The sequence below is a fragment of the Populus trichocarpa genome, chromosome 11 (assembly GCF_000002775.5).
Source record: "Populus trichocarpa isolate Nisqually-1 chromosome 11, P.trichocarpa_v4.1, whole genome shotgun sequence".
Lineage (NCBI taxonomy): Eukaryota > Viridiplantae > Streptophyta > Magnoliopsida > Malpighiales > Salicaceae > Populus > Populus trichocarpa.
The window spans coordinates 17,687,202-17,742,362 of record NC_037295.2 but is presented as its reverse complement, the minus strand read 5'-3'; the positions used below and the strand labels follow the sequence as shown (position 1 = coordinate 17,742,362).

Here is a 55,161-nt window from a genome sequence, read left to right as displayed (position 1 = left end):
AATCTAATAAAAATAAATTTATTTTTATTTTTTTAAAATAATATCATTTTAACTTACTAAAATGATATTGTTTTGGATTTACTTAAGCAACCCACCCAACTTATAACCGTGCCTCAGATTAAGTCATGAGTGAGGTTGAGTTTAGTACCTTCGGTCAAGAATGAGGATGCAAGTCATTTTCCTTTCTTAAAAACAGTATATAGGTTAGAGAGTAAATGTGAAAAGGAATAAATATTGAATAAGATGGAGTTCTAGATTCAAGGTGGAGTTCTAGTGTCAATTATTCATAGTTGATTCATTACTCTGATCCCAAAAATTGCTGGAGCTAATATGCTTAAGGATTTTAGACCCATTAGCCTTCTTGGATGTCATTACAAAATTATTTTCAAGATTCTTGCTAATAGTTTAAAGAGTGTCGTCCTTAAGGGGCGTAGCGTGATGACAAAGGGCTTGAGATCTGCACAGCAGGTCTCGAATTCGAGTCAGGGCGTGCACCTCTTGTAAGAACCTGGAACAGCCGGAGTTTTACTCGCTTATCTAGGCCATAAAATATGCTTTTCGAGGGTGGGTTTTCTCGAATCCAAAAAAAAGTTTAAAGAGTGTCCTGCCTGGACTTATTTGAGAATGTCAGAATGGTTTCATTAAGGGAAGACAAATATTAGACAGCGTTCTTATTGCTAATGAGTCATCAGTACTCTTTTGAACAAATATAAAAAGAAGGGTTTCCTGTTTAAGCTGGATTTCCATAAAGCATTTGATTTAGTTGTTCGAGAATATGTTGATGAAGTACTAGAAAAATCCAGACTTTGGTAGTCTTTTCTTCCTAATCCTTACCAGGCTTTGTGTGTTTGTTAAAGCATTATACTCAGATTTTCCTTATTGTGCAACTGATCTTCTGTTTTCTGTGATGGTTTGATTAAAAAGATAAACTGTTAGAAATCTCAGCTTCTTATTTTGTGGTCAGCTCTTTGAGCTTTCTACTGTTAAATGGAACGTTAATGGTTCCTTTTCTGGAAAACCTGGTCCAACACGTACAGGTGGAGTCTTACGCGACCACATGGGATTGGTTATGGGTGTGTTTTCTATTTCAGTTGGGATCAAAGACTCCAATGAAGCAGAGTTGATAGCGGTGGCAAAGGCATTAGAATTATCATCTTTGAGAGGTGATTTGTCCAACAAGAAAATTATTGTTGAGTCTGATTCTTCTAGTGTTGTAAGCTGGATGAGAAAACCATCCTCTAGGCCTTGGTATTTCCATGAGTTGTTCATCCTTGCTGCTCGTTTCTCTTTGACCTTGGGTGCTGTGTTTTCCTCTCATGTCCTGTGTGAGGCTAACCACTTTGCGGATGGCCTTGCTAAACAAGCATCCCATGGATGTGATCTAAAATATCCAGGGACTGTGTCTTATGGGACTTTCTATGTATCATGTCTTTTGCTATATAGCTTCAGTTTTCTGTTCTGAAAGGAGCTAGAGACGAGTATTAGAGTTTGTGTTAGGGAAATGATGTCTGCTGGTCATTCATTGGGCAAGTTTGTTGGCCTGGGTTCCTTCATTTCTTCCGTGTATCTGTTTTTCATGGTTGATGTGCTAATATCAAACAATTATTATGTTGAAAGACACTGTCATTTCCCTTTCGGCCTGTGTCCACCATATATACCTATACATTAATATTTTAGAGAAGAAATATCAATCCATCATCATATCTCCTTGTTTGATATTCCACCAATATCTATTAATGCTTGTAGATCTCATACTGACACAGCAATGGAGGTTTAGTTTTTCAACGAGGTAGATGCAAGAGAGTGGAGGTTGAGAAAGTGCGAGTTTATGTCATTTTTAGTGGAGGTGAAGATAGTTTGTTGGTGCGTGTTTATGTGAATTTCAGTGGAGGCGAGTTTCAATTAGGGCTTCACTTGGGAATTTTAGGTTAGGTTAGGGTTTAAGTTTCGAATTTTACTTCAATATTTATTTTAGGGTTTTTGTGTTTTTTTAAAAGGTGGGGCTTGAGTGTTTATTTCATTATTTAAGTCTTTTTTACTTTTTATGATCAACATTAAAATTCTTTTTTTTTTCTCAATTTTATTCCGCATGATAAAAGGTTATTTAATCAGATGCCTAACAAATTTTAGTCAAACTAACAACATAATTAATGAACATATTTATTTTTTTAATCCTAAAATCGAAAATTCAAGAGTTGATTTTGCGAAATTTATTATAGCAAGATAAATTTAACTAAAATCATCTAATAGAAAGGTATGTAATGATTTTTAAAATACGGCTGGACAAAAAATTAAACAAGTATTTGAAACATTAATTAGCTACAATATATTGAACTTGTTGGCTTATATATATATATATATATATATATATATATATATATATATATATATATATATATATATATATATATAATCCAACAAGTTATCATATGTCTTTTGTGATGATAACAAGCAGTGTTATTAATCCGGACCCGATCGATAGGTCGATCTGGTAGCTGGATCAAATCGAGTAAGATAAAAGACCAGTCAATATAACAACCCGACAAAACTCGGTCGATCCATGATCCGGCGAACCCGGACGAGACCCGATTTTTTTTTCAAATGTGGTTTTTCTCTTATACCCCTCTTTTTTTATATTTTTTTAATTAATTATTAACACTTTTTAAAGTTTACTATATAAATACTAGAAAAATATTTTATTTTTCAATGTGTAATTTGAAACTTTTTAATATAAGTACTTTATATTCCTAAGAAAAAAAATTATTCTTTCAATGTGCGATTTGAAGTCTTTTAATAAATATACTCCATGTTCACAAGAAAGAAGTTATTTTTTCAATATGGGATAACAAAAAATTTTTGTTTCAATACTTCAACTTAAAAGGATAATATAGTATTTTTTTAACGTGGGATAAAAAACTTTTTAAAATATTCTTTTAAACTTTATTATTTACAATATGTATAACCTATATTCACACGGATTATTTTTTAATTTTTTCATATAAAATATTAAAATTTTAAATATATATTTTTAATTTTTTTAAATTAATCCAAATTGATTTATAAAATTTAATACCCGACTTGGGTCACCTTCAGATTGGATTAGATAACTATGATAACAAGTTTAGCAGTTACTACACGCCAAAACATCATGGGTAAGAAGGTGCTATGTTGACATCAAATTGATAAAGACACAATACCGACATCAACTTTTTTTTATGTAATTGACATATTTATTACTTTATACTTAGTCTATTTTTTATAATATTTTTTTTATTTTTTTCTTTAAGTTTTTTTTTTTTTTTTGAAAAAAATACTATTTTTTATTCTTTACAATTAGAATATTTATCACCCGTTTCCATGCCCTGAAGGTCCACCATGCTTTCTTTCATAACGTGACGTGTGTTTGTGCGCCGTATTAAGCATGAGAGAGCACTTAACCCCACCACACAGTATATTTACTGACTTCCACCTTCGCCGAAAGCTAACCATCCACTAGCGTTAGAGAGTGTGATAAGGTTTTAGCTTTGCCCTCACGAGATGCCAAGAGAGAGTGTCTTTTTCTAACATACAGCTTGCCAGGAGAAAAAGAAGAAGATAAGACAGTTTTTATGAGCCGAAAAAAAATAATCTGAACAGTACCCATACTCAAGAAGATAAAAGGCCTTTGGATTAATATTGAAGGATTCTTTTTGAATGTTGAGAGAAGAGATGTTTTGATTCGAGAAATCAAAACAATCTCTGATTATTGATTTAATAGCACTTGAAATTAACAACCTTGTTATATTCTTAGTGAATTTCTAGTAGAAGTTTCAGAGATTTGTCAATTAAATCTCATGTTTTTACTATTATTTTTATGTTATTCTACATAGTAAATATAAATTTAATATTATAATATAGAAACAAGTGAAAGATTATTATAATTTTTTTTGGGGTCTTGGATTTGATTTTTCCTTTTCTTTATACATTTATTTTTTTTTAAAAATAAATTCATGAAAGTAATTAATAAAATATTACACAGTTGATAAACTTGAATTTTTATATATGTGCTTTGTGTATAATAAATTAACACTGTAAAACTACTTTCAACATATAAGAAGAAAGATCTTAGCTGCCATTTATAAAATTTATTGTAAGTCATAATTCAGAAAAACTGCTGGAAATTCTTATTGAGTAAAGCTACTATATGTCTCGAGCATCCCAACAGCAGGACCGGTGCAGAAAATGGAGTTAATCAGCACGAGCCTTGAACAAGTCTAATCGCTTAGCTGTTGAACACTTTACTCGCCACATGGATTCGTGGAATTCTCTGTAAGTGAAATCTTTATAGATTGCTGGATGATCCTTGCCTACCAGCTTCTTAGCAGGTCCTATCATAGCATCATCCGATGGATAGCAATAACTGGCAATGGATACACGCTCTTTCTCACAGTTCACTATAGCTTGATGAAGCAAACTCTTGTATCTGTAGTTACTAAGTGCCTGGAAACAAACAAAAGAGAAAAAAATTAGTCATTTCTGAATCAATCCATAATTTTTTTTTTCTAACCAGTTAAAGATAAGTTATATATCGTTCAAGAATGTTTTTATATTACTATATAGATGGAATGGTTAATTGATCACCTGCAGGATATCTCCAACATGAACAACAACGGCGTTTGGAAGAGGATTAACATTTATCCACTTGTCATCATTAATAACCTGAAGTCCAGGCACATCATCTTGCATCAGAATAGTGATTATAGTTGGATCAGTGTGAGTCCGAACTCCATAAGTAACATCAAGTTCTGATTCCTGGCAAGCTGGATAGTAATTAATGGACACATAATGTCCTTTCAATATCTTGTCTATGTAATCCCTTTCCAGGCCCAAGCTCTCTGATATGGCCTCGAGTATTGCTACCTCCACCTCTCTCACACTTGCACAATATTCTCCAACATTTTCCCTGTCAAAAATTATATTGTAAATTAATGAATACAGCACAAAATAAATAAAGAAAATGAGGTCTAGATAATTGTATTGATGTTAGAGCTTGTTTACCTGAAAGAAGGAGGATTTGAAGGCCATTGGCTCTTGTATTCTTCAACGGGATGCGAGTGGAATTTCAAGGATTGCCTCGAGACAAAGATATTCCGGGTCTTGTCTTGAAAGCCCGTGACCAGCCTGATGACACTGTTCGGGTCAGTAGAGCGAAATTTCAACCTTTCTTCATCCGGCAAGTGGAAGAACTCTCTTGCCGTGCCCAGCATGCTGTTGATCTTCATTTCTGGAATTCCATGGTTCTTCACCTGATGTTGTAGCATTGATTGTTAGAACTATAATTAATTTTAAATTTACAAAAGAGATTTTTACTTCATGAAGAATATATTACATATGATTTGCGAGCAGGGAAGCTCGATAAGCATGGCTGTGACTATTTAAAAAAAAAACAAATTCAACGCTGTTAATTACTTTTCTGTCCTTTTTACTGTCACTCAAGTTCTGGAGTTATATTGCATTTAGCAGCAGCAACAACAACAATTTTATCATCGATTTATTACAGAATTTAATGTAGAGAATAATCTAAGCACTTTGATTATGATTATGAAGAATGCATGCAACAACATAAATTTTGTACCGCAAAAAAGCCGTTTTTCTCGCATGCAAGGCCAATCTGTTTGATGATCTCAGATCGGTGAGGACCGAGAAGGGCTTCCATGTCGATGATAGGGGTAGAGCCATCAGCTGATACATCAACACCAGAGAGAGTTGGAACCTCTGAAAGGGGATCAGTGTAGGTGTACGGAGCTTTGTTGGCCCCAGTTGAAGCAAGGTGATCACCAGCTTGTGGCAATATAGTGGGAGCCATGATTAAACTTGAAATGCAGTGCCTGCCTTTAATTCGTGGCTTGTATATTTGATGATCTGATTCTGTTGGTATGCAGCTGTATGATTCCCTATTTATATGAAAAAAATTATGTAGCTGTGTGGTGGAAAGTTAAACTTGTCAATGGTCACAATCAGTGGCGTTGTCTGCCGGTGAAAGGACCCAGTAAACAGTCCTAATTCTTTTTTCCCAAAACAGAAGGTAAATCGTTAAGAAAAAAAAAAAGGAAGGCAGAACGAAGAATCAATGTCTAATTGCAGAAAAGGGCAGGAGGGAAAAAAAAACAGTTTACCTAGCTAATTAAAATCAAAATTAAATAAAATTTTAAAATTTCAATGAAGAATTGGAAGCTGAAATCACTTGATAAATCTCAAAAAATAATAATTATATTACAAGTGAGAGAGGGGTAGAAACCACCAAGATCTTATATAAAATAAATAAATGATACAAAATTAATATATAAAATTAAAAATAAATAATCTATCACTAGACTTAAATTATTTAAATAGAATCCAGTCTCAATTATGTTCATAATCAGTGGTGGTGCTAGTCCAAGTACTCAGTAAACAGTCTAACTATTACTTGGGATTCGTTTTGAAGATCATCACCATCAAAAAAGAAAAAGAAAAGAAAAGTTTTGAGCATCTTTTTGAAAAAGATAAAGCATGCCCATTCATCTAGAAGCAACACGTAAATAAATTATGTTGTCCACATTCTCAGGATCTTTAAATGCTGCTTTAGTACTGTGCCATTCTAGAATGACTTGCCAGCATCCTTCATGATTTGACCATTCGCTCTTAACATAATACAGAATTTCAACATTGATGATTTTGAAGCAGCTTGCTCTATATCCAAGTTGGAGCCAGAAATATTTTCCAATTGGAAAAATATTTCTCAATTTAATTAGCACTAAAATAAATTAAAACCCAAATCATGTATGTACTACAAGTGTGTTTACCATCTAGGTGGTGGCCCAGTGGTAAGAGTTTGGGATCAAGAGGTTTGCTCCATCTATGATCTTAGGTTCGAGCCATGTGGTTGCTCATATGATGGCTACTGGAGGCTTACATGATCGTCGTTAACTTCAGGGCCCGTGATATTAGTCTAGATATACGCAAGCTGACCCGGACAGCCACATTAAACTAAAAAAAAAATTAGCATATTTCATAGTACGTAATTTCATAATTAAAAAAATAAATAAATTGCTACATTTCATGCGATGAGAATCTAAGTATTGAATACGCAGAGAGATCAGCCTCTCCAAACTCTTCAGGTGATTTCATTATTTGACTATATGCTATTTGGATATTGCACAAAATTAGTTTAAGTTGACTCATCCGGAAATTAAATAATACAGAATTTCAACATTGATGGTTTTGAAACAGTTTAATCAAGTTGTGTTTTTCAATGATGATGAAATGATACAGTTTTGTGTCTCAACACAACGGTCCTATGAAGCTCCTTTTGGTGCCCACTTGGTAAAAAACACCTTTTTAATTGAATATAAATCAATGAAAAAAATATTAATTAAATCGTACCATATCAAATTTAAAACTTTAATTATTTTTTCAAAATTTATAAGTTTTAATTTAACATATGCATGAACCGAGAAATATGGTGGCGGATAAGATTGATTGAAACATGGAAAGTAGATCAAAGGGTCACGTTGCTCTACTCTAGAATAGTTTAATAATAATAACAATAATAATAATAATTCATGTTCATGCAGACCAAATAAAGGTGTGAGGATATAATTTAAAAGTTGTTGAAGGCAAAAGAATGTGGATTGGAAATTCAAGTCAAGAATCAAATATATGATTATTGTCAAAACTTTGATATTATATTAAAAAATCAGTTTAATTCATAAAACTTAATTGTTAGATGAAGTTCAATAAATAACTTTTTACATGGTTAATTATGAATTTTGTTTTTACTAAAATATTGTATTTTTAAATCTCATAGTCTCATTTAATTTAAGCATGGATTATAATTAAATCAAATGAGAGTATTTAATTTCCGGTGTTTGGTTATACCATAAAAAATAAGTTAGAAAATTACTTATTAATTTATTTATTTTTTCAAGTTTATTAAAAAAATAAGACCAAAACTGGTGGATGAAAAAGTTGAAGGATGATAAAATTAAAAAAAAATCTCAATTTTATAAATTATTTCAAATAAAACATATAATAATTAAAAGAATAAAGACCAAATTTCACATATAAAAAAGTTGAAGGATGATGAAATTAAAAAAATAATCTAATTTTATAAATTATTTTAAATAAAACAAATAATAATAAAAGAATAGAGACCAAATCAGATAAAAAAAAGTTAAAAGAGGGTGAAATTAATTTTTTTTTTAATTTCATCCATTAATTATTTCAAATAAACAAATAACAATCAAAATAATTTATACCAAATTTAATAGATAAAAAAGTTAAAAGATGATGAAATTGAAAAAAAAAATCCAATTTAATAAATTATTTTTAAAAAATAGGGATCAATTCTGATGGACAAAAAATTTCATTTAAAAAAAGAATAAGAGAAAAAAATAACAATAAAAAGAATGAGGAATAAAATTGATATAAAAATAAAATTAAATCAATTCTTAAGGATAAAATTGAAAAAAATAAGAATAAAAAATTACTTCAAAAAAAATATACAGCAACCAAAAGATTTAAAACTAAATTTGATATAATCAACAAATAATAGGATATTATTGAAATTTTTACAACTTTTAAAAAATGAATTTCACCCAAAAATAAAAAAAAATATATTTTTCTAGAAAACAAGCTAAATTATTATTTGACTGAAAAATATTATTTATTTTGTAACTTTTTTTAATATAAAATAAACAAGAGAAAATGTGATTTTTCCCCCCTATAAAACCACTTTCTACTAAACAAAATGTGGGCTAAGCAAACCTTTCAAGAATCAACCATGGCCTCATTATTTGACTGTCTGCTGTCGGATTAAAAGCAAAATGCGATGTCTTTGGTACAAATTATTCCAAGACATGCACTATTTTTCTTTTCTGTAAAAAAATGTTCAATTAAAATTAAAATTAAAATTAAATCTATTATTGAAATGATTTTAAACCTAGGAAGTGTCCAACACCCATCACAGTGGTTATGATGAATACAACTATTGGTTAAAAGATAGCCAGTTACCTTAAACTATTAGTTGACGTGTTATTAAATTAGTCTTTGAATAAAAAAAACTTATTTCAGTAATCAATTAAATTAAATTAAATTATTTGATTTGATTTAGTTCAACCATTAATTTTTAAAAGCTTAATAAAATTCACGAGGAAACAGATTTTGTATATGAAAGGTGTGCGTGATTGCCAAAAAATGGTATTTAATTAAAAAAATAAATATAATAAAGACATTATTTATTTATTTAATAGAAATAAAAAATAAATTAATAAATCCATGAATTTAAACCGTATCTTGACTTGATCATAAATTGACCTTGACTAGATTTAACTTTTTTTCAAAAATATGTTTAATAACTTTGACTTAATTTAATCAATAACCGATATAATGACGTGGGGAATGAAGGATTGAAAAAGTTGCCATATTAATCTAGAAACGTTACTTTATCTTTATTTACTGTTTATTTAGACCAAGTTCTCGAGAGCAAAGAATTGAATCATATTATTATTTCAATTCAAGCATCCAACGCATGTCCTTATATATTGAGAATGGCGTATAAATAAAATCTTAATTATATTTAAGTTTAATTGTTTTAAATATAAAAAATTATTCCTTAAATCTCATTTATCATCTTAAATTTTTAAGTTGAGATGATTTTTTTATAAAAGTTATTTTTTTATAAAAAAAACTTTTATTTTATATTGTTTATTTACAATTGGTTTTTTTAAAGAAGGAAAGAAAAAATTTTCTTCATACCATTAGAAAATGATATAGAATTATTTATCAAGTTTCATCTAAAGTTTTGAATTGAGATGAATTTTTTAATTATATTAAAAATAGATTATAGACATGTGTGTACACTATTAAGAAAAGCCCTCGCTTAGGTTTTATTTTTAAAGTAGTAAAAGATGAACACAAAAAATAAAAGGAAGGTGAGCTGAAAAGGCAAGAAGCAAACATGGAAAGTACAACAAAATGAAGAAATCTAAGCCGTTGGAGTTTCGACTTATCTTGATCCTTTTTTGACTGGTTTTAATTATTATTTAGTATTTGTGCATGCAGTTTGGATTTTCTTTTAGGCTGCTTGTCTTCTGTGTAATTTTGTTAAGATAATTACAGGTTTTTTTTATTATTTTATGTAAGAAAGAAGGGAACTTTGGAGAAAATAGAGCATCTAGTAAAAGCTAACTACGTGCAAAGCACGATGCATAAGGCAAGAGCAGACAATTTGGCCATCAGGAATCCTGTGTTCAATTTCCAGATGAGACCAGCAGAATTTCTAGCTCTAGAATTGCAATTTTAAAATTGAGCCTTGCACTAGATTATATGTTTGAATCTAATGTGTATTTGTCAATAAGGTCCCCAAAAGGCGTAGCGTGATGACAAAAGGCTTGAAATTTATATAGCAGGTCTCGAGTTCGAGTCAGGGCGTGCATCTCTTGTGAGAGCCTGGGACAGCCGGGGTTTTACTCGTTCATCTAAATCCACAAAATATACTTTCTGGAAGGTGGGTTTTTCTTCGAATCTAAAAAAAAAAAAAAAGAATATTCGTCAGTAAGACTTTCTCTTTACATTATTCAACCGTACAGAAATTCTGCTATTCAATTTCTCTAGCAGCAATACGTTCTCGAAGGTCATTGGGATAAGGACTAGGCATGCATGCATCACAAATTAATTACAATATTGTAGCATTTCAAGCTTGAGGATAATCCCTTCCCATGAATTACAATAGAAGTAGCTAGATATAAACAGGATGAATTAAGCTACGAAAACGATACAAGGCCCAACACTCAAAGGAATTAGTTTTTTTTTTTTTTTGAAATCAAGAATATATATAGAATAAAAAAAGAAAACATGAGCAGAATTTTGGCTACATAAATTGTAGCTTAAACATCAATCTAATTATAATAAAACAAAATAAAGAAACAAACAGTCTTATTAATAAAGCAACAATACAAAAATCAAACGAAATCAGAACTCAAATAGACCAAACTGAAATATATTCATGATTTCTATGCAGATAAAAAGAATTAAACTAGATACAAGACAAGGTAAAGGTTAAATGGAGCTCTATAAAATTAATATTTGACAAAATTTCGGATAGAATCATAAGTATCGTTATAAAAATACAAATAGAAATTTTTCGTTGGTAATGTAAATACCAATAGATTTTTGCCTTTTCTTGGTAAATATTCATTCAACTTAAGATTTTATATTCAAATATTATCACAGTTTTTATTATTAAAAAAAGTGATATATCTATATTTAATTAGTTGTATTTACGAAATGAAAATCACGTGATCGATCTCTTACCTATTGTATCTTTTATAAAAATAAAAAATAAATAAACAAAGATACCCTAAGATGACCGAATGATTTAGCAAGTATTCCTTTGTTGTCAAACACATCAAAATGGACTAAAATATTAGGGTATACAAATCAACGAATGGCTAGCCAAGTGATGTCCCACTTGATGACATGGAAGAAAGAAAGAGTTGGCAATCTATGATCCTAATTTCCACGTGGAGTTAGAAGAAATTAACAAAGTGGAGACTACTTTTTTAAAGCTATCTTGGTGTGAAATCGACAAAACACAAGAAAAAGCACAGACACAGCGTAAAGGGGAAAAGGCTTCAGTTAAAGATGCATGCTCACTTGTTGAACCATGCGTTGATGTTTATATTCATTCCATCTGATGAACACATCTAGAAAATTAATTTAGATAAATGGAATATTTCTTCCATGTAAAAGCTATACTTTTTTTGGTATAAAAATCACCAATTAATTTACTAATAAAAACATGTTGTAGGCTAGTGTCTCGTTGAAGATTTTAGATCCGTTGGTAATTCAGTCGGTGATTTAAATATCGATATATACACCAACAAAATAGACTTATCAGTGTTTAAAATAAGTGATGACCAACTTTTGTTGGCCTATCCATTATTAAATATGACCGACGGATCATCGACAAGCTAACCCCATTAATATTCTTCGGATTTAAAAGTGCTAAACTAATAAAATCCTCAACCCTTTTATAATAATCTTCCTTGTATAACTTCTGGAATGAATCTTAACACGTCTAAGAATGATTATCCATTACTTAGAAAACTTATATAGAATATTAATGAGAATATTTATTATTAATAATGTAATCATCAATTATTACATCAAAATGTGAACTAAATAAATCAAATAAACAACAAGTAATCGGTACCCGATTAAATATCTATCAGTTGCTCAATTCTGTTAGAGAATAATATAAATCATATCTCGAGACCTTATCTAACAACTTAAATTATTAGGTTGAATTGGTTCTTTGACAAGATATCAGAGTCTTGATAACCAAACGGTCACGAGTTCGAATCTCACCACTTTTATTCTCTTTTCTAATTAAAATCTAATTAATAGCACAAGGTAGTGTAGATATATGTAAGTTTCAAACCCAAAGAACTTTCATTTTAATGGAGGTATAACACAACTAAGTTACAAAATCAAATGCAATCTCACCAAATTACAAAGAAATTTAATGTTTATCTTTTGATATAGGATTTCATTTCTTGTTCAGGAAAAAGAAATAAATTATTTAACATTTCCTAGACATATTAATTAATATAGAAGAAGATAGGGTTTGTAAATTTCTTTTGATATATCAATATGCTTGAAAAACAAGGCTTTTATTCACATTTTATTGAACATATATAATCTTCAGTGTCCTTTGTGAAGTAAACCATGACATCTTAACCTGAAAAAGAGTGATCAGGTCGATTTAAGAAGCAAACCCTTTTGTGTCAGTAAGAGAACAAGGTAATTAGTTTGCCTATACAAAAAACCTGCTTTGTGAAACAATCAGCCAAAAAATTGCTTCAAGAACCATAAGATCATCGAGTACTCTGATACTAGTTTGTTAGGGAACTTCTTGTATTCAGGAAGATACATGGGCTTTAGTGTCTATATATATTGAGCCTGCGCATTCAAGGGATTATATACAACAAATAACACCATCTCCAGCCTAAAAGAATGGCGAGCAGAGGCTCTATGCTGCAATCCATGCGTGGAGTCTTGGTCTCAACACTTTGTTTCTGCAGTGAGGCGTGGGCTGTTTCTATATTGAATAGTTATAAAGCATGGGCTTTGCAGCTTGTTTCAGTTTGAATGTAAATGAAACCTTTTGGGTTAAAAAGAATGGCAAGTAGGCTAGAGGGCCAGCTGTTTGTATTACCTGAGACATAGCTGGCTATTGATTTGCTTTCAAAACCATGCAATTTCCCTTGATACGCTTGCAAGGTGCACGGTATACACAATTACCAATGGCTAGGCACTTTTTCACTTTCTTTAATTTGGATTTGGATTTGGAAGTTTGTCTTGTTTTCCCTTTTTTTCGCTTTTTTAAAAGAGATGAAGTGGATAGTAGAGCTTAATTTTTATTTAGATGTAGTACTTTTTTTCTTAATTATTTAATGATGGGGCAGAGATTAAGTTATAACTTATAAAATTTGATTATTGCGTGTCCCCGCGCGGCGCCGTTTAACAATTTTTTTTTTTGTTTTCATTTACTTGATTTGAAGTCTTAGGAGTTGCACAGTCGCAACCTAGTATTTGCTTAAAGATTATTAGGAAAACTAGATATACTGATTTTTATTAAAAATCCATGAGTAAAGGACTAATTATGGCTAAAAAAGATATTAGTACTTCTAACATATTCTACCTGAGATAAACTCCTTTACAATTTGATGTGATTTGAAAATTTAAAATATTAATCAAATTCTTAAAGTTTTAATAAATCAATTATTAAATCTCAATATATATATATACACACACACACAAACATTTCTTACATTTTTTTCAGGAAGTACAACATGACCATATTCAAATTAAAACACTTAATTTTTTTTTTATTATTATTATTTGTCTTTTTTTTTAAGATAAAAACAAACCATACATAAAAAAAAATTCAAACACTAACACTAACATCACTTTTTTACTATATTTTTTTCTATTACATGTTTCCATAATAACATAAACTACAAAAACTTTTAACAGAAATTTAAATACATATTCAAACATCTAAAAATTCCAGGAACTGCAGAGGAGGCTTTCTCGAACTGCCGGAACAGTAGTGGCGCGTCTGATCCACGCGCGGCCGCCACTGGTGGCGCGTGAACCCAAGCGCCGCTGTTACTGTTGGAGCGTGGCCGTTGGATCTGAAGCCCCACGGTCTGCTCTTTACTCCTGCATCGGCGGTGACCTCCACCGCTTCTCAAAAATAGAGATCTAGCTGCCTTAAGGTCCGGCCATCTCTCACCTTCAGATCTTCTCCGCCGGTGGAGATTTGTTATCACCTGAAACAGAAGAAAAAGGCAACACAAACTGCAGGTGGTTTTAATTGAATTTTATAGATCTGTTCTCGTTCCCTTTTTTCGATCTGGCAGCGTGTGACTGAAAGTGGGTGGCGGCGAGTCTAGTCTGGCAAATGATCTCGGTTGGTCGAGAGAGGAGATGGAGGGAAGTCCGGTTGGTTCTCCAAGCCAAATGAATATCGGGGAAAGAGAGAGGTGAGGTTCTCTCTCGTCTCTGCAAAAGAGAGGGGGGCGGCTGGAGAGGTATAGCCTACCAATATTTCAATATAGTTTTTCAAGCATCTCAATATACACCATTCAGGTTACAAAATGCCAAATATAGTTGCTCATCATGGCAGGTTTTTTTATGTAGAAAGAGATTGTTGCATTGACTATATGTTTTACATAGACATCAACTGGTACTAGTTAAATATAAAGATGATAGAGATTAATCTTGATAAAGATGATTGTGATGATTTGAGATTGGTAGTTCTAATGTTGATGTAAGTGATAGAGCTACACCATATACTGGAACTTCAAGTACAAATAAAGAAGAAGAAATTTCACCTACTAATTTATTTGGTACAAATGAAGAAAATAAGGATGAACGATAAGGTGAGGATGATTATGATAATAAAAAAGATAATGATTACATCCCTACTGATGAGGAAGGTTTTGAATTTTGTAATGAATATGAAAATAAATGGATTGATGGTCTATAATGTGAAGTTCAATTTGGTAAATCTTTAGTGGGTGAATCTGAATCTGAATTGTTCGTAGTGATGACGATAATGACGATGAAGGTGGTGAAAAGTCTGATAGTAGTAATATGGAGTGATAATGGGATAAAAATATGAAAGACTAGAATTGTTGATCCACCATTCACAAATATCACTCATTTTATGAAAGTTCTAAAAGAATATAAAGTCAAGCATGATTATCATATGAGAATGTATATTAATAAAAAAAAGAAAGTTGTTACAACATGTTTGGGTGCTAGTTGTTCGTGGCGTATGTTGCACCTAGGTGGACATCGCGGTGGGAGGCTAAAATATATAATGGAAATTAAGAGTCGCTAGCTAGTAATTAGAGGAAACTAGGTATCCTAAAATGTTCACCGGTTCTAAAAATTCAGGTAAGAGATTAGTTATGCTTAAGGGAAGAATGATATTACCTTCACAACATCCTTTCTTACGAAAAGTTATCTTTACTATGTGTTTTCTCCTAAATTTATCTCTTAGATTACCCTTAATTATCCTAATTATTTTTAGCTTATTTTCAATTTATTGCTATAATCATTTCGTGAGAAATTTAATGTCAGTTCTAAAAATAAAAGACATGTTAAAGGTGTTGACTTTAAGTCTAAAAAAGAAAATTTCATTGAAATTTCTAAAAGTGGGTGTAACCCACATTTGGTTTTAAAATCTAGACATGGATCCTTTTAAAAGGGGACATGTCAAAAACAATGTTTATCCTTAAAAAGAGAAATTTCATCGAAGTTGCTAAGAACAGACATTACACCCATTTGGATGATAAAAATTGGGCTTTGAACTTGTATTGATGATGCAAGTTGGGCTTTGAATCCAAATATTAGCTACATGGGTCTTAACAGGATTTGAGCTTCGGCCCATTTATTTTTATTGGTTTTTTATATTATTAATTTTTTAACAATTTTTATTTTTTGTTTTATTTTTTTTATCATGTAAGAATATCACTGCAAAAATAGTTTTTTTCACAATATAAAAAAAAGCACTAAAATATCAATACACAAATGACAAATACTTATTCAGGATTGGAAATTAACCTTTGAGGTGTACAAACACCAGAAGTCGCTGGAAAATCATTTTGGGACACGTGTCGCGCATGCCAATATAATTTTTTGTAGCTGGCATGCTGGATAATTATCACCACGTGATTTTGTTCCGTTGGGGATCATTCAAAGCTGCGTATTGATGCCAAGAAAATGCATGAAGGAGGCTGGAAACCTGGGACTTTTGGCTGGATAAGAAGAAGAAGAATTTGCAATTAAATCCTTGAATTTCTCTAATTTTTATTGCAGTCCTTGATCTTTTGAATTTTAATTATTTTCATTCAATTAAGGTTTTAATCTTGGTTTTCCTTTTCAATTTCATCCTTTGTTTAATTAGTTGGACCCTTTAATTTCTAGAATTATACGATTTTGACTAATCCAACTCATAATTTCATTTTTCTCATCAAATAAGTCCCTCATTGACTTTTTAATTTGGTCAAGTGTTTCAAATTCATCATTGGCTCTTTAATTAATTTTTATAATCTTAGCCAAGTACTTAAAGTCAAATTAAATTCTTTTACTTCAATTTCTCCTCCAATAAGTTTTCCATTGCAACCTAAACTATTCTTGGATTTAATTGATCTTCCCAAAATTAATCTTTAACTTGTGAAATTCAATCATTGGTCCAATTTCACCCCAACTATATTTATATTTTTTATCTTTTAGTTTTTCGTTGTATTTTTGTTTTTTTTTTATGATATATCATTGTAACTTAATTTAACACATAAAAAATTAAATAAAAATGACAAAAAAAAAAGAAATGATTAAAATATACAAAATTTACTAAAACTGCACATTTTCTTTTTGGATTTTTATTTTTATTTGAAATATATATATAAAAAATAGGAGTTAAAATTTGGGTTAGGATAGTTATCATGAGATGGAAGAAATAGAGACAAAAACATGTTTGGTATGACAAACTAAGAAGGAGACATAAAAATAAAATTCTTCGAGTGACAGTTTTGAAGAAAATTTTTGTATTTTCAAAACAGTAAGTACAAAGAAAATATTTATTTAAAAACAATATATATTATATTTTATCCCTAAAATATCTCTAAAAAACACTCTTAGTTTTAAAATCATCTCATCTTTTTAAGTAAATAACCCTATCAGTTGTGAGTTTGAAAACAACAACTATCTTCTTCTCTTAACAATCACAGATATTTTTCATGTTAGAATCATCTCTCTTCCTATTGTTGCTTCTCAACCAATTCCTTGCTTCACTAGATTTTCAAGTACAAAGCGAAGAAATTAAGGCAGGAACCTATGTGCAATTAAGAAACTGAAAAGAAACTGATAGTGCCGGTCTCTGTTTATTTTCCATTGACTGGCATTTGTATTGTGACCAGATGTTCATAAATTGATGCTGGAGCAGTGGTGGAAGTTGAAAAAATTTGCGATTGATCTGATCTCTTGATTTTCTTCTGATAAATAATAGTTCGAATATTTAATTCTTTTTTTTATTATTATTAACGTGGGTGTCCAGATCAGTTTGCGTACACCTTGACTAATCCCACGGGCCCTGAAGTTAACGACTATGTAAGCCTCCAATGACCCTGAGATTTGTAAAACTCGAACTGATAACCTCTAAGGAGTAAACTTAAAGCCTGACCAGTGAGTTACACCTCTCAAGGTTATTTGATTGTTTTCTTCATTCTACCGGTAGAAGCTTAGAAAAATATTCACCGAAACAAAATCTACTTTTATAATGCATAATGTAATTCATTTAGTATTACAATATTGATTAAATAATTTTATTTTATTTTATTTTTTCTTATCAATTACCGACTAAATATATATAATAAATAGATAATTATTCTATTTAATATACCATTATCAAACACAATTAAATTACTCTATTTGATTGTTTTTTTGTAATGTGATACAGTAATGAAAAGCTAATTTATTAATACATAGTTTGAGGAATACATATAATGTTTTTTCTAGGTTGTATTATTAGAAGGCTTGAACAAGTCCAAGCAACATTCTTTTACAAGTCCCTTGTTCCAAAACTTCTCATAGTATTCACCGTACGTAAAATCTCTATAGACGGCAGGATGCTCGTCGTCGACTAGCTCCTTTGGAGGCCCGATTACAGCATCCGGTGAAGGACAGTAGAACGTCGGTATAGATATTCGGTCTTTATCACTGTTCACAACTGCTCGGTGAAGCACACTCTTGTAACGATCATTGCTAAGTACCTTATCATAATAATAAAAAAAAAAAAGAATTTGTTAGAATAAGAAAAAAAAAAAAAAAGGTTGTTAATTAATGCATTGTGGAACTCATGCTTAATAATTAATCATCAAATTAAGCTCGTGGACTTGCAGATGTAAATAACAGTGATTAGAGGTTGTTGGAGCTCTTTTTTTTTAATTTAAAATTATCAATATAAATCCAATGGTGCGGTAGGTCCATTGCTAAATATTCATTTCCCTTTACTTTTAATGGCATGCCAGAAGCACATTCCCATCCACATCCAGTGATGAGATCCACCCCACCAAATCAATTTATATCCGTTGACCTGATTTAAATCAACCCTAGCTAGATTTTAAATTTGATTTTAAATCAATGAGTTACCGAGCTAACATCTGCGACGAGGCTGGATTTTATAACTGATTCACAGATATATTGAATGTAAGATGAATCTCCATTTTGTTTAATTGTTTTGTCCAGAAAACAGGAAAGGACAGAGAAGTTCACCTGCATTTGATCACCGATGTTGACGATGAAAGTATTGGGAATCGGATTCACAGCAATCCACTTGCCATTTCTTAGAACCTGCAATCCAGGCACGTGATCTTGTAACAGGATGGTGATTAAATTAGGGTCGGTGTGTCCAGGCAATCCATATGTGAGTTCTGGCTGTGGACAGGGTGGATAGTAGTTCATAGCCATATGTTGTCCATGCCCGCCTAATTTCTTATCAATATAGTCTCTTTCCAAACCCAAGCTCTCGGATATGGCCTCAAGCAGTCTCAACACTAGACCTCTAACACTTGTGCAATATTCAGCCACATCTTTCCTGTTCGAATGGGATAAAAAAGTATACTTCAATTCAGTCCCCCTTTTAGGTTTTGAAAATCATAAATTACCCTCTTGATCAAAGTTTACTACTAATAAATTCTAAATTATCCCTTTTCAATGCATTTTAGTTTTATCTGTAATAGATGGGATTGAAAAAACTGATTAGAACTTCAGAAAAATTAGAAAAACCATTTAAATTGTCATAAAAAAAACCCACAAGGGGGCTAATTTACAAAAAAGTTTGGCGTGCACAATGCTTGCTATTAGCTTGGTTACAATCAATTACCTGAATGATGGAGGATTGCTAGGCCATTCATGTACGTAATCTTCGAGAGGATAACAATGAAGTCTCAAGAAATCTCTCCAGCTTGAAACTTGTTCTGTCTTAATATTGAAACTAGTAGACAACCTGGTTGTCTTAGTGGGATCGTCAGAGTAATTTTTTAACCTTTCACTTTCAGGCAATTTGAAGAACTGTCTAGCTATGTTTAGTATGATACTAATCATTTCCTCTGGTATCCCATGATTCTTCACCTGACACGAACGGTGCATATATTCTGTTAGAACAACATGATGCAGCATGTACGTAATGAAGGATAAAAAATCAACGGGGTTTATAAACTGTAGAAGAAATATGTTTAATATATTATGAAATTTAATAACTCATAATAACCTCTTAAAATATACTTACAAACTGTTTATATAATAGCAAAATTGACTAGTCTATACAGAAATGAAAAACAAAAGCAAAATTAGCTAAAATGTAAAAGTAACACTCAAATTAAACAATAATAATAATAAAAATCTTAAAACAACATCTTTTAAGTCTAATTAAAAAAATATATTTAACCACAACGGTCATAATAAGCCAACTCTTTATAAAATTATACGTATAAAACAACTTCATGACTAAATTTGAACCTACTTCATCAATAAATTTAAAATTATAATTTTTTTTTTATGATGATTAATTAATTAATAGTAAGAGTGGTCAAATCACACAATAACTACAACATACCTATGACAAAGTCTGAGCAAAGTGAAAGAAAGAGTCAAGTGAGAATGGAATAGCAACAAATAATGAACGTAGTTTCAGTACCTGAAAGAACCCATCCCTTTGGCATGCTTGGCCAATTTGTTCGATTATAGTAGAGTGGTTGGGACCATCAAGGCCACGAAGGTCAATTAGAGGAATCGAGCCATCCGAAATCTGAACATCGGAGAGATTCGGACGGTCGGAGATGGGACGGATGAAGTTGGAAGGAATTTGTTTTACACCTGAAGATGCAAGGTCGGCTAGTAGTAGCTTGGCGGTGGGAGCCATGACTAGGTGATCAGAATGCAAATGATTCTCGATAAGTTGTCAAGCTTATGGAAATGGAGGTGTGTATGGCCATATTTATAGGACAACACATGAGGTCACCAGTACATTTCAACTAACATGAATTATGACATGTGAGCACAAATAAGATAAAGTTTTATTATTTATTCCGATTGTTCTAGTTTCTTCCCACATTATGTTTATCTACCAACCTCAAGGAAAAACACGTAAAAACTAAATCTGCTTACAACTCAAATCAAGATTTAAAAACATGTTAATATTTGTGAACTTGTTTGTAGTTTAGCATTTTAAAGAGAGTGAGAAAGGAAATATTTGATTATCCCTATAGCAAAATGTAGAGAAAAAATATATATATTTGTTTAATTCAATGCAATAAATTAAATTTGGGGTGATGCAGATAAATTTTGTTTGAATTCTCGAAGTTGGGAGCTGGGTAATGATGTCTCAAAAATCCAACTAATCTGGGAATAGGAATTCCAGGTTTGACAATTGATTAATCAATTGGTTCTAAGTCAATGGAAGCTGAGTTCTTCCCCTAGGTTATACTCAAGGGGGGAAGGTCATTCCCTTGGACATATCAAGGGAGGATAATTATTGTCTTGGACTTGGCTAACTGCTAAGTCTAAATGTATTGGGTCTAACATGTTTGCGAGACCTATGTTGTCTTGGACTTGGCTGACTGCCAAGTTCAAATGCATTTGGACTTGGCGGAATGCCAAGTCTAAATGCCTTAGGTCTGGCATGTTTGTCAGACCCACGTTACCTTAGAGTTGGCTGGCTGCCAAGTACAAGTGAATTGGGTATAAAATGTTTGTCAAACCCGCATTACCTTGGACTTGGCTGATTGCCAAGTCCAAGTGCCGAACTTGGCACACTACTAAGCCCGGAAAGCATCTGGGTGTGGTTGGCGCCAAACCCAGCGTGCCCAGGACTTGGCACACTGTCAAGCCCCCACTTGAGGCATGATCATTCCTTTAAGTGTGCCAAGGAATGATTGGACTTAAAAGGTTTTTTAAGCTTGTTAAAAATATGTTTATCGGTAGCCCCCCAAGTCTTTATGATATATTGATATGCAAAGACTTGTAAAAATACTTGGTTTTTATGACTAGTTTGTTGAATTTTCATCATGTGAAAAAAAGGGTGGAAACAATGGATGATATACTGGACAACCTATGTGGAGGGGCATGAAGGAAATCATACTTCAAAAATTTTCCTGAAGGGTAAGAGAAAAACATGAGGAAGGAGCTTGTACTTAGAAATACTTCTAAGTGGCTAGGGGAAACCCATCGGAGAAAATCAACTCGTTTTAAAGAAAGTCCTATCTGTAAACAAATCGAGCGTTGATCCCATACTTGGAGAATTTATAAGTGGCTAGTGGGAACCCAAAAAAGGTGAACCTATGCTTAGAAATTTCTAAGTGATTATAGGTTCTTTGGAGAATAGAAGCTAGGTGCTTTCCCATCATTTTCATGGGGCTTAAGATCCCCTATTGAGAATGGTGCACATAACACTAGGGAAAGTGGTGCTTATAGCACTAGAGAGATCACATCCATCCCTGGCGAGTGAGGCATATAGCACTAGGGAGATCACATCCATCCTTTGAACAGCACTAGGCAAAGTGGTGCTTATAGCATTAGGGAGATCACATCCATCCCTGGCGAGTGGTGCATATAACATTTGGGGAGATCACATCCATTCCTTGAACAATGGTGCATATAGCACTGAGGAGATTATATTCATCCCTTCAAGAGTGATGGGGTTATTGTCCTACGAGACCACTTGGAGAAAATAAAAAGTCATTTTAAATAAGTTATTCATATTTAAGAAACTTACATTCTTATTAAGGATTATACATCTTGGGGTGATATAAGTGACAGGTATGAAAGAGGCTCTTCGGGTACCCTGATTACTTCACTTGGAAAATCATTGATGTTGGTTATCGTTGTAAAAACAAGGAGGTCCACATCAAAGTAAATTGGCCTCTTCAACCCGTATATGATTTTTCTTTAATTGCTTTACTTTGGATAAGTTTTTATCTAATAAAACATAAATTTTACTCTAGAGAGCATGTTTCCTTACTCCTCTTATTAATGCTTCCAAGGCTACTGACTCAATTAATTCTTCCACCTTGAACATCTCCGCGTTGAATCTCCTCAAATATGCCCGTATAGACTCACCCTTTTGTTGGGCAACACTGAAAAGCTTTGTGAAGGTTTTCTTAGTGGGTATGTTGTTGCTAAAGCATGCCACTAGCTTCATACATAGGTCACGAGACCTTCAATAAAGTTTGGTTCCAAGTTGTTATATTAAGCACGTGCAGATCCTCTAAAGGTTGAGTGAAATATCTTGCACATTGAGTCATGGTCTTGAATGATCAATTCAGCTACTGCGTATATGTTGCATATACTCCCTTGGGTCGGCCAAGCCATCATAGTTGTCCAAACTCATTCATGAAAAAGTAGTCCTTAAGAAGTCGAGTTTTCGATATGCATTTGGACAAAGGAGAAAACCTCCACTGATAGGGACTATAAGCATTCTTTTAGGTATGATCATTCCCTTAGGTATGCCTGTGCATAGACTATCTCCTTACTCTTTGTCTGTTAGGCTCTTGGGAGCCCGGAGGGCTTGGTGTAGAATGACGATTACGATGATTGGTGTCCATCCTATAGTAACTAAGGGGCGTGCATTTGGAGTGTATGCTCTATGCATGAGTGTGATAATGGTGCAAGTAATCCCTTGAGGAACTTTTATGAACGTCATTTTGTCTTGTCTCCTCTAAATAATGTAATTGTCAACGAGCTCCTGATGTAGCTGGTGGCCCTGGTGTTAAGACATTGTGTGTTCTTGAGGGTGTTAAGACTTGTTGGGTTGGTAAGGTTTGATTTTTCCCTTATGTTGTCAACATGACCTGGGTGAAAAGTTGCATTTGACTAGTGAGTTGTTGAAGCTCATGCTGGGTAGAAGTGTTTGTGACAACAAGTTAATTTGTCTCGCTTCCTATCCCTAGGGGGTATTGGTTGTGAGCCATGAAATGCCTTGAAAATGCTAAAAACAAGTTTTAGAAAGAAACCGATGGCTTTTTTTTTATCAATTTCCCACAAACGACGCACTGGTGATGTCTAAAAAATCCAACTAGCTTAGGAATATGGCTCTCGGTTGGACAATCGGTTAATCAATTGGTCCTAACAATCTTCTCCATTCTCCTTAGCCAAGGTAGTTGATAGCTTATACTTGGTATTTGGTAGGCTAAAACTGCTCGTGGCTAATGCCTACAAAAGGTTCTTTTTGGTAGAGGTGGGGACTCTTCGATGCTTAAATAAGTATCTTTTAGAAAGAGAAAATACAAGAATATTCTAGGGAGAGATGCTTTGAAAATATGTGTATTAGAGAATGAAGATTGTGAATCTTTGTTTTGAAGGTCTCATAGTGTATTTATAATCTATGAGTCTTGTCCTTTTATGAACAAGAGGGTCTGCAATGTAATTACCCTGATAACATTTAACGAGAGATAAATATCAATTACATATGTATTCATGTTTGATGAGAATATGATGAATCATTGGAGGACTTTTATATACCTAAAAAAGTGTAAAGAGATTAGAGTTTAAGACGTTAAATGTAGCTAAGCTTATGAAAGCTAAGTTCTTCCCCAAGGTTATACCTAATGAAGGAAGGTCATTTCTTGGGCATGCTATAGGAGGATGGTCATTATCTTAGACTTAGCTAACTGCTATTTAAACTTGAAACTTGTATAAGCCCATACTACCTTATGCCCTAATACCATGTTAAAAAATCATCCCACACCCCCTTAAATGAAAGCATTTTGGGGTTAAAACTTGCACAAGCCCACACTATCTTGTGCTTAATTTTTATCAAATAGAATGAGGGTAGTGAGATTCAAACTCCTGATCTCTTTAGTCAACAAGGTTATGATATCATTTCAAAATATTATCTTAACTCAATAACTTAAATTATTTGGTGAGGTCTCAAGATATAGTTTTATATAATTATTTAACAACGTGTTAATATTTCTAAGTTTTAATCAATAAAATTTTGATATTTACTGAAAAATTAAACATATATATTGGATTCATCTTGTCAATTATGAAGAGAAAAACAGAAAAAAAAAATTGATGTGATGTTGAAAAAAGAGAAAATATAAGAAAAAAAGTTCAACTAAATACTTTGAATCACAATTTCTTAACATAAGTTTATTGTAAATTATTTTTTCTTAAACCAGTAGAAAGCACATATGATCATAAACTATAATTTATCATGCATATTGGATATTTTTCAACAATATATATATATAAAAAAAAAAAACTCTTATGCTAGATCAACCCATGTTAAAATCCTTCTAGTTGCACTTGAGGGTCTAGCTGCTGTGGTCAACCGTGTGACTTGTTCCACCCCCGTCCCGGGTTCGACCCTCTATGTGCACGCCTGTCACCCCCGCGGTGCCTTACCTGCTCCTGGGCTTGCAGGATGTCCAGTGGGCCGTGGAGAATAGTCGTGGTGCGCGTAAGCTGGCCCGGACACCCCACGTAAATCAAAAAAAAAAAAAAAAAAAATCCTTCTAGTTATTTAAAAGTTCATGATAATTTATGAATTCACTTATGCATTATTTGATTTCTTGTTATTTCCTAATTAAGCTCCTTTGTTTTTAATTAAATTATGAAACTAAATGATGCAATAGTATTTCTTTAAAAATCAAGAATAAATATAAATTATAAATTCAATGTGTATCAAGAAAATAAAGTATATTATATATTTTCTAAAACAAAATATTACCTCTCGATTTTAGTTTGAAGATAAAATAGTTTTCTAAGTTTAATTTCAATCAATAAAACAAAATTAGAAAATTGATGGCTCTACTTTAATCATATGTTACATACAATTCTTTAATTTAACATGCTTGCATAGGAATTTAGCATTATATTTTTTTATAACTAAATTAATTAATTAAGCATCACGTATGCTCCACCAGATCCCAAGGATGAAAAGATCGATAAAACCCATATATATATATATATAAAAAAAAAAAACACATTACCAAACGGTCGGCATCTTAAGTCTTTATTAGTGGCCGGCAGCAGACAGGCAAGAGTTGGATTAATTGAATTACCTTTTGGACTCGTCTATCATCACAGCCAATCTTGGCTACATCCCATGACATAACCATTGTGACCTCCCTTGAGCAACGTCATGCATGGAGGAGGGTACAGCGACCGCGGGAGGGATTCTATTTTTATTTAATTAGATAACAATTATAATAAATATTTATAAAAAAAAAATACAGTCCTTAATAATTTTTTTGTAAAGAGAATTTTATTCTAAAATTGTTTTCAAAAAGAGTTAAGAGATGTTTAAAGAAGGTTTGGTGTACTCGGGTTTAGAAGGGTGAGCCTGTGTAAATTATCAAAAAAATAAAATAAAATTCTCTGCACATGCATGGTTCTAGATCAGACGACGTTTCAATCTGTATAGGTAAATAATATGTTATCTTCTAGTCCATTTTTTTGACCATCTCCAATTACTAGAATGTTAGGATACGAGTTTTAAGACTTTCATAGCTCAATTTTCAAATTTTTTCTAAAAAAAATAATATCTCATGAATATTTTCAACAAAGAAAATTTTTTAATCACTCAAAAACTTGAGAATCAAACTAAATTAAAAAAAAAAACATTTATGGCTTCTAATCTTTTTTTTTTCAGCATATATAGATTATAAAACCATCCTTTTCTTCTCTAAAAAAGATAAACTTATTGACATTAAGCTCAGCTTCTTTTTTTTTTCCTTAGAACGTAGGTACTGAAAACGTGATGAAAAAAAAGAAAAAAATTATTTTACCGCAACCTGTATTACTAGAAGCTGAGTATATTATAATAACAATTATTGACTCGTGGATCTAGAAGTTACTGCCTGGTCCATAGCCTGAATTGGACCTTGAAAGAGACGACCGCCTTGTTTGAATTATCCTACCATGTTTATAAGTATTTATAAGAATAGTTATGGTTATTTTTTAAAATATTTTTTATATTAAAATATATTAAAATGATATTTTTTTTATTTTTAAAAAATTATTTTTGAGATCAGCGTATTAAAACGATCCAAAACATCCAAAAAAATTAATTTTTAACAAAAAAAATTTAAAATTTTTAAAACACGATTTATACTACGTTCCCCAACCTTGCCTAACTATACACATCAAATAGAACAAAATATTTTTCTACCCGCAGCCTCCCTCCACCAAACACCCTCCTCCAATTAAAATTTTTTAAAACATGATTTATACTACGTTCCCCAACCTTGCCTAACTATACACATCAAATAGAACAAAATATTTTTCTACCCGCAGCCTCCCTCCACCAAACACCCTCCTCCAATTACTAAACTTATTTTTTTACTTTCTCTGAAAAAATTATTTTTTCTTAGGGAAAAAAAGTATAATGTCTCTATTTTTATGTAATTTAATTATTTTGAATAAATTAAATTTTACCGAGATTCTAGTAACTTGAAATGAAAAATCCAGAAGGATCTCATGTTGTTTGGTTTTTCTTATATCATTGCTTAAGTCGTCACTGTTGATGACAGATTGAGGACCATGAAGATGGCGACGATACTTTTTTTTTCAATATTAAGATCTAGAAGGTGGTGGCTACTTCGGCCATCAGTGGGGCAACGAAATTAGCAAAGTTTAGTCGTTTTATGTACCAAATTGGATTCATATTAAATGTGGAGTTATCTTTCCTGACAAAAACGATGGAATTATCTTCCAACTTTAACGTCAACTAATTCTTTTCTTTTTACAATGATTTTAAACGATGCATCTTTCATGTTAGAGCATATTTTTAAAATTTGTTCAAAGTTTAGGTTATGTATTAAACGGATTAATCCAGGTTGATTTGTGTCGATTCAAATTTGAAAAAAATCAAAACAAAACACTATATATCATTTATAAAAAAATATAAAAATCAAACTAGATTTTGATCGGGTCAGCTTTAAATTAATATTTTTTCTACACCTAACCTTAGCCCGGAGTGGGTTGGCCAGGATTTCAAGTTAACTTACCAGTTAGATTAGGTTTAATAATTTTGGATTAAAGACCATCTACTATATCATTTTTTTTGTTATAATATTTTTTAGGTTGATTGGATATGATTAAGAACATGTTTGGGAACGCGGTGCAAACCGCGTTCCCAAAAAATTCAAATTTTTTTTTGCTAAAATTTAATATGATTTGTACGTTTTGGATCGTTTTGATGTTCTGATGTCAAAAATAATTTTTAAAAAATAAAAAAAATCATTGGCATGCATTTCACCACAAAAGGTTATTTAAAAAGCAACCGCTATCTTACTGTCAAACACTCTCTAAATACACTATAAAAATGATGATATTCATTTGAATTTATAGGTTATTATTGCTATTTTATTCAAATCTAGCTTTTTAACCATTGTTGACATTTTTCTTACATCAACACTATTAAATAGATTTCACCTAAATAGATTTCACCTAAAAACCATGTAGAGATTAATTTGACGTGACCCGGTCAATTTAATAAATCCAAAGACAATATGGACAACAAAAAAAAAAAAATAGCATGGCTAAATGTTTTTTTCAAAACAACATCTTTTTTTTAAAAAAAAATATTGAGATGATAACATATTAGATCGACGACCTGGGTCAACCTAGGTTAACATGTAAAATTCATGGCCCGGATCATGAGACCGTGATAACCTTATAGAAAGCAATTCAAAACAAAATTATGAGATCAGGATAACCCAATAGAAAGTAAATCAAAATAAATTATGAAACTCAGTTCCCAATCAATCCAACATTAAAGGATAAAATTGAAAAAAAAAATCAATTTAATAAATGATAAAAATATATTTGAATCAACCTGGTTAAAACGCCAAACCCTTGATTAGGATCATGAGACTAAGATAACTTTATAAAAAGAAAATCAAAACAAATTATGAAGCTTAATTCTCAATCAACCCAAGTGGTGAAGGATGAAATTAAAAAAAAAATCAATTACAAAAAATGACAAAAAAAAACCGAGTTAACTTGGGTAACCCGTTAAACTCATGACTCGGGTTATGAGACTGAGATAATCTCATAAAAAATAATCTAAAATAAATTATGAAACTTAATCCTCAATAAATCTAATGTTAAATGATGAAATTGAAAAGAAAATAAAATAAAAGAATTGTTCCAATAAATAGTAATATTTTATTAATTTCTCCTCCTCATTTAGTTATTGTAATGTTAGATATTTGAGAATGAAATATGTCGATTGTCTTCAATCATATTTTTGTTTAATATCATAATTATTTTTTAAATAAGATTTGAAATACTTTTCAAATCTTATATAAGACTTTTAAAATATTTAATTAGAATCAAAGTATAATTTTTTAATATAAAATAATTTTTTTAAATCATATTATAAATCAATTAAAAAAACATTTATTTATATTATAATATTTTTAAATTCCTCAATATTGACATTATCTTTGTGATAATATAAAATAAAGACCACTGAGATGAAAATTGAATAGATCAATTAGAGCGGACGAGAAAGGAATATTATTTTAATATTTATTAATAGCAAGAAAATTTAAATATTTATAACGGTCAACTAACCAGTAATAATGACTGGGACATGTACATGGACATTATTAATAACCCGAAATAACCATTAAAATCAGTCAATAATGGCTAACCCCACCCACACCAAACATGGACTTTCAGAGCAAAATAATTGAAATTAAAAAACAATAAATACCAAAATTTAAGGCTTATAGCCTATTGAACTCTAGTAGTAGGCCAAGCATATCTATGATAAATGAATGTGCAAAAGTTAGGCATAGATTAAAAGAGATTTAATAAAAAATCATACGTCTTCCTTCCACACAAAATAACCTTAAAATTTGGCATAGGTTAAAAGACATTTTATTCTTAACATCACAAAGATTTTTGGACAATTTCTTCAACACTTAATTAATCATGTTGTCATCACTCATTTTTTTACACATATTTTCAATATATTTTAAAAAATTGGAAAAGAAATACAAAAAATACCAAAATTCTAAAAAAAAAAAAAATTTTGGCACTATTGGCTAATTTCTAGTCATTTTGCAATTTTCAACCATTTCTTTATTAAAAAAAATCAAAAATTAAAAAAAGGACATCAAGGAAAAAAACAATCAAATAAAAATAATTTTTTTAGTGATTAAAATATGATTGGAAAAATAATAAGGACTGGTTTAGTTTAGAAATAATAATTACAAAAGAGAAAAGAGGAAAAAACAAAGTTTTTTTTATGAGAGAGAATTTTAAAGTTTAGAAAGTGGATGAACTTTTTAGAAAAATCAGGGAGGTGGAAGAACTCTTTAGAAACATAAATGGTATAAAGGTGGAATGGTTGAATATAGTTAATGATGTATACACTTTGGTTTTTGTTATTTGACTGGTTTTCGATTATGCGATTACAAAAAATCATGTTAGGTGAATGATGTCATGTTATGTGCTTATCAGTTTTTGGTGACATGAATAACCTTTGTTGTCTAGGTGTAATTGGAAAGTGTCTAAGTTTTCTATATGCGACGAGAGTCCTTTCCCTACCAATTCTGGGTTTATAACGAGCATGCCCATATGTTTTGCACTCGGTCAACTTTGCATTTTCAAGGTAGTACAACATGCAGAAGTTTGGACACATGTTAATTTTTTGGTATCCTAGGTCGATAAGTTTCATCATGGATTTAGCCGTGTAAAAATTCTCTTTTACCTATTTCCTTCAAGTAAAATGTTTTTTGTCGATTAAAAAATTCTATCGTAACTGGCCTCACTCAACTCATGATCAGACTTGATAGTGAACACATGTGAAATGGGTGATAATTTATTGTGATTTGTGCACTCATCTCATAATGATTCATCGAAGTCTTTCAAAAGATAAAAAAAAAAAAAAACATGGCCGCTTTTGCATTAGGTTCTTCATCTACTATTGGTTATTGACTGACATAACCCTGATTCATTCTCACCGCATCCATAACAATATCCATATAAGGATTACTATTATCATATACAACTTCATGCACGTTACTAGAACTAGAAGTTGACCCAACCATCCTTTCAACCATGGTCTTATGAAGAACATATGGTTCCCCGTATGCAAAGCAACACGTTTATCTCTCCATTATTTTATTTTTTTTTTACAGAAAATGCATCATTACAACATCTAGATTAAAAAGCCTTTTATTTTTACACAACTTACACGGACATCTAATACCGCCTCCACTAATTAATATTTCTTATATTAGATTGTGTGTAATTAATAAATCCCTAAACCCCATTATAATAATCCATCTTATCCAGCCTTTCGAGCGAATCTCGATACATTCATGAACGATCATCCATTTCTTATGTCAAACATATATAGAATAGTGATGACAACTTGTATTAATTAAATACGTAAACTAAATAAATAATAGAACATTGGTTTAACTCAAATTTATTCAAACTATTTTAATAGTACAACTAATTCATTATCAATTATCTACATAAATTCAAATTTATATGCATTTACCAAAAATTTCAACTCAATAATACAATTGAAAAAAATATAAAACAGACCCGTTAAATAAGTCATTATTTATTTCATCACAAAACACCTAAATCACAAATTCAAATTAAATTTCATCAATTTACAAACAAATAAAATTTTACAAAATCTCAAAAAACCCTAACATGTACAAATCATACATTCATACAACAAATCATATGGGAAAAACCTATAAAATAAGTAAACACACAAACAAAATACATATACTACAAAAATATGCAATAAAAATTAACATTTTAAAAATTGAATTCAAATGAAAAATAGGTAGTTTTTCTTACTTGAAGTGGGAAATCTTCAATAAAATTTAAATCAGAATAGGAATGCTGACAAACTAAGTGTTGAGATGACTAAATTTGTAGTGGGAGGTTGATTTGTGGTAATTATGGGGAAGAGGGGTTGCTGTTTGTTGCATAGAAAAATAGAGGAAGAAGAAGAAAGGGTTATCATACTGTGGGGAGGGTAGGGGTCACTCATTAGGTCATAAATTAAATATTACAGATGGATTCATCAGTAATTATGCCTATAAAAATGAAATGTTATCATATTTGTTGGCTCTTGTTTTTTCATTTCTTATTTTTCAACTGTAATTTGCTCAATATATATTGAGAGAATATTTTTATCAGTATTTACCGATGGATATAGAGCGTACATATTTAGTCGGAAAAATTCACCACAATATACCGGCAAAAATATTTCACCAGAGTCTCTGTTTATATTTGTTAATTTTCTAGTAGTAATTGTCTTTGTGTTAATTGACCCAAAATGAAATGATCTTATACTATACCTTATCTTTTAGATATCGGTTATCGAGTAATAAAATCAATTAATATTTGATCAATGAATTAATTGATCAAATATTAATTCAGTATCCCACAAGGTATATATCCTATTAATTAATTTTCTGTCCAGTTTATATGCTTCACGTATTAAAGTTATAATCATGAAATGAAATTCCCACTGTGCTGTCGGTTCATTACTAAATACATATAGTCATGATGACAGGCATCGCCTACCTAACAATTTATTGCTGCATTAACTGAAACCCCATTAATTCTTCTGTCCCGAAAATAGGAATGGGCAAAAAGCGTACTTTGATCACCGGTGTTGACACTGAAGGTACTGGGAATCGGATTGACAGGAATCCACTTGCCGTTTCTCAGAATTGCAATCCAGGCACGTGATTAAATTAGGGTCAGAAATTCAGAATGTCCAGGCAATCCATATGTGATTTCTGGCTGTGTACAGGGTGGATTTATAGTAGTCATTCATAGCCAGATGGTGTCCATGCCTGCTCAACTACCAACATATTTTAGGGAAGCCGAAAGCAAGCAGCATATAATTCTTTGTTTTTTCCCTGGCGTTTAAGTTTCTTTGCTTTCGGTTCAACATATATTCGGATCGAGAAAACAAAATGGGAGATCTTGATCTCCTTGGACCGAGCGTTAAGTTCACATGTGAATCTTTGTAGTCATAGGGGGTGGTGGTGGAATATCTTGAACAGAGAAAAAGGAAACTTTCCCTGTGATCTCCGTCCAAGCAAAATATTTTAGCAATCCATCTGTCAGATATATTGCAAGTCTTTTTCTCAAAAAATTGTCAGATTTTGTTGGGAGTGGAAAACACTAATGAACAAGAGTGTGAGAAGAGAATCGAGAGATAAATCATTCATGAAAAATGAAACAATTTAAGAGGAAAAAAAATGATAGTCAATTAGACAATTACACCCAGGAAGAGAAAGAGATTCTGCTTTGAAAACTGGGGTAATGCAATTAAATCTTGTTTGAATGAGTGTCCATTTAATTCAAATTAAATTGTTGTCTTTATTTACAAAAAGAATATAATCATATAATAGTCTATTAAAAAACTGGTTCAAGCCCATCTGATCCTTTCTCTGGATCTATCTTATTGTTTAGAAAATTCAGCGATCAATCGCCATTAGAAAAACACAATCAAAGCGTGCAACACTCAAATCTCTATAACAAAAATTTAATTAATTAATTATTTGAATAGTGAAGAACCAAGGATGTAAATCATCTGTTTGAGACTTTTGAGTGTTGTTCCATATTCACATGAAAGTCCTGATTTTTTTTATTAACATGATATTTTGGGTCAGCTTACACGCACTTTGAATAATTTTACAGGTCTTAAAATTATTAACTATGTAAGTTTTCAATTGTCCTGAAAATACTCAGTAAATTTAAAACCTAATCATTGACTACCTCTTTCATGTTCGAGGGCAATATCTGGTTGGGTGATTTTAATTTCTAATTAGTCAAATTTTATATGTCAGAGTTTGTCACGGCCATACATTCCCGACGGTCAAGTTACTTTGTTGTTCAAAGTAAAAGTGAACATTGGTGATTACAATTATATATATATTTCATAATTGATGGATTAAGTTTAAACCGGACTAGATTAGGTCGAGTTTGTTGGATTTTACTCATTAGTTCCACGCAAGTTAGTTTTTTAATTGATTTGATTTCAAATCAGATTAAATATTAGATAATCAAATTTCAAAATCAATTCATGGAATTGGGCAAGATTTGATAATTATGACTACAAACATTTATTTTTTTTTAAATGGAGATAGTTAAATAAGAAAGAAAGAGAAATATTAATTGCACTTGATTGATAGTATCGTGTGAGAATTATTAGATAGGACTTTCTGCACTAAAAGAATTATTGTATACGAATCTAACAAAGCCTTTCTTTGCTATAGAGTCTCTGAAAATTCGTCACCGCGCATTATCATCTCTCCGAATGATGAAACAATGAGAAATTCATCAATGCATCTTGACAAATATTGTCCATCATCCTACTCAGATTGTTGAATAAATCACATGGATTTTAGCTCCTAGTGGTGTCGGTGCTCAGAGCCAAATCTCGACCGAGAATCAGCCAAATTATATGGGCATGCTTGTTTCTAGAAAGTGGTTTTTAAAAATTAATTTTTAAAAAATTTAGAAATATTATATTATTTATTGATTATATTAAATTTGGTCTTCAAACTTTTGATTGCTATATACATTTTGTTTTGAATATTTATTTTTCAATTTCATCTCTTAAAATTTAATTTTTATATTAACTTTGGTTCTCATTTTTATAATTGTTATTTGTTTTTTCCTTATCATTTTTTATTGAAATTTTTTATCTATCAAATTTGATCCTCATTCTTTTAATTGTTACTTATTTTATTTGAAATAATTTATGAAATTTTAATTATTATTATTTTAATTTCTTCATCTTTCATTTTTTTTAGATTTGATCTCTATTATTTTGATTATTATTTATTTTATTTGAGATAATTTATGAAATTATATTTTTTTTCAATTTTATTCTCATTCAACTTTTTAATTTGTAAAATTTGTTTCTCATTATTTTAATAAACTTGAGAAAAATAAAACATTAATAAGTTATTTTCCAGCTCATTTTCCATGACATAACCAAATACTGGAAAATATTTTCCACTTTATTTTTTATTACATTACCAAACATCAGAAAATAATTCACTTATTTAAAATTTATTTTTTAAAAAAAGTTTTTTAAAGCAAACAAACAGGGTCCCTTTGTTACATCACTTTTTTCTTTTCTTTCCAAATTCTAAAATTCAGTACCAACTGTGATATGACAAGACCGGACAACACATCAGATCTCAAGGATTTCATAACGTGGGCATGATATTGATCATGTTATTACAAGAGCGTCCGAGGGAACTTGGTAGGTGGAAGGGGTGAGTTCATAATGCACATCGACGAAACCAAATAGGTTTCTAGCAATGTTAATTAAAAAAAAAAGATCTCTTGAAGCTAATGATTTATCAGGTAATTAATCCAGCCAATTAGGACCTTGTTGCTATGGTGATTTAATTGTGGTTGAAATTATGGTTTGAAAAAAAATTATTTAGCAAAAATTATTTTTTAGCAAAATTATTTTTGAAATGAGCGCATCAAAACGATCCAAAACATATATAAAAAAATAATTTTTAGTAAAAAATCAAATTGAATTTTTTAAAAACACAAGTTTACCCGAGTTTCCAAATGAGTGTTTTAAGTCAGGTAATTTTCATGTTTGTCTCTAAAGATGGAGGCGTATACATAGGCTTCTAACCTACAAAAGTCAACAAGATAAATAAATATGAGAATTAAAGTCTACAATAGCTAATAAGAAAATAAATGGTAGAATTAAGGACCTGTTTTGTAACTGGTTTCTGTTACAATAATTTTTTTTAAAAAAATAGTTATTAGTAATGTTAAAGAGCTTTTATGAAATATATATCTAAGAAAAAAAGTTCAGAATGGATAGGCATTGCTTCGCGCTCGTAGGGGTATTCAAAGGTTTTTCTCTTGCACAACCTAACTTGATGTGCGTAAGCCTACCATCTTATTGAGTTGGTACTTGATTTTTTGAATGTATATTTTTGTATCATATAATTAAATAAAAAATAGTTTAACAAAAAAAATTATTAAACTCAGTGGAGTACATAATCCAAGTCACAGGTTTGATAGGTTAACCTAAGTCGATTCAATATATCATCTTCTCATTGTTTTAAAAAATATCATATTAATTGTTTTTTAAAAGTCAAATCACGTTTTTAATAGTCATCCAAGTTGTTTTTTGATTATTCAAGTTGATAGGATTAAGTCAAGACAACCCCTAGTCGGTTTAATTTGTAGCTCAGACTAGACAAGGAGTTGAATCAAAAGATTTTAAGATTGAACTGTTGGACTGGGTTTAATAAAACCATAAAGAGTTTCCCATGACCTAAATATTCTTTTCTTACATTCAATTTTTTTTTTTTACTTGATCCATATTGTAACGAAGACTAGTTATCTAATTACAAAAGAAACTAAAGGATATCAATCTTTTACTTTAGACAATTTATGGTTCCTCCTGTCACACTCTTAGTATAGACTAGAGTAGTAACATTTTTTTTTCTATTTTAATTCTCAAATTGCTTTTTTCTCTATTGGATCCTTTGGTGGCCAAATTGAAGACTAGTTTCTTCTACTTTGTTAGGAAATGGTGAAATTAAAATATGAGAGACCAAACCAAAAAACACGGAGAAACTTGATGGATGTTTTGAAATTGACTCAAAACACTAACTTTGCTCCTCTAACTTTTCACATCAAACCAAAAATGTTTAGGTGGGCTAGGGGTAGGAGGGTTTTTTTCTTTTTAAATGAAAAATAAAATAATAAAAATATTCTTGGAGACCAAAAAAAAAAAACGTGGCGTGGGAATTATGAATAGTTTCAGGTTTTCACTTTTTCAAGCATAGTTAAATTACTTGCCTAGCTTTAAAATCAAAGAAACCCTTGTGTTTGGTCGAGGTTAGTTCTGTCTTTTCACCTTGATTTTAGTTAATATTAAATAAACTAAGTGGCAAGTTTTTCTTTTACATTATAATACATATTATATATAAAAAAGTTGTTGATATACATGTTGCACACATGATTGTTGGACGTCGTCTATGGACGGCACGTGTGACGTCTCCTGGTGGCCAAATATCGGCTTTTGGGACGGCGTTCGATTGTTCTTGGCATCTCCTCCATCACTGGTTGGCGTGTGTTATTGACGAACGTTTGATTTGGCATTAGCAGCCTTTTCTTTCTTCTTCTTCTTTTTTCCCTTTCTTTTCTCTCTTCTCGCAGGTTTCTGCGTTTAGCCCCCTAATTTTTCAGAGCAGCTACTTTTTTTTTTATTTGAACTTAGTCCTGGTTATTTTAATTCCTAATTTTTTGTCCTTAGCCTTTTTGTAGATTTTTCATTTTTCATTTTTATTTTCGTCATTCAATCCCAATTTATCATGTGTTGTTTTTTTTACTTTGGTCCTTATTTTTCTAATTTCTATTTTTTTTCTTCACCTTTTTGTGCAATTTTTATTGATTTTCAATTTCACCTCTCAATCCAAATTTATGATGTATTATTTTTTGCAATATAGTCCTCATTCTTTTGATTTTTTTGTCCTTTATTAAAGTTTTTTTCTTTGCAATTTCACACCATTTAATTGAAAATTTATAGATGCCCTCTAATTTATTTATTTTTATTTTATTTGTATTCTCATTCTTTTAATTGCTCTTTTGGCTTTCTATCCTTTTGTGTGATTATTTCCCCCCCAAATTTTATCCTTCAATATTTGATTTGTTGGGGGTGGAGTTTCGTGGCTTTTTCATGTATGGTGCTTTTAGTCTAATAACCCAAGTCACGAGTTTAAAAAGTTAACGCAAGTCAATATTCTTTTTTTTTGTTTACTGTCTCTTTCGATTTCATTGTCCGACATTGGTTTTTTTATATATAAAAAAATGGCTTTGTGGTTTTGTTTAGTTTCTTCTCTATCGGGTTATCCCGATCTCATGACCTGAGTCGCAGGTTTGACGAGATAACTCGAGTTGGCTCGCCCCATATATTACCCAGGTTACATGTTTATCATGCTACCTCGAGTTGATTCCGACCATTTCCCCCTATCCAATTTCATCATTCTAGAGATTGTTTTTTCAAGTTGTCGTGATTGTTTTTTTTTCCTCTTAATTTTTATCCATTTACTATTATTGTCTATTTTTTTTATCGTCTGACTAAAATAAAACCAACTTATTAGACTTGGTCGAGACTATAACCCACGTCATTGATTTTTCTTTTTTCTTTAGAATGCGATTACGACTCTTAAACATCATTTTTTGTGGGGAGAAAAGTGGACATGTGGCGTAGTGCGAGCCCACATCTATTATTTAACTAAAATTCATCAAATTATAATTAACAATCATAATCACGAGCAATGTTATAAAACCCGACCCAACTCGATAAATCAATTCGGTGACCCAGCAATTAGCAAAGACCAAGTTTCATATTAAATTATGTAAGAATTGATTTGTTTAAACCTGTTGACCTAATGAGTCAATTTGCAACGCAGTTAAAACCCATATGATATTTAGTTTGATTTTTTTAAAAAAAAATTAATACAATATCATTTCAACTTTCAAAATAAATCTTGGAACGATATCATTTTAAATTGATTAGGATTGATTTGTCCAACCCATAACCCATATCTTGAATTGAGTCATAACTCGGGTGAGTTTTATAATTATGATCATGAGGCATCTCATCCTTAATAAGATTGTAACATAGATATTATTGAACAGAAATATGAACAATAATTGCGATTAATGGATTAACCGACCAGAGTACATTTAATATAAATTTCACTTTTTATTTTTTTGAGAATCATAGATATCACGTTTTAATATGGTCGCAATCTTGGTCCATGAGCCATCCGATAGATCAGTGAGCACTAAATAATTGTGAGCCTGCAACAGGTTGGAGCAAAAACTCAAATTGCCTCCTCGAGGGACCAGATTGTTAGGAGAAAAAACGATAGCTGCCGACTAATTTTGGCAGGTGTTGGGTCAATACCCGAATCAGGCTTCTCGAAGTAAATAATTTTACATTTTTTTTCGGATTTGATGAATTTTATTTTTGATCAAAATTGAGTTACGGACATGCATTTCCAATGGATTTGATGCCATGTCACTTTCAAATTCGATGATTAATGTAAATTGAAATTCATATGAATGGCACATCTAAATCACTTGTTTCAATCATTTTTGGTAAGTCCAAATCCTAAAACGTTTAAGCCAAAGTTTTAATCATATGTATCAACCTCCAGGGCATGAAATGGTGACCTGCTAACCGATATCATGGCTCATGTCGATGGTTCAGCCCTGGCCTCTGTTCCTTGTACCTGTTCTGAGCTGCGAGACATAGCCCATGACCAAATATTGTGGAAAGTGTTGTCATTTCAGGTGGCCTTCTGCTGCTCTTGAAGATGCAGAACGTCTGATTTCGGGTTCTGTTAAGGGTTGTTTCGACAAATTCTACTCGGATGCCTACCCACTTATCTCATATGATGAAGTTGCCAACGCTGACACTTCGAAGCTGCCTTAATGTGCTGAACTAAGTCCCCACACTTCCCTTTCTGACCTACTGTCATTTATTGATGTTTATTACAAGAATAGATGTGTCCTTTCAAGGATTTTGGATGGCATACCTGAGGCTGTTGATATATTCAAACATGGACTCGTTGATAGCAGCTGGGAAATGATTGCTGATGAGCGAGAGAAATTGTTTCTAAATTGTCCATTTAAATTGGGAGTCCTGGGCGTTAAAGATGAAGATAGTGATGAAAGATTAGCTTCTCCTCTATCACCACTCAATGGGGCTCGAAAATCAAGAGAAGATCATTGCAAGAAGCTTATAGAGGATCTCAAGTTGAGTCGGATACTAGTGGACAAAAAGACAGGCAAAGCTGTCAATCTCTTAAGTTGGCAGTCGTTATCAAATACACAAGAACTGGCCTTATCAAGCTAATTATGTGATGCAATTTTGGCGCGTTATACCTGTGGAAGATGGTTTTCTGTCTCAGAAGCAGGCCAGATGCATGGTGATAACTAGATTCAAGATGACAGAAAGAGAAGAGGGCCTGCAATGGAGGGAAATAAGCATGAGAATTGAGAAGATGGAAGATGTCCATGTCAATGTATGGAGTAGTTTGATGATTCTGAACAGGGCCTTGTACAACCAGCCCAGTACAAATCAGTTTAAAGCGGAAGAGGGAATCAGGAAGTATGAGAAACAGAAGAGAGAAATAATCAAGAGAAGGGAGTCCAGGGAAGCATTGGCTGACAGATTTTATACATTCATTGAGATCACAGTTTTTGTAACTGTTTACCATTCTCTAAGAATATTAAACGATTCTGCACCACATTCTACTGACATGGTAATGGCCCAAGTATGGGATGAAGTTCATCTGGATACATCTTTTGCAGATGAGATTGCCAGATTTGTACTCAAATGAAGAAAATATGTCTCCATGAATCTTGAAGAATGTTAGAAGTAGGAAATAATATAAAAAGCAGAATTATGCTCTCACTGAAGGGTTCTGTTGCACGACATTATCCTTCAGGAAAGTGTCATCAATTATCCATTTAAGCTTGGAATTCTTGGACCTTAAAGATGACAATAATAATGTTCAGATCTTAGCTTCTTTGTTATCACTCAATGAGACTGGAAAACCAGGAGATCTCAGCAACGAAGAGATTTATGGTTGAGTTGGATACTGGTGGATAAGCTAGAAGACAATATCAGTATAAGAGCTGGCTATATAACCATGCTACTTCAGCCGATGAGCTTGTAGTTCAACCGGCACTAACCCCCCCTTCGCCCACGAGATCTGGAGTTTGAACCTCTCCTTTATCTAAAAAATACATGGCAAAAGCTTGTTTCCACACAAACTGGCCAGATGCATTGATAAAAGGTGTACGAAATAGAGCTAAAAAACATGAGCATTGAAAAGATATAAGGCGCCCACGTTAATGGGAGTAGTTTGGCAATTCCTAATAAATTAAGGCCCTAAACATCCCACGTTGAACAAATCAATGTAAAGATGGAGAAGGGTTCCAGCTTTCCAAAAGCATGAAAACGAGAAAAGAGAAATGATCCAAAAGGACGGATTTCAGGGAAACATGAGCTGATAGATTCTATACATTCATTGAGATCACAGTAACTTCTGTAATCTTCTATGCTCTGCTTGCTATGTTAGCATTCTCATATTGCAAGGACAAGTAAATTCTATCGGTTTATTAAAAGATTCTACACCACACAACTAACTAATTGTCCAAGAATTGGCTGAATTTCAACTGGATAAATCTTTTACAGATCAATATGAAGAAAACATCTGTCCACATTATGAATGATAAAATGGGTTACAATATAAGAGACAAAATCTCTGCTGTCACTCGAGTTCCCTAGACAGTTTGCAGGACATCTTCAGGAAACTTTCTACTATGTTCAGCGTGGTGCACTGAAAAGGGCTCTACTGATGATGCCAGTAGCCTCGATGTAGCGTTCCACACACCTAGAGGTGCAGCTACTTTCGCTCCCACTCAGGCTTGACCCTGGTCTTGTAATGCACTTTTCAAAGCATTTCTCCCTCACAGTCTGCATTGAAACAGAATTATAAGTGGACAATCTTGCACATAAATGACAGAGAAGCTATAGTAAAGTACATGACATCGACTCCATTTTCACAAATGGGAATTCAATCAAGCACTGGCAAATGCTTCTAAGAAATGTGCCACTTTAAAATCATGAGAGTCAACGTAACGACACAAGTGCTGCTAAAGACCCCAAATTGATAAAAAGGTTTTTGAGAGATTAAGTGATGTGCAACTGATATATGTAGGTGCCTCAACCAACATCCTAGACACTGCTCTTTATTAAGATACAAATTTGTTTACATGTTTCCTTCTGGCTACCAGGAAACTAAAGCCTGTTAATGACATTATAACATGATGAACTGGAACTTCGGTATTAATATCAGGGCACATGTGTTTATGCAACCTCCACTGTAATTCTAATTACAAATAACTAAAGTAACCAGAATAAAACTTCTTCCAAGAAAATTGAAGCTACACAAACTCTACTGTTAGGCTGAAACTCATCTACCTGTAAGTTCACCTTCATCATTTCATTTGAGAGCACATTAGTATATATATGTGCAATAATCTCAACATCCACAACAAAGCTGCCACCTAAAATTATATTTTAACAATCAAAAATATATTTTCTAATTCCACATTTCTTCGCACAAAATTGAGCAAGCAAATCAGGGCAGGCAACTAGACTTCACTCTAATGACAATATCCAACCTAAGCCGTGCATGAAATATTGTTAACGTATCAAAATTGCGTCTTGATCCTTTTTGCGATCCTTTCTCTTAAAACAGGTTGACATTCACAAAAGCTCCCACATATAAACAAAAAACAAGTATATTTATGTACACGCATTATCTCCAACTCTCCAAACAATAACAAGCCATCATAAGTAATTACTTATTGTAAACCATAAAGATTAGATGTGTCAAACTCTCACGGCAAGTCACGGAATAATTCAACACTGTTCCCAAAAGCACAAAAGTTAACTAACCAATGACAGCAGAATTAACATTCCACCTAAGTCCTTCTCTAATAACCCTTAAACAGAGGAGACAAATACCGATTCACATTAATCGGAAAGTTCACTATTATCACAAGTACGGGATAAAACCTCCACCCCTAAAATGCATTCCCTCAAATTGAAAACTTAACCTTTACACTCACGTAAAAACATAAATTAAAAGAAACCCAGTTAAAAAAATACATCCTTTCAGCTAAAAATCAACTAAAATCCATCTTTCATAACCAAAAAAAATCTATCTTTGGCCATCCTTTATACCAAAACCACCCAAAGGCAAGCAAATTTCCCTACTAAACCACCAAAGATCGCAAAGCAAGAAAAAGACTACGTAATAAGCCAAGAAATCATCATCAATAGTAGAAGCACATAAAAAGAGAGAAAGAGAAAGATTCATAAAGAAAAAGTAAACCTCAAGGAACTCCTGGGCATAAGCTTGTGCAAGTTGATTCTTTAACTGGTCCTTCAAGTCTTCAGCTGAAATTTGGGGTGACCCAGATCCCATACTTGAATGTGAAGAAAACGAATCCATTACTTCTTTCTTGCTCCTCTCTCTCTCTCTGTAGGCTCTGTGACTGTTTCGGTGCTGACAGAGAGGGACAGTACTTCGATATAAACCCTAGAGAAAGTAGGATGATCTTTTTCTTTTTCGATCTAATCCTTAAACCCTTGTTCAAGGCCCATTTGATGTTGTCCTGAGCCAAGGCCTAGCCTGGTTACAAAACTTGTTGGAGCCCGTAAATCTAAAATTTGGAAATAATTTTTAGTAAAATTAGCATTCCTTCTAGTTTTTTTTACGCCATAACTCTCAGACTCGACTTGTACTTTAACAAAAACTGAAATATAAAAAAATAAATTATAGAAATTCAACTAAATTTTTTTAAAATTATAGAAACCAAAATAATAATTCTCACATTCACTATTAGTAATGTTATTAAAAAAAAAAAAACAGTAATAACACTGCACAATTTCTTTTATCATCAACAATGATAATCTTAGATTCAGTATCTCCATAATCATAGACCGAAATGGCTAGAGCTTAAACTAACCAGCTTCATAGAGTCAATGGACCTCCAAACCCATCTTGACAAATTATTCATCAACTTATTCTACAAGAAATACATGAAAATTCTTTTTGGAATTAAACAAATTATCTTGACAAAAATATAATTGAGCTCCAAGTCTCTCCTCTCAACTAGTAAGGTGCGTCAATGGAGGCTTGCATATATTCCTTTTCAACTTGTATCATGGGGTCAATCTATGAAAAGTAATTGAAGTCACCTTACCATTGCTTGTGAATTGGGTTGAAGTTGGGCTTAAAGACAAGTCTCAACAAAATGCCATTGCTGATTTGGTCTTGGTCCTTCAAGTATTTTTTGGTCTAGGCAAAGCAAGCATGAAGGACCCCACTTTGTTTTGATGGTCAACTTGTTTCAAGGGGAGAGATCAAAATGCAAGAAGAAAATAGGAGGCACAACAAACATAGAGAAACCTTGTGGGCTTGTGGGTTATGGTTGCTATGATGCAAATGGTTGATATATTATCTTATAAATTATTAAAAAAATAAAATAAAATGAAAGGGTGAAATGCACAGTGAAAAACTTTGTACATAGTGCATTATAGATTACTATATAGCTTTTTTAAAAAATATATTTACTATTATGTAATTATCATTTTGCTCTTTTAAAAAAAGAATAGCTAGCTTGTCAATGAGGGTAATTCTATCTTTTTATAAATTCCATTAGTCATTAGTAAATTGTTTTTTATGAACAACTCTGTATTTTATATTTATTTTGCATGATTAATTTACTAAATTACTTTTAAAAACAAAAAAAATCATTAACTATCGTCCATGGTCATTTTCACATTTTTAATCTGGTTAGCACAATAAAATGACACTAATACCCTCAAAAGGCAAAAATTAATAAATTGTTATTCGGGAACTATTTTGTCTTTTCACAACGGTTTTATTGTTATATTTTTGTTGATTTAGAGATAATTTAGTCTTTTAATAAATATAAATATTAAAAAAAAAGTGATCAATATGTGCATAACACGTGTTCGGCCCTCTACTGCCTTTGGGCGGTGCATGTAAAGAATTAAAGTGTTCAACGATGAGCTTCCCTGGTGTGGTTTAGCAAAATGAAATTTATTTTCATTGATTTCAAATAATTACAGCTTTAGGAATCAAATTTTAAAATTAAACAAATATTTAGTACCTTTTTTTGCCTAAATAAAGGACTTATTTGTATTATCAGGGGGGAGGTTTAGGTCCTTTTTTATTTTATTTTGGTCCCTCAACTTTTTTTTTTCTAATTTGATCCCTTTAAATTGATTTTATTTGGGATTTGACTTTGTAGTTTGTTTTGAATGCCTTAATATAGGGGGGCCTTGCAATATTAACGGATATTTTCATGGCTCAGTTGATGCTCGGTTTTAAAAAATAAAATTTGATTGATGTAGAATAATTAAGTGTTAATAGACCAAAATTAAAACTAAAATAATTATAAGGACTAGGGTAACTAGGTGGAGCAAATAGGGTGGGGCTAGTGGTACACGCACCGCGTGTGTTAAACGCCCACCATGTTTAGGCGGTGCGTACGGCGTATCCTAGCAATCAAACGTCTGCTTTCATTGCACAATTGGAAGTGGCTTGCAAGACCTTCCTTTTAAGCTGGTGCGTGGCGATGGCAAAGCAACAGTTTGGTGTCGATGATCTTTTTTCTTCTCCTCTCTCTTTTCTCTCTCTTATCATTGTGATTCATGCCACCTATGCCAAAATTAAAAAATGTCATGTCATTTTATTTTTATATAAAATTTGTTCTTTAATATTTTGATTGTTATTTGTTTTGCTTTGAATCCCTTTTTTATTTGATTTTTTTTCTTTCAATCTCATCCTTAAATATTTGATTTTTATGTCAAATTTGATTCTTATTCCTTTGATTGCTATTTATTTATTTTTGTACCATTCTCTTAATTATTATTTTTTCAATTCCAACCATCAGCATTTGGTTTCATTTCATTTTTATATCAAATTTGATCATTATGCTTTTAATTTCTATTTGCTTTTTTTGAACTTTTTTCATTGATTTTTTTCTCTCAATTTCATCCCTCAGAATTTTATTGATTGAGAATTTTGCTTTATGATTTTTTTTTTCCTTCTATAGGGTAATCCTAATCTTATGACCTAGGTCACAAATTTGAAAGGTTAGTTCGAGTTGACTTATATCTTTTTTTACGTCCTTTCTTGCAATTGATTTTTTTTTAATTTTATCATTTAATATTGAATTTCTTTCAAGGTCACAGGTTCATGATTTTTTCACTTTTCTTTTTAAAAGGTTATTTCAATCTCATGTCTAGAGTCACGAGCTTACAAGTTAACCCAAATTTACTTGGGTTATTTTTCTTTTTCAATATTGAATTTCTTTCACGGTCACGGGTTCATGATTTTTTCACTTTTCTTTTTAAAAGGTTATCTCAATCTCATGTCTGGGATTACGAGCTTCACAAGTTAACCCGAATTTACTTGCGTTATTTTTCTTTTTCTTTTTTCCTTTTTTTAAAAAGTGTCACTCTTCGACATTGTGTTAGTTTGAAATTTGAGTTTTATAATTTTATTCAATTTTTTTTACGGGGTTATCCTCATCTCATGATGAGATCACAAATTTGGCTGGCTAACTCAGGTGGGCTCGGGTCTTTTTTTTCTTTTTCTTTTAATTTTTTTTAATTTTATCCTGCAACATTTTATGTATTGGGAATTGAGCTTCAATTTGTTTTTCATTTTGTTTTTTATAGGGTTATCTCATTCTTATTTAATTTTTACTTTATTATTAAATAAGATTATTGAGACCTTTTAAGAATATTAGGATGATATCTTTCCATTATATTATCAAGCATTCATGTTTTGTAGTTAATCATTGTTATTTTTTTTATTTTATTTTTTTACCATCATTGTTTTTTAATTATATTATTAAATTAATTGAGGTTAGTGGACCTAGTCAAGTTAATAACTCGGATCTTTGATTTTTATTTATTTTTATTTTTAAAAAAATACTAGCATCACCTAATCATCCATTCTGAGAAAAAAAAAATTAATCTGCCCACTACGTAGCACATGAAATCAATCTAGTGTTATACTATTTAATCATAGTTATGATATCAAATTAAATAGATGAAAACAATTTGCTGCTTTTGCATTGAGCCCCTAAAATATTTTTAAAATCTCCCAATTGGTTAAATTTATAGCTCTCAGTTTCCTGTCTCACACATGCGTTGAGCTGGATTTAGTTGCCATATAGATCAGTTCAACTTGCAACTTACAACTTGCAGCTACCTAGTTGAGAAATTTCTAGTTTTTAATTATAGCATGAATAATTACCTCCCAAATTAAAATTAAATCAATATTTGATCTCAATTAATATGAAATAAGAGATAATACATATTAAATTATATTATTGGTGTGAATTTTTTTTTCCCAAAATTAACCATATGATTTGTTTAAAATAACATTAAATCTTGCCCTCAACTCATGCGTGAGAACACGAACACACACATATAAAGACACATAAAAAGATGAAACAATTTAAACGAAAATTCAATTCTACTTTCAACACAACACGGGCATGGACGCATGCATACGCACCTAAGAACATATTGAAAGATAAAACAAGATAGCCGTCAACTGGAGGTGGAGTGTTCCAGCGTGGTGGTCCAGTTGAGTTTGAAAGCGGTGGTCCAAAACTTATCTCAACAAGGCCATGCCTCATTGAGCTTAGCTTTCTTTTGTTTGTTTGCTAGATTTTTTTTCTGAAATCATGCTCCAAATCCTAATATTTGTAATCAGCACCATGAATTGAACTAGCCTTTAACGAAGCACAAACGTTTTCCTATTTTGGATGAACACAAGTACACAAGATTAAAATTAATTAGTAGAAAAAGCTGGCGAAGGGAAAATTAAGCTTGAAAACTTGTGTTTCCTCTGTGTTTGTGTTACATACTTTTGTCAAGAAATCAGAGAGATATAGATCGAGAGAGGTCCCCCTCAAAAACTTGATGTACACGACAGGAACTTCCATATCCACTGTTTAAAGTTGAAGAAAACTGATGGAATCCTTTTATCATCAACAGATATGGCTAATGAAATTCTTTCACAATAACAGTGGAGCCCTATTGTCCTAAATTTATCTAGGGTGGGGAGGGAAGATGAAGAATAAAAAGGAAAGCTTGATAGAACTACAGGTTAAACATCAACTCGGCAGTCTTTTAATAAGTGAGCTAGCTAGTACACAAACACCTCTAACAGGTTACACACCAATGGTTATCTTCCCCATCCTCTAGTACATTGCCTGACTAATCATTTATGGATGATAGCTTGCTTGCTTGATGTGCATGGTGCACAAGTTGTGATCGATCCTTTCCCAATTCTTTAATTTATTCTTGTTAGGTCCATGTTCTTTGGAAGCAATTGATTAGTTTCAAACAACAATTAATAATCTTGGGACATGCATGGATTGTCAATGAGATTCTATTTGATTGATTTCAAAGATTAATGCTAAGACATCAATCAATTAATTAAAACAAGTTCACGTGAAGCTTCCTTAATTTCATTTTCCTTGACAAAAGTATGGGAGGGATTGACTAACTAGATCCAATTGATGATCGAAATCATAGTTCAAAGAATATTTATGAATTGAAATCTAACTGGAGGAGATTGCTTAAAATTCTTCTAACCCTACAGTGCTAGTTAAGTAGCCAAATAATTATAAGCTGGACTGCATTTATTTAGCCTTGATTTGCCATGGAACTTAAGCTTTATTAATGGAGATTTTATTAAACTATTCTCCTCTACCAAAACGTGGGAATCCCATTGGTGATCATGAGTAGGAGAATTGGGCAACAGCTAGATCAACAGCTAGATCAACAGCTAACCTGGCCTAATATAAATTGTCACTTGATTTTGTTTTATAATAAATATTGATCTAAAAAAATAGTAAAATTAAGGCATCCAATTAATAACTAAGACTTTTGAATGTTCAAAGGAACTTTCTCAATGACTTGTATATTTTCCTTTGAAATATATATAAATGTTGGCTTCGGAATTCATTAATGGTGTCTATGACAAGACTTACATACCCTAACCATGCATCTTGAGAAATTAAAGATCAATAGATAATTAGCGGCAGAGATTTATCATGAAGTTTACTTCCCTTATTGTATATATTGTTCACTATTATATACAAACTCAAACCAATGGCTATATCAAGTTAAACAACATTGAAATTAACTAACTAGGGTAATAATTAATTAGCTGAATTTGTTAGGTTGCATAACCGTTGTACGTAGTCAATATTCTTGGTTAATTAGGCATAAACAGAGTAATACTTTTTGAACTTTTTTTGATTCATTGGTACATAAATAATTAAATATTTTCAACATGTAATTACGTGTATTTTCAACAAGCTTATAACTCAACCAACAGTTCCCTATATCACTTTATATATCTTAAAAATTCTCAAATCTATATTTCTTTTTTGTTAGACAATAATATAAATCATATCTTGGAACCTCATCTAATAACTTAAGTTAATATGAACTTATGCAAGTTTCAAGTTCAGAAGACTTTCACTTGAGGGAGTGTGTTGGAGAATAATATAAATCATATCCTGGGACCTCACCTAATAGTTTAAGCTATTGGGTTGAGATGATTCTTTAACATGGTATCAGAACCTTGATGATCAAGAGGTCACGAGTTCAAATCTCACCATCCCTCATTTATTTGATAAAAATTAAGTATAAGGTAATATGAAGTTGTGCAAGTTTCAAGTCCAAAGGGCTTTCACTTGAGGGGGTGTGTTAGAGAATAATATAAATTATATCCTAAGACCTCACCTAATAGTTTAAGATATTGGGTTGAATTAATTCTTTGACATTCTTTACACATACACGAAAGCCCTTTAATATAATATTTAAGATATATCTTCTTATATTTTTTTTATTTTAAAATATTTTAAAAATATAAAAATTTATTTTACAATTATCCTAAAAATATTTATTTTATGTTTTCGTTTCTATCCATCCAACTAAATATATTCTTGACTTTAATGATAATAAAGTGTATATATTGTCAAGTTTTTGGAGATACACGTAAACATAAATGCAGTAAAATATAATCCATCACATCCTAACAAGATTTTGATAGGAATCTGTAAAGTGCCAACGAGTCACCCTTCATTGGTTGCCAGATAATTGTCCTAATCTTTGCAACTCACTCTATTTGCTTACTGCTATTTGCTAGCTACTCTCTTCACGTACCCCACTTAGCCTCCCACAAGAATTTTGTGCCCGCGTGCAGCCCCTTGTTCATCAAGATAGTGATATGCATGGATAATACCAAAGAAAAGGAAGTAGTAAAAGAAGGAAAATTGTGACAGGACTCGCAAATTTCTGGGCTTGGCTCTTTGAGTACGTAGGGAGAATATTAAATCAACCGAGAATTGATTGATTGGTGTTTCATATGTAACATATGTGTTAAAATTTGCATTTTCTACCGCTATATATTTCTAATTAATTAACTCTTAGAAATAATTTAATTTTGAAAAATACTTTTGACTAATAACTTAGAGTTAAAATTTACTTCCCATTAATGATCTCATAAAATTAATGAAAATCTAAATCTTGCGATCATATTTTAAAATAGATTATATCAAACTCATGCATGAGGTGATTAATTAACCAACAATTTTAATGTGCAACATGTATTTTCCCATAAACAAAGAACAAAAGATTCATTACAAACAATGAAAATTAAGCCATGATTAGTTTAAATGGTATAATTAACACCACCCTTTCGTTCTGTGGTTGGTGAAGGGTTTGATTTTGGACTGTACTGACGAAAGCCAGTCACTGGCGGCTGAATGCGGGAATATAAGCTGTAAAGATAAAAGAATATTATCATCAGCTTTGATGTAGATAAATACTATATTTTATCAGCAATATGTCACATGAAAAAAAATAAAAACACCGGAAAAACAATTTGGCTTGTCTTATGCTACAACATTTATTGGTAAATGCCATGCGGTACAACAGTCATTTTATGTTGATTCCACAATTTTTTGGGCAACAGACAACCTATGAGTAAGTGTTCATACATCAACATGATCAATTATTGAATTTTAGTCCCTCTAGCTAGTAATGAAGGACGAGCTAGATCCTCCTCATATTATTCATGATCATAATATGGGATAAGAACCCAGCCAAGCAATCAATGAGGTTGAAAACGATATGTGTAATTATCAAGAAGCATTTCCCACATTTTATATATATATATATATATATATGAAAAATATCATTCCTCTGATGGTGATTTAAGACCATGGATCCATAATGCTAGAGATGTATTTTACTAAATTTTGTTAATAATTGCAAGAGTTGCACGTTGTCAAAAAACCATCTCAATCTAAAAGTTTAATTTGTTAGATGAGATTTCAGGATACACGCCCTCAAGTGAAAGCTCTTTGGACTTGAAACTTGCACAGACTCACATTACCTTGTGCTTAATTTTTATCAAATAAATAGGGAATGGTGAGATTCGAACTCGTGACCGCTTGGTCATTAAGGCTCTGATATCATGTCAAAGAACCATCTCAACTCAAAAACTTAAGTTGTTATGTGAGATTCCAGGGTATAATTATATTATTCTCTAACACACGTAATAATTTCTGGAAATCAGTTTAGTACCAAAATTTTAGGTATGTTTTCATATGAGTCTCTTAAAAATTATAACTAATCCAAAATCTTCAATAAAAGAATTCATAATATCCCTCTCATAAAATTTCTAACCCTTCTTTTAAAAAAAAAACAAAGGGTTTATCTCACGATATAAGCAGTTATAATTACCATTACAGAATTTATATACATTTACCATGGATTCCCACATATATTTAGTAGAAAACTCTTTGCATTTTCAGCATTATTCATCCTTAAATATGAATCAAAATTATTCTTAATGCGTTAGGAGCAAGTGGTAATTAAGATGGTTTGTAATTATATTGGATTTGAATCTAAGAGTAGATTGCGAAAACAATTAATAAAAAAGGCTTAAAACATAAAATTATATTAATATGAATTCTATACTTTTCTAAGATTATCAAATAACCATCAAATTTAATAGTTTAAGCTATTAGATAAAAGCTTGATGTAGAATTACATCTTATGTAACAAAGAAGGATTAATTTTAAAAAAAATCGATTATTAAAAAAAATTCTAAATTTCTCCATATTGTTCTATCACATCCTTTGGCCCAATTTTTAATTGATTGTGGCTCAAAACAATCTCCCACTTATTTAATAATACCGAAAACCATGATTAAAAAAAAAGTTAAGATATAACTACACCATCTAATCAAATAATAATTGAATCTGGCCCACCAAAGTCTTAAAAAAATAATCAAAATCCTTTTTATTCTTAGAAACATTTCAAAGAAGTCCTAATTAATGAAATGGCCATCCCAAAATAGAAATTACACCTTTTAGTCTTGTCGCACGTCCCCACGTGGTGTTTGTTGGTGATTTTTGTTTGTTTGATTGATGATTTGAGAGTCGCCACCTAGTATTTGGTTCAGGATCACTAGAAAACCCGAGTGTACTGGTCTTGTCAGAGATTCACGAGTAAAGGACTGGTTGTGACTAGGGAGGTATTAACACCCATAGTGCACCCTACCTGAGGTAAGCTACTTTGCGATTTGATGTGATAAATAAGTTTTAAAAATTTTGTTTTTTCATCGGATATTAGAAATACGACTTACGTATAAGTTCATAATCCTTTACCGTGAGCAAATCAAAATATTAAATTCTTTTTTATTCTTTGCGATTTTATCATAAAAAAAACAAACTCCCACACATCACTTTTCACTATTTCTACTCACACATCCCTAATTACATGTTACAAATCATCCAAATTCAAAATAAAACAAACATTACATTAAACAATTTGGAATTTACAAAGCAAACCCAAAAAAAAAAATCAGAATAGTGTTGGGGACATCAGTGCAACTTCTGGGACTGAGGAACAGTGCTAAGTAATCTTCTGAACGGTGGGAACAGTGGCGGCGCATCTTCTCCACGCGCCACCGCCACTAGTAACGTGCGGGTTCACGCGTCGCCGCAGGCAACGCCTGGAAAATGGGTGGTTCTAGCCCGGCTTCCTCCCTTCTTCCTTCCCTCGCCGGCGGTGACAAGCAACGTCACCTGCAAAGCAAAGAAAACGCAACAAACAAACGATTTTGTTCGGTTTTAAATCTGTTCAAAGCCTTCTGTTCTCTTTTCCTCCCGGTTTGTTTTTTCTTCTGCCGATGGCAGATCTGGTTGTTGTTGTCATCTGTGGCCGCTGAAGCTGCGGTGGAGATGGGAGGTGGATGTCTGGTCAGGGGGAGGAGAAATGACGTCTGCGGCTGAAGAGGGAGACCGTGGGTCTGTGGCCGGTTGAGGAGGGAAGATTTGTTCGTTGTGGGCTGAAAGGCGATCGCTATAGTTGAGGAGACCGAAGGAGAAACAAACATTGCTAATGGGGAAAAGAGAAGTTGTTGTACAGGGAAGGCTTTGTGGAGCTGTTCTGGGGTTATGGAGGGGCGCTGAAAACGACGTTCACGGTGGCTTAGGGAAAACAACTGAGAGGGGGAGGCTAGCTTTGGTTGTGAGGCAGATCGAAGGAAGAGAGGGAGTAGTGGCCGACTGTGTGTGGGTCTGGAGGGCCACGATTTTGTTTTTGTGTATGGGGTGCTTGGCAGGTCTATGTTGATGAATGAAGGGGAGCTGGATCTTGGCCAAGGAAGGGGCAAGGCTTTTGTTGTTTTTGTTTTGGCCCTCTAGGGGAGCCGCCGGCTGGCTTGAAAGAGATGGTTTTAGGGTTAGGTTTTTTTTTTGCACGGTCATCTCTTTTCAACCCCAAAATTCCCCCTTCTTTGTGAATTTTTCTCTCCCTGTTCCGGTTTTTTTCTTGTCTATTTATAGAGGAAAAAAAATCTTTTTTTTTCAAATGCTTGGTAAAACATCTATATTTGATTTTTTTTCAAAAACGAGCAATATTCACGTCGCCTCGATAAGGAAAACTAATAATTTTAAAAATAACACGTTAAAAGTTGAACGCGTTCAAAAGACCTTTGAGATTTAAATTCTTTTGAGATGATGTTGAAAATGCTAAAAATTATGCAAATATATTTAAAAACATATTTTTTGAATTTTCGTTGTTTTTCGCTATTTTTTAATTTTTGAAAATTTTATCAAAAAGATGGGTAAAAAATTGAGTAGCAACAGATCTTTTCAAAAGTTGAAGTCTAGATTCTTCACGCGTCTTGATAAAACTCAATAGGAATAATACTAATAACTTACAGTAAGAGTTTAAAATCAATTCTCTATTATAATCAATTCTCTATTATATTATAATTAGATTTAATTATAGTATTTAATTTAAATTCAATTAATAAATAAATTTAAATAATTTTATTTTTTATATTTCTCTTATTACCATTATCTTATTTCTTTAAAAAAGTCTTAGAAAAGGACTAAAGAAATGTTTTAGAAAAATTAATTTTAATATTAAATTTTTTTCTTTTTGAAATTATAAATCAGAAGAGTTGACCTCTTATTTATTTAATTTTATAATATTTTAAAAAATTAAATTCCATTTGAAATTTAATTTATAACATCTAAAAGATTCAAAACATAATATTTCATTAAAATATTTAAATTGGATTCAATTTAGATGGTTTCAAAAATATGTTGCAAGAAATTATAACTTCATATGGCCTAAAAGGGGGCACTCGATTATGATTTATAGTCATGTTACCAACTCAATTACCTAACTAAATTACAGTCTACGTGTACTCAATGAACACAAAGTAGGGAGATAAATTAGGAAGTTGCAATATTTAATCAAGAAATGCCTGTATCGTAATGGTAAAGGGAACAATAATGGTAAGACCAAGAATTTCAGGGGCTGGATTAGCTCAAAGTGCTTTGTGTTTTTGAGATACGAGCAAGAGATAAGATAACAAGTTGGGGTTAATTTGAAATGGGGTGTAAGGCAATTGGTCTTATATATTAAATCAAGTCATTACTATCAAAAAAAAAAAAATCAAGTCAAAAGAATCAGTAATTAGCATAATTAACTTGTAATTAATAATTAGTTAATCATAGCAAGTGATTAATTGTTGATTGGATCAATAAATTTAAACGTCACCCTGATGACGAAAGCAGCCAACCTGGCTGATCTTATTGTCATTAGAATATTAGCTTTAATTAGTAGTTTAAGAAATTGTATACCATGCATTCACTAGAAATGGTTGGTTGATTAATTTATTAATTACATGGATTAGCATAGAGTCCATTATATTAATTCAAGTGGGAGGGTGAGTGGCCTAATAAGACAGACATGTTAGCATTACAAGATTAATTTTCTAATTAGCTTGTCATTAATGTCTAGCTTTGTCCAAATGCAATTCACTTCATTATTCAAAATTAAAGACATGGGAATCGACCTTTTTTCAAGCGAGTTCATGGCGTGTGCCTTGAGTCTATCTGGGAGTTTATTTATTCTTCATCTCTTTATATAATATAGTGATAATGGCAGGTGAGTTTAGTTTGATACCCATTAATACGGATTATAATTGAACAAAAAAAAAAAAAAAGGATTCTAATTGCTTAAGTGAAGAGTTGCTTTGGCATTATTTCATATAATTTGAAATTATATTTGATTAATATTTTATTGGGTAAATGATCAAATTATTTGTGAATCTACTTTTTTTTAAAAAAAAAAAAAAAAAAAAAAAACAAAGACCCGACAGATCTCTCAAAGGTAGAGGGGTATTAACTGCTCAATGCATTCCCTGTACTTGTTTTTTAATCGAATTTTTTATATTTTAATTTTAAAATGACTTGATGGGAAAATAAGGTGTACAGTTAATTGGCCCACAGCAATAAACAAGAAGGCTCTTTTCTTATTAACAG

At 31.7% G+C, this 55,161-nt stretch overlaps 3 protein-coding genes across 3 annotated transcripts; all 3 read right to left on the bottom strand.

Annotated features, from left to right (window-relative positions):
- Positions 1 to 4,088: 4,088 nt before the first annotated feature.
- Positions 4,089 to 5,925, bottom strand: LOC7489075 (protein DMR6-LIKE OXYGENASE 1). Its single transcript, XM_024611818.2, has 4 exons — positions 5,615 to 5,925; positions 5,038 to 5,285; positions 4,621 to 4,942; positions 4,089 to 4,479 (listed from the first exon to the last, which is right to left on the bottom strand). Exons 1-4 carry the CDS (start codon positions 5,843 to 5,845, stop codon positions 4,228 to 4,230), a joined length of 1,053 nt encoding a protein of 350 aa, XP_024467586.2. The 5' UTR covers positions 5,846 to 5,925; the 3' UTR covers positions 4,089 to 4,227.
- Positions 5,926 to 18,047: 12,122 nt separating this feature from the next.
- LOC7489074 (protein DMR6-LIKE OXYGENASE 2) lies at positions 18,048 to 20,576 on the bottom strand. The gene is made up of 4 exons (XM_002317010.4): positions 20,291 to 20,576; positions 19,478 to 19,725; positions 18,868 to 19,189; positions 18,048 to 18,365 (listed from the first exon to the last, which is right to left on the bottom strand). The coding sequence occupies exons 1-4, from the start codon at positions 20,513 to 20,515 to the stop codon at positions 18,108 to 18,110; spliced, it is 1,053 nt and encodes a 350-aa protein (XP_002317046.3). The 5' UTR covers positions 20,516 to 20,576; the 3' UTR covers positions 18,048 to 18,107.
- Positions 20,577 to 40,812: 20,236 nt separating this feature from the next.
- On the bottom strand, positions 40,813 to 42,797 carry LOC7489072 (mitochondrial import inner membrane translocase subunit Tim13). Its single transcript, XM_002317008.4, has 2 exons — positions 42,573 to 42,797; positions 40,813 to 41,146 (listed from the first exon to the last, which is right to left on the bottom strand). The coding sequence occupies exons 1-2, from the start codon at positions 42,690 to 42,692 to the stop codon at positions 40,997 to 40,999; spliced, it is 270 nt and encodes an 89-aa protein (XP_002317044.1). The 5' UTR covers positions 42,693 to 42,797; the 3' UTR covers positions 40,813 to 40,996.
- Between the last annotated feature and the right edge of the window lie 12,364 nt (positions 42,798 to 55,161).

What these genes read in the sequence shown, in the direction of transcription:
- LOC7489075 (XM_024611818.2), bottom strand. Translation starts at nt 5,845, where the DNA reads ATGGCTCCCACTATATTGCCACAAGCTGGTGATCACCTTGCTTCAACT. An exon ending in AGAAAAACGGCTTTTTTGCG is followed by an intron (nt 5,286 to 5,614) that starts GTACAAAATTTA and finishes CTACAACATCAG; the next exon opens with GTGAAGAACCATGGAATTCC. An exon ending in ATGTTGGAGATATCCTGCAG is followed by an intron (nt 4,480 to 4,620) that starts GTGATCAATTAA and finishes GTTTGTTTCCAG; the next exon opens with GCACTTAGTAACTACAGATA.
- LOC7489074 (XM_002317010.4), bottom strand. Translation starts at nt 20,515, where the DNA reads ATGGCTCCCACCGCCAAGCTACTACTAGCCGACCTTGCATCTTCAGGT. An exon ending in AGCAATCCTCCATCATTCAG is followed by an intron (nt 19,190 to 19,477) that starts GTAATTGATTGT and finishes CCATTCGAACAG; the next exon opens with GAAAGATGTGGCTGAATATT. An exon ending in ACATCGGTGATCAAATGCAG is followed by an intron (nt 18,366 to 18,867) that starts GTGAACTTCTCT and finishes TATTATGATAAG; the next exon opens with GTACTTAGCAATGATCGTTA.
- LOC7489072 (XM_002317008.4), bottom strand. Translation starts at nt 42,692, where the DNA reads ATGGATTCGTTTTCTTCACATTCAAGTATGGGATCTGGGTCACCCCAA. An exon ending in ATGCCCAGGAGTTCCTTGAG is followed by an intron (nt 41,147 to 42,572) that starts GTTTACTTTTTC and finishes GTTTCAATGCAG; the next exon opens with ACTGTGAGGGAGAAATGCTT.